This window comes from Rosa chinensis, chromosome 4 (genome assembly GCF_002994745.2).
Source record: "Rosa chinensis cultivar Old Blush chromosome 4, RchiOBHm-V2, whole genome shotgun sequence".
NCBI lineage: Eukaryota > Viridiplantae > Streptophyta > Magnoliopsida > Rosales > Rosaceae > Rosa > Rosa chinensis.
Genome location: NC_037091.1, coordinates 50,222,771 through 50,294,859, shown reverse-complemented (window position 1 = coordinate 50,294,859; position 72,089 = coordinate 50,222,771). Strand labels below are relative to the sequence as shown.

The window sequence follows — 72,089 nt, the reverse complement described above, 5'->3', positions numbered from 1 at the left end:
GTTTGCTTGTCAACCAATATCATGAGATATTTAAACGTCCGCAATTTGGTTGAACTAGTCCACAGAATCCCCACGGATTCAATGTAAGAACAAAATGAGTATGTTCATTTCCTTTGCATATGATGATCTCAGTCCTAATTTTCCTAAGGAGCGAGCTTTGTAAAACGAACGAGAGGCCTTAGAAGCAACCAATGAGAATTTAGGTTGGGCCTAACCGTCTGAAACGCCATTTGAAGCAAAGTCAGTGATTACAGCATCACCTAGGGCGCCATCACTATGATGGACGCCATCCATGGCATCATGGATAGGGACTCTGCCAGCCCTAGGCTGGTGGTAGATTGCGGCGGAGTCAGAGGCAGTGGCGGCGGTCACACTTATTTCAGGAATCAACTTTTGATTCATGCTTCGTTTCGCTCAAGAGAATGGATGTCCGTATGAAGTCTTTAGTAGAAGGATCATCATATCAGGACCAGGATGACCTATCCTGTCGTGACAAAGCCAATATGTGTCTAAATCCAAGAGATCTTCTCTCATGACTTTATTGGATTTAATAGCTCGAATAGTGACATAGAGTCCACTAGAGAGACACATAAACTTTTCTAAGATGCGCCTTTGTTCGCAATCGTTAGAGGTATTGCAAAGGAACTCATTTCCGTTCTCTAAATGTTTTTTTGCCCTATGAGCGTAGAGTTTCTGTGACAGTAATCAAGGTGGCATTTGGCAAGGTGAACTTGAGCTATTCCATGTCCTTGAATTAATACTAATGACCCAGCCATCGTAGTCACAAAGTAATATGCTCAGAATCATAATGGAGTTATAATGAAAAGAACTCGAAATTTTATTCATAAGCTAACGGAATACATCATTGTCTCTTAACCATTAGGAGAATCTAATCCAAATGCTTGCTAATGCAAAATAAAGGTAGTCGTTTGACTTCATTTGGTAACTCCAAAATAAATATAACCAGATGAGTAGAGAGATGTCGGTGGAGCAAAGCTCGCTTAAGTACCACTTATCTCAAAACCTTCCTAGACATCATACTCATTTTGGATGAGCCTATGTGAAGAAAAACTAAACCAATGACATTTACTACAAAGTATATGACAATTGCCTATTACATCTCTTGGAAAAATAAAGACTTAAACAGAATTGATGATCTATTGACCCCAGCCAGATTTGTAGTCTTCAACCCTTCACTCTAGATCATCTTCTTGATCTTCTTGTTCCACATAGTGAGCTTCTCTTGCTTCACAATATGCTTTGTAGGCGGTGACTAGTTCTTCACGAGCTCTACAAATGTGTGCCCAATGATCAGACACTCCACATCGAGAACATACATCTCTTTGCTCAAACTCCATTGATTGAGGTGCTTTGAAAGTGTCATTTAGATGGCTCTTAGTGTTGGTGGTGCCACTAACATGGCCAGAGGCGTTGCCTCCCTCTCTCTTTCCACGTTGACCTCTTCGGTTCCATGTTCGCCTAATTTGGCGATTACCTTCCCAAGTAGAGCGATTATATGGACCAGAACGTCCAAATGTATCCCTAAGATTAGGGTTTTGCTCTTGGCGCCCTCTCTTTGGAGCGCGACTATAATTGGATTTCGGAATATGCTCTGTTTCCACGGATCTCAAATTATAGTTCTTCACAAGGATATTGTCATGCTTTTCAGCTACATTCATAGCTCTAATGAGCTCATGAAACATTGTGATCCGTCCTGCAGTAACATCGATTCGATAGTTCTTAACAACCATCAATGCAGAGACGAGGAAGGTAGAGAGAGTCTTCTCAATCAATATGGCATCTGTAATCTCTTTACCACAAAATTCCATTAAGGATTTAATGCGAAATGCTTCCGAGTTGTAGTCAAGAACTGACTTGAAATAACAGAAGTGGAGATTATGCCATCTCACTTCTAGGTCAAGAAACAGGGAGTCACAGATGTTGCCAAATCTTTTTTTGAGTGAGACCCACAGCCTTCTTGGGTCTTTTTCATTCATACACTCATATTGGAGCGAATCATCCATATGACGTGTCATTAAGATGATGGCTTTTGCCTTATTTGCCTCTAAGGCTGCTCTATTTGCTTCTAAAGCTTGAGTTTGCTCAACAGTTAGCACGTCCTGGCTAGGCTCGAGAATCGTATCCAGGATTCCATTGGCCTTGAGATGTTGACGGACATCACGAACCCACCTGTGATATTCAGAGCTAGTTGTTCCCAATGGAACAAAGTCCAATTTGTTTAGGTTACTCATCCTGAAAGAGAACAAGAAAGAGGGTTAGTTTCGGAGCAAAAAAAGCTACCACGAAAACAGATAAAATTTCTGAGCGTAATCGCTTCCAAGAAATTCAATTCCAAGAGGTATTGGATTAGATCGAAACAATGACGTAAGTGGTCGATCATAAATTCTCTACAAACTCTAAGTTTGGAGATCTTAACAAGCTCCAAGCTTGGAGTGAGCACGAACCCCCACAGTTCAGCTTAATTAGGTCTCCCCTATGATGAAGAAATGGGGGTAGAAGAAGGGAGTTTGCAAATCCTCGAGAAAAAGAATTAAAACTTCAAAAACTGAACTTTTAGTAAAAATTACCTCAAAATAGGTTGCTGGGAAATTTGGCCTGAAAAACTGGCCTGAAAAGTCGTCAGCCAGAGCTGACGTGGCACTAGACTGCTAACGTGGCAAAATCTGGTGATGTGACAGAATCTGATTAAGTGGCTGTTGACGTGGCGTATCTGAAGTGGCTGTTGATGTGGCAGAATCTAGATATGGGCTTGCTTCTGGGCAGTGTCAGTGGGCTTGTTTCCTTCTTCTTTTGGGCTGGTCCACCTGCTTCTTTCTTCTCCCTTTTTTTTTTTTTCCTTTTTCTTTTTCTTCTCTCTGCCAGTTCAAGGTGCAGCCTGTACTTCTGGCCAGTTCCAGGAAAGAGGATTCCAGGATTGAGATGCTACTGCTGGAAAATTTTGGTAGCAATTAGAGGTCCGGAATGTGGTGAACCGGTGGAATATTTGCTGTGGGTGGTTTGGAGATTCTGGTGGATGGTTCGGTAGGTTTCCGAGCGGTTCTGGTGGTTCTACAGCAGGTTCTGGATTCCTGGGGTCCAGGGCTTCAAGTTATATGGCGGAGGCAGTAAAGGTTTCAAGGATTTGTATTTGAATTTAGGGTTTTAGCTTCTTGAATCAAGGTTTGGCTATTTGTTTCAGGGTTAGGACATCATGCTGATAACATGTTTAAGGAAAACTGAATTGGGAGAGAATTAAGTCACACTTTCATTGATAATAGGGGCCTCTTTATATAGAGGATTACAAGACATAGAATCAGAGTTGTACAAGGAAAGATAATCGTACAATTAATTAGATATCTATAAATATCTCCGAGAATATCTCTAATTCATAACTCTATTACAACTAGGTCAAGTAACCTAGAGTTTGGGCCAGACACATATTCTGGATTTACCTGAACATGAAGTGATTTTTGGGGAGAAAAGAATAGGGCTGAGGGAGATAATGCACCGAGGACTAAGGACTAGACCTAACAATTCAAGTGGAACCAATTGTTTTCTACTTTTAGATAAATCTAAATCTCTTTAACATTTTTGTTGTTGTTCTTTTTGGTTTGATCAGTTATATCGATTTAGATATAGGTGAGCCAGATTTTATATCTTGAAAAAAGTTGGTATGAACAGCTAAAAAATGTACGTACAGTGAGTCTTAAAGATATTAAATCCTGAATCGGATAATTAACACGATATATTTTGACCTAAATCAGATAGGGCTCATAAAAGTGAATCTTCAAGATCTCGTATTTCCCATTTTGGAAAGGTGTCATCCATCTCAAACAGACATTACGGCCAAAAGTTGCTCCGATCCCATTCACAATCTAAAACCTGACTTTTCGCACGAGTAACCTGAAAAGTCCAAAACCAAATATTTCTGAATATTCCAGTAGCTAGTAACCTCATTACGTGTGAGTTACCTATTTTCCAGTCATTTTTTTTCATTCTATGCCACTTTTTTTTTTTTTTAACCCTTTTTTGGCTAACCCGGACCTATTGTCATCCTACATCAATTTATAGTGGGAAAAAAGTTAAAAACTCTCATCCAAAAGAAGGCACACATTTAACAGAGGATCACCACTTGGTAATTAAGTCAGAACACTTACATCATAGTTATTTATTAACTCGAGTGCCTCATTGCCTGAGCGGCTGATGAGCAGCTAGACGCCTAGACTCCTTAGCAATCTAAATTATATCTAAACCTGATAAAGTAGTTTGGGGTTCACATCTAAAATCAATTGGCAATTGATGAAGTGACCTAAACCCTTATAAACCCACAAGCAAAGTCTCATTTTTCCCATGTCAGATGTAGATATTCTCAACAAAACCAAGATAGCTAGCCTCCTCATGTCAGCATGTTCTCACTTCTCACCATGTCAGACTGCGTTGCCGGCAAGCAAAATTATAACCCAAGGTTTAAACCATTTTTCAGTCGTGCAAATTAACCGTGCAAACTTGATATGTGATCACAGCAATCATGACGACTTGCTATTAATTCTAACCATGCTGAGCAAAAACCACATGGTCTGAGATGTGTATCAACAAGATGCGGTGATATTCAGTGGTCATCACTCATCACTCAGCACCAAACAACTGTCCATCGGACCGGACCAAGAAAAGAAAGAAAGCAAACACGCTAATATAGTCCTTGAATTGGTTGCATCACATAAAATGGTTACCAGCTCATGCTTCATCGCTTATGCTCTTTCACAACCTTTAGGGTAACTCAAAGATCTAAATCCCAAAAGAGTTGTGATAAGATTGGCTCAACAAAGTAGAAAAGATAAGATACCTTTTCAGCTTTTCTATAGTTCAATCTAGAGAATCATAGAGGATTTGGTTGTTTGATTCTTGTTCCTTGAATCCGTTCACTTCATATATAAGTGGAAAACAGAATCAGCTTCTTCCACCGGAATATTGGAAGGCTTTTACACTACGAAACGAATGGATTAAAAAAAATAAGAATCAAACGTCTAAATCAATTATTTAAGCAAATAAGACTAGCTAGCAGTTACAAAGGATTGACTTCAACTTTTGCTTAAGTTTCCATACGTATCCTTTTAACATGTAATACATTTGCCTACATGAGGGGCATTCACTACTAGAATAATGTCATTAGACATCACCACTATTAAATCGGTCAGGATTGCACCTGATGTTAAAAATCATGTTAACATCAGTTTGTGAAGAAACCGATTTCTATTATTATTATGGACATCAGTCACCAAAGAAACCGATGAGAAAAGTTTCGTACGAAAAATTTACAAAAACGCGGAGGGACTAAGTTGAAAAATTTGAGAAACGCGGGACTTAAAATTTCATTCCCCCACACTTAGTCACTTTATCTAAAAACTTTCGAACCTTAATCGATAGACTCTCACTCTGAGTTTCTGACTGCCTCCTTCGCGTCCCCGACCTCAGCTCCTTCTCCAACCTGAGCTCGTTCTCTGCGTTCAGCTCTTTCTCTCTCGCTCTTCTCTGAAACCCTAGCGCTCTCCTCCCTCTCCTGCTCTCTTTCCACGGCTACTGTCTCTCCCTCATTGAACTACTGCCTCCGTCCCCTCACCGGCGCCATCGCCTCTGCCGGTGCTTCTCTTCCAACGCCACCACGTCGTTGCTCAGAGATCCGAACCCCAACTGGTCCAACCTGCCTCCAAGGAGTTTATCCTTCTCGATTGGTGCGACTTCGAGCACCAAATGCCAGCGACGGAGGAACCGAACACAACCGCAATTACGACGGTGCAACCAGCATCAGGTACTCACTCATACACACTTTGTTCTTTGTTTCTGGGTTTCCAGATTCCCGGTTCTTCCTGCTCTCTCTCCGTCTCTTCTGATTTTTATTTCTTTTCAGAGTCTCTGAAAGATTTTGTTCAAGATCTAAGAATTCACTTGTTTGTGATGGTTAGTGATTTTAATATTGTTCTTTGTTTGATTTGAATTGACTGGGTTTACTTAGGTCTCTTTGCTTTGGAGAAATGGAGGCCACGATGCCCATTTGCAAGACTGTTACTCCAACTCCAGTGAATGCCTATATTTTCTAAAGCTTATTTTGATTTGGATCTGGGTTTTGAATGTACAGTTGTGTTCGGATTAGTTGGAATTTGATGTATATATAGAAGTTCACTGGGAAAGCTTTCATTTTGGTTGATTAGAGCTTCTTTTTGATTCGTGTATTTGAAATTTTTGAGCAGAAAGTTGGTTTCTAGGGTTCTTTAGTGAAGTGGATTAGAAGTACCAATTTTAATTTGGTATCTTTTCTTATTTCTGTATGTATGGTGTGTTTCAGTTTAAGATGTGGATGAGGTTTCGGTGATTGAATCGTATATAGTTAGCTTCATTCATTTTTAGTTTTTTTTTCAATATTTTGAACCACCCTTTTGATGTCTGTGAAACACTGTTCTCAGAGATATTGTTTTGAGTGGTGAGTTTACATTGAATTAGGCTTGTTTGATAACTGGAAAAAGAAGACAGATTGATTCTTATTTGGGGGTTGAAAAAAAAAATGCAGTGATTCAGTTGGTTGGAGTGATCGAATCCAATTCCACACTCCCCCTGTGGGAGGATCTGATGAACTCAAATTTCTTGCATTTGGCGACATGGGAAAGGCTCCTCGTGATTCTTCTGTCGAGCATTATATTTAGGTATATGAATTGTGATGCTTTTTTAGTACTGCAGAAATTTAGACTCAAACAATAGTAATTGAGCATCGTTCTAACTCACAGCACAACATGTCGTGTTTAATTTAGTAAATCAACATGGATAAAATTAGTAAAATGAGGGGGAAAAAAGAAACTAACTATACAGTACATTGTTTTTCTTCTACGTACCTCGAAGGAAAAGAAAAGGCTGATTTTAATCTTGCAGCATGAATAGCCAGGATCCCTCTCAGTGATTGAGGCCGTGACGGATGAAATAAATTCCAGGAATGTAGACTCTATCTTCCACATTGGAGATATAAGCTATGCCACTGGGTTTTTAGTTGAATGAGATTTTTTCCTTCACCAAATCAACCCTATTGCTTCTCGAATTTCATACATGACAGCTATCGGGAACCATGAGAGGTACGTGTGCTCAGAAGACATGCTCTAGGAACTTAATTTGAAGTTCTCTGAGAGGCTTCGATACCATTTTATAGTATATCTAGCTATCTTGGTGTACATTGTTGGTACATTATCTATTGTTTAACACGTACAAACAGACGACTTCAAGTATAATGTCATATTTTCTTGTTTACTTAATTCTATATATGCTTGCTTTTACACTTTTCAGGGACTATATAGACTCTGGATCAGTGTACATTCTTGCATATTCAGGTGGGGAAGTTGGAGTTCCCTATGAGACTTACTTTCCAATGCCAACCCCAGCAAAGGATAAACCATGGTATTCCATAGAACAAGGAAACGTCCACATCACGATGATTTCAACAGAGCATGACTGGACCAAAAATTCTGAGCAGGTAAAGATGATTAAGCACTGGTCTATAGTATTCTACAGCTGTGCACTGCACTTCTATTTGCATTTGATGTTTTTTTTATATGCTCTTACAGTATCAATGGATGAAAAAGGACATGGCTTCAGTTGATCGATCTAAAACTCCTTTGTTGATATTTATGGGGTAAGTACTTAAATGCTTCAAAACTATTCAAGTTTATGTAATTTTTCTATAGGAACACCATACAATATAAATCAGTTCTTTCAACCGTTGGTTTCTGATTCACATCGGATCTGTTCGTGTGCATGACATACAGTTTGAACCACAGAAATTGTCTACTGTGCATAATTTGATCAATATCAATAGTTTATAACTGCTTGAAAGTGTCTCCAGATCTTCACGCATATTTTAATGTTTTCAAATTGCAGGCATAGACCAATGTATACATCTGCCCCTGGATTCCTGAGTGTTGATGAGAAAGTCGTTGACAAAGTTGAACCATTACTTCTGGCAAGCAAAGTAACATCCCAGACCTTCCCCTAGCTAGTTAATGTTTTCTCTTTCATTTCTCAATGGATTCCATTTTCTTTTCTAATCTGGTTTTCTATTGGATTCTCTAGGTTTAAACATGGGATTTTAAATTTTTTTGCTGACATGTACATGCTATTTGAAATTTGAACTAGGTTGATCTGGCGCTGTTTGGTCATGTCCATAACTACGAGCGAACCTGCTCCATTTATAAGAGCCAATGCATGAAATTGCCTTGCAAAGATGAGGCTGGGATCGACACATATGATCACAGCAACTACAATGCCCCAATGCAAGCCATAATCCTTCTTGACTCTGTCATATCTCTCTTCAAATATGTGCACTTAATTGTACAAGCATGTTCTTCATTTTTGTTTACATGGAATTGGGACTTCATTCAAACAGATTAACAATAGTTGGAGTTTATCAAGGCATTCTGAATATGGTTCTCTCAGAGAGCATGCAACAAGGACAGATATCAAATTAGAGGTGAGTATGTATGAAAACTTGAGATTAGCGCTTCATACTGTAAGACACTTACGTATGGACTCAATGACATTTATCTAAGTGATTGTGATTAGTTCAGTGACTAGGTGATTAAGTTATAAGAGTTTGTGATGAGTTCCACTTTTGTGTCGATATTGAGATTAATATCTGATCTTATATTGATAAGTACTTGATTAATTATTTGCTTATCTACATAGGCAAGTAAGAGATAAATACTGATGATGATATAGAGGATCAGTCATAGTAAAGCAGAGTCTCTCTTATGGGTAGAACTCTGTTGATGACACCTCTATATAAATGAGGTCCCTGTGAACTCTAATACACAAGTCTTCATCGTCTTGCCCCATAGAGAGACTCTTGGACTTTAGAGCTTCGCAGAAGATCTCGTTTGCACTATCTCTATTCCTGATCCATGGCTGCTCCAAGTACGTGACCATTAACTCCAATATGTACATGTTTCATAACTACTACAAACATTTGAACATAACTGTATCTAAACTATTTGTTGGTGATCTTGGATGTTTGAATATAACTATACATGTATCTGCAGTAAAGCTTGATTGTGTTTATATTCTGTGTTTAATCTTTCACATACTTCATAGCATATATGTTAACTTCGAGTCTGCAAGAGTTTAAGATCGAATTTCAATGCGCTGATCCAAAAAATTCTCTCACGTTTGTTTTGTTTGTTTCAGTTTGTGAATGCAGACACAAGAAAAGTTGACGACAGCTTCCACATTACAAAAGCATAAGTTAGATAAATTGAATTTAACTGTGGCTTCCACAGTTTTTTCTTTAGTACAAGGCAAGATATATATTGCTCCCTTTAGTTAGATATGTATATATGTAATTAAATTTGTAAAAGTACGAGGATGAATTGATCATTGATCATTGATTTTTGAATTTTGCAGTTGTGTAGATACTTTTCACGAAGAGAAGAGCAAACGTGAAAGAAGAAAAGAAAACAAAGCTTTGACTATGGAATTGTTGGCTGTGGCATATTCGTCCCTTGTAGCCAAAATAGAGGAGATTATATATAGGTTGGTCATGCTGGAATTTTCAGCCACACAGAAGTATTCTCTTGCATCTAATTCAACTTACAATGTAGAAGAGCCTGGTGATCTGTAAGGCAGAAATGGAGGAATGTATAGATTTGATAATGGAAGAATTAGAGAGAGTTTGTAAGAGTTAGTGAAAAAGTTTGTGAACCAGCTTTTATGATATGTAAAACGATAGCATATTCGGCAAACATTATAAGATTGTGATTACTACTCTTATCGCCTAAACCCGCAGCATCGTGCGGACGTACTTTCTAGTATGATGTCTAGATATAAAGTTGAAATCAGTTTTAACCATAAAAACTGATGTCTAGTAATACAGATACATCAGTTCCAAAATGAAAATCGATGTTACTGAAATATACAGACACCGATTTTTTGTCGAAAACGATATGTTACTGAGTACCAGACATCAGTTCCAAAATAGAAATCGATATTACTAAAATATACAGACATCGATTTTTTGTCAAAAACGATATGTTACTGGGTACCACACATCAGTTCCAAAATGGAAATCGATGTTACTAAAATATACAGACATCGATTTTTTGTCGAAAACGATATGTTACTGAGTACCAGACATCAGTTCCAAAATGGAAACCGATGTCTGTAACAGTATCAGTCATCAGTTCTTAAATCAATAACGATATTAAAACGCAAACTTGTGTTGTGTAATCTATATTTCTTTAAGCATTAAATACAATAAAATGTGGGTTTAACAATAGTAAAACATGTAAGTTTGTTATCATTTAAACCTATTTACATCGATTTATAATTAGGAACCGATGTCTACACGAATACTAGACATCGGCTAAAAACCGATGTCTGCATTTTCCGGATCTTTCTCATCACCCACAAAGACATCGGTCGGGTTTTTGTTTCTCATCGGTTTTTGGCCGATGTCTGGGGCCATAATTCTAGTAGTGATCGTAGGTTTTGTAGCAATCAACAAATAACAAAGAATATTATTTATCTCTAGTTCTCTACAAATAACTTCCTTCCTTCTCTCTTTCTTCTTTTTCCCCTCTCCCACTGTCTTATTTTTTCTCTACTAATAATCTGATATAGGTGATAGTTTCTGCTTCTAATCATCCTAGAATTCCAGCCTCAGTCAACTATCAAATTACTATCATTAAGAATTAGCTATAGTAAATTAGGCAAACACAAAATCTTATAACTCGCAGAAATTTCAAGTTTGATCGATGGTTCATAGAAGCTAACAGAATATTTTCAGACCTGAGAAAACTAAAAAAAAACATGAAAGACCATTTTCATCGCTGTGCATGTCCTTTATGACATGCAATATCCTCCGCTTGATCCGGTTCCTTTTTCTCCTAGCTACTTCTTCTTCCTTTGGTTCCGCCATCTCATCCTTTCCTTCATCAGTCAATTTGGTGCATTTTTCTTTCTTTCCTTGGTCTTTCATTTAGAACGTATACCCAGTTTAATTACACGCATGCCTGTCTTGATCTAACACTGGGTTTTAGCTAGGATTTGTTTGATAGGATGCTATGACCAATTTTATGTACGTACAGCTCAGATACAAGAATAGCTTAACTTAATCCATGTTAAACTTGTAATGCATGCAAAACTTTGACATTAATTTTGGATATAGACCGGATATACTTAAACACTCCCCATTTAGAATGAGGATTCAATATCGGTCTGGGGTTATACCACTAGCTGAGCTCTCACACGTACAGGAGGTGCATCTGGACCCATATATTGTCGAAGGAATATTTGCTAATTAATTAGTACTTCAAGCATATTATTAGCTTGGTAATTAAGCTAGCTAGCTAAGGCCCCATATTATTCCTTCATATCTCCCTTATCCATATGCACTGAGCAGCTTAGCATATATAGCATCTATGAAAGCAGACAAGGCAAAGCAAAGCCAAAGCCTTCTATCACACAAAGGAACACGATGAATCTCACCCATCCAATATACGAGTCTGGTATGCCGATGCAGCATAGTCAAGATCCAATGACGCAGGCACCATTTCCTTATCCAGGCTATCCCCCTAATCCCTATTTGGTTTATCCTCATTCTCCAGCTCCTGCTCATCCTGCTACTCCATATGGATCATCATCATCATACTATCACGATCCATATTATGTAATTCCAGCTCCTGTACAGCTCGCTCCTGCTCCACCTAATAAAACCAAGCCCAAGAGAAGCAAAACTGTAGGAAAAAAAACATCTTATACCGTCAGCGGTAATCGAGTTAGTCAAAACTCAGGTGACAATCACCGAATTTTCAATATTGGTGACCATACTACTTAAGCAATGGGGAATATGAAGAAGGGAATCCGTTGGCATGAAGTCTCTATGAAGAAGAAGAATGAATTTTGGCAACAAGTCGCATATGTATGGGCAGTGCTTCCTGTAAAAGTTGATATATGTGCTAATTAAATAAAAGTTGAAGCCTAAATAATATTTGCATAAATCATTTTCTTTTTCTATCTAAAACCAATATTGAAATTTGTATGCATGCACGTGCATTAATATATATTAAGATTAAGTGACTATCATTAATTGGTCCAATGGTTCGCACCATAAGATTTCAAGTTCAAATCAACAAAAACTTTAATCCAATTTATTATATACTAAAGATGAGTTCCACTGTGCCACTGTTCCTAAGGCAACAGTAAGGAACAGTTCAGGGGCTTAGGAACAGTCAGGAACAGTTCGTAGGGCAGGAAAGGACGGTTCTGCCCTCCTTGGAGATGTTTTTTGTTCTGCTGTGCATTTTTGTTCTACTGTTCATAGATCTACAGTAGTGAACAGTGTGTGAGGTCTAAAAAGACTGTTTTGCTCTCATTTGAGATTTTTTTGCGCCTCTGCCACTGTCCCGAGTATACTGGATCCTTCCATCGGTTTCTTCTTTCCTCTACGGCCGTATAACCAAGATTGAGTACGCCGCAGTCCTCCGTTTCGACCCTAACTCCTCTTCTGCTTCTTCTGTTGATTGACAGAGACAGAGCAGAGAGCAAAGGAGACGGCTTTGATCTCGCAGTTGTTGTTGTTGTTGATCGACAGAGACATTCAGTATTCTAAAGTTGGGAGTTGTAACTCCCTTATGAACAGAGTCGAGAGGAAGGTCCGCTTCTTTGCTTCGCAGAGAGAGAGAGAGAGAGAGAGAGAGAGAGGAATCTGGTGCTTCCCCTTGCTAGATAAAGGTCTGTTTTTGATAGCTCTACTTCCCGGTTTCACTCTTTTATGGGTTTGAGTTCCAAATGATTTTGGGTTTAGGAGATTGAATTGAATTTTTTTTTCCTTCTGGGTTCGAATTTAATATGATTCTAATCCGCAAAATATTCGTATAACGGTCTAGGATTACATGCATGAGATGGGGTTTATTGGGTGTGATTGATTCAATCGTTATTGTACTAACGTATGTTGCTTTTCAATTTTTGGTGGGTTTTTGCGGTTTCAGGTTGAATATGGGTTTGATGGTGAAATGGGCATTGATTAATATAAAGAGCTGGTTATGAATATGATTTGTCAACAAATAAATGGGCGTATATTAGGCACAATAATTATACTTATGTCCACAACTTCCTTCCCTTACTCTGGGCTGCTTAAATAGCTCCTAACTCCTATTACATGATTCCAGAGACAATATTTGCTTCTATTGTCGTGCATTCAAATGAAATTACTTCTCATTTAAGCATAATGACTTTACTGAAGTCAATTTACATCAATAAAGACCTACAACTATTGTTTGTATTACTACTTAGTTTTGTGTCTTCTCTGTTTATGATTGCTGAGATGGAGCTATCCCCGCTCTCACTTTGATAATTGAAGGAAACCTCCTTAAAGGTATACAATGCGAATTATATATCGAAGTCTACAATTCCTAGAATTGGTTTTAACTTTTAACTTAGTTTACATTGTTCAGTCAATTAAGAAAATCGAGAATTTTCTCATTAGGCTCTCTCTATCCTTTACCAAATTGAGAAAGAATGGCATGGAAAAACCTATCCTAGCATTTAAACCTTTTAACATAGCTGAGAACAGATTAAGAGGGTTTGTTCCATCTAATGCAAGAAGTATAGTGTCATTGTCTCTATGCCTTGAAGCCCAAGGCAATGTCATTCGCTGCTGATATACCTCAACAAGGATACAGAATTTTGAGATAATTTCTAACTTTGAATCACCTTTGGTATCCCTTTGCCTGAATACAATTTAATGCTGATGTTTAGGGAAGATGTTAGTTGCTATTAATTTTTTGTTTTTTTGTTTTGTTTGTTTTTTTTTACTGCTTCACATGCATATATATCAGATATAGCAGCAAACACAACAATTTTTAGCATTCATATCTTTACAGATATGCATGGTTTAACTCTTTTTACACAATACTGTTCTTATTTAGTTTCTTTACTGTTTGAAATTTATACAGACATTTTGCACTAGCTCTGCTCAGTGGGACTCAAGTGTAAGTTTTTGATTCAACTTCATTCATTTAGTCTTTATATTTTTTTACTGGGTTTGTATGAGTTGTTTAAAATTGTGGTTTTGATTGAGTTCTGTGTATGTTTGAATGGAGCTGCAGAAGTGATGATGTTTTTGTTATGTGGTGAGAGTAAAATATTTGAAACTGTTCTGTTTAAGAGAATTGGTTGCTTTTGTATGTGGTTTTAACCTCAAAATGGAAGAGAGAATGAAGAAGGAAAGTAAAAACAAGGGGAAAATGATCTCCTTGGATGGATTTTCAAGCATTCAAATCTGTCAAAGGAGCAAATTCGTGACCGGATATTGAGGTTGCTATTCTCTGGTCATGAAACTTCATCAGTATCCATAGCTTTAGTCATATATAATGCAATTGAAGAACAACATATAACAATTTTTCCGCAGCAAAGCGCGGGCACGTTTTCTAGTGGCTTATTAATGAGCGACATTTGGGTCACTGTGCAAAATGTAACTTGCGCCAAAGTAAAAGGATTAGGTTAAAACCTTATGGCTTCCAAGATTTATCCAATTAGCTAGGGTAAAACCTTACGGGGTAATCAGGTAATGGCTTCCAAGATTGTCCTATTCTTTGATTATTAATTGGCATACATGCACTAATTAACTAAAAACATATCCAGAGGCCACCAGCAAGGCAAATAAACTTTGGCTTCATTGGTTCCGGCTAAATAATGGAAAAGATGTCAAATGTTAGCATTGAAGACACCCTCAAATGTAAGGGCCAAGTTATAGTGTAGTGGGTTTTAGAGTAAGGGATATCGTACTCAAGAGATTGATAAACTACTAGTACAAAAATTGAATCAGACGACGGCTAAAAACTGTCGTCTGATACGGAGCTGACTGTCGTATATCTCGCTGCCGTCTAATGAAACATGATTTAGAGAACCGTCGTCTGAAGAACTCGGCATCCATATCGACAGTATGTCGACATCATTAACTGCTGTGTGAACGTTACTCAGACAACGGGCGACTTAAGAACCCGTTGTGTGATTGTAATTCAGAAGTCGTTTTTTTTTTATAACCGTTGTGTGATTGTTATTCACACAACTAAAACACTGATAGCATCCGTGATCTGTATTACTCTCAGACAACAGTTTTTATTGTATGGCTGTTGTAAACATTGTGTGCGTACAACATAAAATTAAAGATATGTTTGCTTTCACACGACATGCCGAACTGCATGCATTGTGGTGTAACGCTTTGGACAATAATGAAATCAAAAATCACCAAATGAACAATAATTACCAATATATATCTAGTATTGTTATAATCCACATAATTGTACCGAAATGGATTAGACAATATTGCAAAAAAGGAGCACTATACTACTATGATCCAACACAAAAATATGGAGCACATCTATACTACTCCGCTAGCAAAATCAGTGAATAAATGTACTTTAAATTGTCACTTCGGAGCACAAAAACACATTTCTAGCCTATTTCACTTCACAGCTTCTAGGGCATGAGCAACTGCATACTTTACAGCTTGAGGATGTTCTTCACCACATAACTTGCGAGCTTGAGGACACCACATAATTTGGAATTGCTCACTAGTCTGTTCTGCATCAGGATACTCTGACAGAACCTTCATAAATCAGGCAATCAGGAAGAGAAATCAAAATCTGGGAGCTAGAGACAAGAAATAGAATCATCCATTATGCATGTGTGTTCATGAATATATGCGACAACCATAAATACTTGAAGACCCACATACCTGTTTCAGCTGAAAGCAACTGTCCATCAGTACTAAATGCTAAGCTTGAAACAGAATCCTTATGGCCTGCAAAGTAAGTTGCAACAAGTTAGAAGAAAGAAATGTGAACACAGAATTTAATAAATAAATAGTCCACAACTGCTGGAGCTAGAGTTCTAAGGTGAAATTGGGTCCAGAAAAAGGCACTAAATCAAACATATGTAGTAATGTATGGACACCAAAGCAGATAGCATATACAGCTTTTCTGACATGCGCCTACCTTGGAGCTCAGAAGCTCAATCTCCTTGTCCAATCTTCCAAAGAAACCCCGTGTCATCTCCACCCCCTGTTGCAACTAACACTGGATCTGTCGGACTGCAGACAACTGTATAAAGTTTACATGTCCAAAAAAAAAAGGAAGGAAGATACTGCACTTGATATTCTAAAACAAAAAGGTAATCCAAGACATGGCATAGCGCAAGTTAACCAGCAAAGCACCAACTTTAAGTCGAAGATACATCACTTTCCAATTCTATAATGCAACAAAAATTATGCTTCATGCCTGTAAGATGTACATAACAAGAAAGTTAACAGCCAAGCAAAAACAAAGTTAATAAGAAAGTTTATGATGCATGCTGGTTCTTATCTATATTTACTTCGATACCTGCATAAATTATTGAACTACCCTGAATAGAATATGACTGATTAGGTAATTTTCTTAACTGAGACTTTAGAGCATCACACTTTGTTGTAACTAGACAACTAAGCTTTATTAAGTATCTTTTTTTTTTTTTGAAAGGTTAAATATCTTTTTTTCATAACAATAGAATCATAATCACCGATAAATTGATTGAGTAGACTATCAAATATATAAACACCTAATATATATATATATACACACACCAAATATTAAATATCTCCTATTTGGACTGCATGAAGCTTTCAACAATGGATCCATCAGCTCCATACACTTCCCCATTCATTCCATAATTGATTATCCATATCCACATGCATTGACAGACAAACATGATGGTACATTCAAGAGAGAGAAAGATATAGGCATCCTAATTCAACAAAACCCATGCCATTCTGGTTTGCACTTGCCACGCCCCACTTGTAGCTAACTAATTAAGACAACATAATATTAATGCAAGCAGTGAGAAACAAAACAGAGATTAACACCAATATAGCAAATCAAAGAATCAAACGCACAGTATCAACTCTACTTCAACTACAAGTTCCTCTAGCTCATGGCTAGTTGGAATGGGCCTTTATCTCCTTCCCCAAGCCTCCACCACATCCGACTAATATATAAATCCAATTGGTAAAAGAATTGGAAGAAATTTCCATTATAGGCAATTACATGGATAATACAATTTTATATTCATCCATTCATTCCATCAAATTCAAGCCTAGAGCAGTTGAAACCAAGAACCCAATCAATTTAATAACACAAATTCACATCATGTGAGTCTGAAAATTTCACACTTCAAAATCAAGATGATGTTTAGGAAAATATAGGCTTCAAAACATCAAGGTATGTTTTAAGTAGAGTGCTTGCAGATGTTTCAGGTAAAAAGATTAAGCATGTTTGAGGTTATTGGGTCAGAGATAGTCACATGTTTTCCCCTCTTTTTGTGCAAGGAACAAGTTTGATATGAAGGATCTAAATAAACCACAAGTTAACAAGCACATTAATGGTCAATTTCCATATAATACCCACAATTTTTGGCTCATCCAACCACATAAGAGAGAGCATCTTTAGAATACAAAATTTTACATCCAATAGTCTAAGCGCTACAACAACTATATAGAATCTTTGATCTATCCACCGATTGTCAATTGATATGGATACAAATGCACCATCTAAACAACAACCATTCAAGAAACCCATAAAGAACAGAAAGTATGAAGTTTGCATAAAATACAAACAAAGATAAGTTTCTAGATGCAAGGATATGAGATTTAAAGCTACAGGCTTCATTTATATGAACCTAAAAAGATAACTCATATGTCTACAAGGTGCAGTTCAGATTCTTTGGAATTGATTTGATAGTTGAAAAAATTAGGCTTCTCTCTTTGTTTTATTATTTGGATCTGGAAGAATAACATGCAAAACTCAACTACAAGTAAAACTTCAAGAAACAAAAATACCAACATTCAGACCTCCACTAATTTCTAAAGTTGTAACAATGGCACAGAATAAAAGACACACAGCTGGAACTCCAATTTATAATCTACTAATTCACAAATTTTAAGCCAACTTTCCTCATCAAAGTTTGGAATGCGGGCTTGCTGAACCAGAATCACTCTCTTCAGAACCATCTTCTAAATTTGTAGTAGCTATTACATCATCAACAAGAGCATAGGGATATGACATTAATAACAGGAACACTACACCCCAATATAACATGCAATGTAAAGCTTCTTTGATTTTCTACAAGCTCATATTACAAACACTAACAAAATTATTAAGGGAGAAAAATGATGGGTCTCTTGTGAACCACTTCTTTTTTTGTTCTTTACTTAAGAAATAAAAAAGACAGAGAAAGACTGGTTGTGCAAGAGAATGTTCAGACATTTTTTTCCATCTACTTGTTTGTACGGAACAGAGATGCCAAACTCACTAAGTAAATGAGCGCGGTTGTGAAAAGATTGAAATTCTGAAATTTCCAAATCAATCAAGCTCACTATATTTTGTCAAATGGATCTCAATATTGGCAAAGAAATGCAGAATGTTTGGCCTAGCAAATTCCATAACAAACTTTTAAGTCCTACATTACTGGGCAGTATAAAGAATGACTAGATATGGCCACAGAGTTCTCTGAGGCTTGTACTATTTGTTCTAGTTAATAAGAGTATATCTTTAATTAACAGGCCACAATTTGGATTTTTGAAAAAGAAAACAAACATAATTCATCATTTCAAAACCTATTTGAATGATACAATCAGGAAGAATAACAAGATCAAGTCAATATAGGTAAAAAGATAAGTTACATAAACCTACTCCAGAACTGTGGGATATGTACTATGAGATACGGTTGTCAAAGCTTATTTCTAACAAAAGTTAGAACATGAAAGCACTTTCACCCCATCCCACCAACTTACCACACGAGGAAACATGTGCTATAGATATGTTAAACAGAACCTAGGCAATAAGCTTTACTGATACCTAAATCTTTTGAAGATTGTCTGTATCACCTTCAAAATCCCTTCAATTACTTTTCCTAACACTAAACATGTCATTTTAACTGAGCATCAAGAGACTAGTAAAACAAAACACACACATCCATGAGAAAACAATTATTAGAATAACCCAACAAACTCCAGATTTCTACTTTCAAGTACTGATAACCAACTTGCAAATTCCAAATTAGATTATCTACTGATGGAGGGCCGGAAGAATTTACATATGATTTCTAAAGATGGAGAGCTGCGTACATGTAACACTTTCTCTGACCGTCTCCATATCGAAAAACTTGAGTAAAGTTGCGGTCTTTGCACTGTCCAAGTTCTTACACCACATGACTGTGAAATCCCAACTCTTGTTCTACCCAAGTTCAAGTTTGTAATTTTAGTATATGATGTCCCTAGGCTACCTCACACTCACAATTCATATCCAATTAGCAAACAAAGTGCCTAAAATTCAGCTCAAATTCGAAAGAATTAGATTGGGAAAGAACTAGGGCACTGACCTTTGGCATCGGAAAGGTCGTGGATCTCCGGGTCGACCTGAGGAGAGAGAAAGCCGATGAGCAAGTTGAGGAGGTAGATCCCCAAGCCATACAACACGATGTAGAATCCCGGAGGATGTAGACCAAGGCCACGGCCGAGTAGTTTTGTCGAGCATGTTGATATCGGCGCGACACGCCCTTCTTAGCCCGAATTCTGACATTTTTGCCTTCAATCCCAAATCCAAAGCTCCACCGAAAGCAACAACCACCATTGCCAAAAGATCTGAAGAACCCTAGAGGTTACCCATTAGGTTTTCAACCACCTCTGAACCAAAAAATCCCAAACCAATCAATTCACACAAATGAAGGCCTTCGCTATTTCCCAGATTGAATAACCCATTGGGTTTTGATCGGGGTTTGTTAGAGAGAGAGGGCTTTGGTTGAGGTTTGTCGAAGAAGAGATGGTGTTGGGGGGAGAAACAAGTCGGGGTTTGTCAAGAAGAGAGAGATCTGTTGAACAAGAAAGTGAGGGTTTTGGTTTTGGTTTTGGTTTTGGGCTTGTGGAGAGAGAGAGAGAGAGAGAGAGAGAGAGAGAGAGAGAGAGTGAGGCTCTGTCGAGAGTGAGGAGTGAGGCTTTTGGTTTTGGGGTCGATCTGGTGTTATTTTTGTTATTTTTTCCGCTGAAGTGTAGGATTTCAAGCCCTGCCCTATCAATTTGGACAAGCCATGCAAAGACTCACACAATAGAATTTCATAACGATGTGGTATGAATGCATTAGTTTTAAATTTATGGTTTGTCTCCTATCAATATGACTTCTCCCTTTGGGGAGTTGGAGAAAAATGGTGGTGAGAAATCTCCCTCCTTTCTGTCAAGCTTTTGATCAGACCACAGTTATATTATTTCTCATCATATGATCAATACACGTTGGGCAAAATTTGGGGTTTCATATAAGGTTTAGCACCACTTACATGGTGGGAAACTTGGCGCTCAATTTTTTTTTAGCGTCACACAAAAGTTTTTATCTTAAACGTCTTCTGAACTAATTCCTAAGTCCCTATCACTGCTCTTACAGAAATAACGACTGGAAAAAAAAAATTCAATCACACAACAGATAATCGCATAGCGTCGTCTGATTCGATTTTTGTAGTAGTGAACTCACTGTAGTTAGGGAAGACCTAGAAGATGATAGAAAAATATGCAAATAGACAATCACAAACAAAGTCTCACAAGTGAACCAAAGTTCATGGTGAGTATATACAAGATAGTGTGTAGAGATTTGATTTTAATGTTGAGAATGATTTCGATTCAAATTGGAACAACTAAGCAAGTACTGTAAACTAGGCTATGCTAAACAAGTTGTTATCTAATGGATGAGAGTTAGGGCATCGGGTTTCACCTTTTGCCTCCCTTGCAAGCATTAAGGCGATTGTATATGAATGATGCAAAACTAATTGTCCAACTACCTCCTTAGCATCCGGATAGGACTACTAAGGCTTAAACCCCTTTGATTTTATTAATTGTAACCGGATAAGTCTATAGTTAACTACCTAGGGACAAATTCAATAACCGGATAGGTTCAATTCTTTACCCCTAAATGCATAAAGCATAGAGTTTTGGTAACCATGCAAGCAAACCAATCCCATCTTTAGGTGATTTTAGCTCACTACCCTCACATGTACACATGGTGTACTTTCGTGCTCCCTTTTGTCTAAAGGTAATCAATCTCTAAGTAAAACTTCATGTCATGCAAACACATTGACTCAAACTGATTAGGTCTAAGTAATGCATTCAACTATTGAATTAGCATGTGAGGATGATAACATGAATTTGCATCAATTTATAAACCAAAGCGTCAATACAAGCAAGTTTGGATAGGACTATCAACTCTAGTCCCAACTAGTACACTACTCACTCATGGCTAGATACATAACCTTCAACATTCTACTAAACATCAAATACATAAAGATATAGAGAGTAAACAGTGACTATTGATGATGTCGGAAGAGGTGGTAGAGATGGGTCTCCAAGATCATGATGTGGTGGTAGTCATCTCCTTTTTCTTGCTCCAAGCTCTTGATATTGGTGAGAATGGTGAAATATAGAGTCTGTAAGGTGAGTTATGGTGTTAAGTAGTGATGGCAATGGTGGTTGTAATGGTGGAAAATGATGATGTGTTCTCTAAAGAGAAAATGGGTCTTAGCTAGGATAAAGATGATGGAATATGGAGTCAAGAATGATGAAGATAAGGTATTTGGCCTCTTTTTGATAAAACATATATGTCCCTTTGGTCATAAGATGTGCAAGAGATGCTCTTACACCCTTGTTCTCCAAATGGTTCCAAACTTGCAAGGTGACAATGGTTTGAATTTCAAGTGGTGGGAGAATCTCACAACCATGGCCGTAGCTAGACGAAGGGTCCTCCATGAGTGGTAGCTCGCAGGAAAAGTTCACTAGAAAAATCAATTAGCAATTTTCTTCCAATTTTCATGTCTCCTTCTCGTAGCTTCAAATCTCCGCATTTCAAGGCGCATTTGATCATTTTATTCTCAATGCATGGTTTCCTACAAATAAGAGGAAATGGATTAAAGAGGGTAAAATAGCATGGAAGACAAATCAATTTATATAGTTTTGGGGCACAAATGCATAAGTACTTTGTGACTCAACATCAAACCAGCTCCTTTTGTGTTTACATTAGGGCTGTCACTCGGTCGGTTCGAATTGGTTATAGGTATTACCAACTTCAAAACCAAAGCTTTCGGTTTCAAAACTGAGCTACCAATTACCAACCAAAATTTTCGGTTTTTAATTATATCTACCAAATTCGGTATTTCGGTTTTCGGTATTACCAACTTTAAAACAACTAATTCTTTATAATATAAATTGGAATGAACAAAACTAGGTTTTTGAATTTTATAGTCATAAACTTTGTATTCATCTACTGATTACAGCTTTCTTTTGTATATATGACATCAAGTTTTAGCAATTTTCAATAAAACTAGGTTATTTAACCATCTTTGACTAGGTTACTTAAAATACATGTACTATTAATGTAGTATATGTAGAATGTTCATACTATTATAAAAGTTTTTATGTTTATTTCTTAATATACATGTATGTGTATTGAAAACTATAGTATATAAATCTAATATTTAGATAATCGGTAGATTCGGTATTTACCAAAACCAAACCAACTTTTTCGGTAATTTTCGATTTCGGTATTATCGGTCTCGGTTACCAAAAAGTTGGTTTACTGAACCTAAAACATCGGTTGATATTCGGTCAGTTTAGTAATTACCAAACCAAGTGGCAGCCCTAGTTTAAAGGATGAATTTATATGAGTAATGAAGGAGGCATGTACATTTTATAATCAATGGAATTTCATGACAAATTTTTGTACATATGTAACAAGCAACAACAGTTCTACCCAGGAGCGGATCTACAAACTAAAGTGGTTGGGTTCAAGCCCACTCGAGATTTTTAGGCTAAAAAAAAACTCATGTATATGCTATTTTTTTTTTTGTAAGTCTATTTTGGCTATGTCGAGTCCACCTAAACGAAGTTAAACTCTCACATTCTCTCAAACTTATGTGGTTCAGTGCATTGACCTCAGAGAGTCTCTTCCTCTTCTACTCTTCTAGTCTTCTTCTTCCAAAAAGTCTTCAATTCCAAGCTCAAATACAACTCTTCTAGTCTTTTTCTTCCTCTCCTGAAATTGTATGTATTTATTGCAATTTTTTTGAATTTCAATCGATTCAATTTAGGGGAAATTTTTATTAAGTTTTTATCAAATTTTTAATTTGTTATTGATTTCCAGACAATTCGTTGGGTTTGTATTTGGGGCAAGGCCAAAAGGGTGACTAATGCGATTTAATCTGTGGAGCAAATTGGGAGCAATCTGATTTTGCAAAAATCAAATTGGGAGCAAATTTGGATTGTGAATTTTGTGCCTTTCTGGGATTTCATTGTGGCAACAATCATGGGTTCATTGAGCTTATTGGTGTTTTTCTAGATTTTCCAGTAATTTAAGACTGTGAATGAGCACTTTTCTGGGTTGATGAAATTGGGAATGCTGGGTTGCTGCAATCCTTGGATTGATGGAGCACTCTTAAGGTTTGTCTTTGGTTTTGTCTTTGTAGAATTGTTAAATATTAATTATTTTCCGTCTTTGCTATCCTTGAGTTGCTATTTTGTTTTTGTTTTCAAAATTGGTTTTGAGTTGTAGTGAGTTCTTTTGCTATTGGTTTTAGTCTTTGTTTGAAGGATTCTCTCTCTTATCTAATATAAGTTAATTTCTTAATTTATAGGTGTTAGACTAAAATGTCAAATGATCAGCCGAAACTGAAGCGATCAAAAAATTATTACATGGTTTCAAAGAACTAATATTGAGTCTTCAAGGTCAAATGTGATTTCTAGTTCTTCATTTTTGTATATGCATTTGAGGGGTAAGACTCATTACATCCTCCCTGACTAGGTGTGCTTTTTTCTAATTAATAAAATTCTCTTGCACTGTCGAAATTCTCCACTATAATATATATATATATATATATATATATATATATATATATATATATATTAAGTTCAAGCCCACCCAAAATTATAATCTTGGATAGTTCTACACTTCTACCCAGACCAGAAGAGACTGTTTACTCAATGGAATCCATCGTGATTACTTCACTTTGTCTTAGAGTCCTCTGCGTGGTTTTCCTCTTAATTAATCTCACTCATCTTGCTTGTGACTGCATGACTGCCGGCAATATTCTGATCTTAGAATCACATTTTCCTACAAGCAATCCAATCTTATGTGTAAACACTCCGTCTCTTGATCTATAGTTCAATATCTAGCAATCTAATTACTCTCAGGATCAATAATTATATCATTGCAGGTACATGATATGTACAACTGCGATCGGACTGGCCTATGCGCGCATTGCTGCAAATTCCATTAGCAGTACTCTACTTCTTGAGAACCGGGAAATGGCTAGTAGACCACGATGGAGTTGTTCTGTTTGAGTTTTATGGTGATAAGGTTAGTACGCTTCATTTTACAAGCAAGTATTCTCTAGTAAGGTTAAAAAAAGTCCCGTCATCTTTACTTTCTGGTAACTGTTCAAACAACATATATAGTAGGAACATCTCATCCTTTAGGTTCCTGAATAATCAAAACATAAATTGTTCATCTGAATTGTGTACAAAGAACTAATCTGTCATATCATATATATTAAAAAGATGATTACGATCGTCAAATGACTAATGGATTTCCGAGAAAAGTACGTATATGTATATGGAAATGAGTCATTAAAGTGGTAAAATCAGTCCTCAAAGTTAGGCCTGGGATCGGTTCCAGTTTTGTTATTTTTTTTAAGAACTGAGACCGAAACCGAAGAACATATTCCGGTTCGGTTTGGAGAGTTTTCAGGTAAGAAACCGTTTATAACCCGAACCGTAAGTTTCGGATTGGTTCTTCAGTATTTTCGGTTCTTGAACACAGCAATGAAAATATTCATTTTTCCAGTTTTTCGGCTATTGCAAATGACATACTTCCTGTCCAGTAATCAAATATCACAAATGAACTGGGAGGGTATGGTTTGAATGATGATTTGAATGATTGAAAGTAGATTCACAGATGAACTGAGGAGGGTATCGTTTTCTGGATTTTGAGTTTTTGGATTGGGGAAGAACTGATTTGAGGGTTGGGGACAGTACTCCGGCTGCATCTGATGGCTTTGATTGAAAAGGAGGAACTGAGGGTTATATAAAAGGCTTCAATATAATTAATATATGGTGATTATGTACTTGATATCAGTTCCTACGGTTTCTGCAGGTAAGCTTTTTCCAGAACCGAAACCGAACTGTTCCATTTTAATCGGTTCGGATCTTGCAAAAATGGACGTTGTCTAAACAAGACACCAAATAGAACCGTCGGTTCCTGCGCCGTTCGGCGTGGTTCCACCGGTTCCCGGTTCTCAAATCCCACCCCTACTCAAAGTGGTAAAAATAGTTGATGTATGAGAAACATTAACATACCATAGCCTTACCCTATGTATATATATGGATTATGCGATCAGTAACCTGATCTCTAGTGAGGATGAACGCAGTTTTCCATAGTAACCCTAGAAAAGCTGGGCCTCTATATGTTCGCCTTGACATTTCTTCTTTACTTACCCATTTTTTCTTTATGGGTTAAGGAACAAATCTTTTTTTCAGAGATATCTTTTTCAATTACCTGAATTTTGTTCATGCATGCATGCCTGGTTAATTTAATTTATTTGCAGGCTGTGTCATTCCTTCTAGCTACGGGAGTGGGTGCAGGCCTAGGGTTTGCTGATGGTACTGCTGTTAGAAAGAAAATTATCGATGAGATCGAGTTTGGCCTTTCTCTCCAGCTTTCTATCATCCCTATATATTCTGTCGAAATTACATCCTTTTTTTTAACATCTAGACAATTTTAACCATTTACTCCAGATGGCAAATCTTTCCGCGGCATTCCTACTTATGGCTTGCATTTGCACCGGAGCATCGTCGATAATATCTTCTTTGGCACTATACAACAAACAAGAGAAAACCAATCAGACTACTCAAAGCGGAAGTACTTGATTAATAATTTGTATATTTACTATATATATATTGTGTACGTATATATGCGTATGTAATGACCCTTAAGCCATCCTTCATATAAACTATTATTGGATCCGGATCCTGAGAGCATCTCCAACAGACTAGCTAAATTTAATTTTTAGCTATATATAACTATTTTTAAAACAAAAATCAACTCTAACAGACCAGCTATACTCAAGTTAAATTTAGCTTTAGCTAAAATGGCTAGTTATATTTAGCTAGAGAATCTTGCATAACTAAAGCAAAAGTTATATTTCTCTATCCTCTTTTGTCCACATGTCAGTTTATGATTCGATAAAATTTAGTATATTATTTACAAATAGCTACTACTGCTGGAGTAACATTGTTAAATCAAGCTATATATATTTCACATCCAGGGCCGGTCCTAAGTCTTTCAAGGCCCCGGGCGAGAATTATCATTAGATCCCTTATCTCTAAATTGTTAAAGAGTATTCTTTTAAAAAAAAAATTCTCTAAATTATTAAAGAGTGTATAAATCCATGTTTCAAAATTTATTGAGGATTAACACATTTATACATAAAAAAAACGAAATTTCTCTCTTAATTGAAATATATATATATACATATATATATATATATATATATATTATGAACTGTCAAACTCTACTCCAAAATTCATGCAACCAATGAAAAACCTCTACTGCACAAGCAAAATTATAAACAAAACTTGCATCAATATTGAGGTTAACCAAACTCCTTAAAAGAAACAGCGTAATCTTTTTCTCATTCTCGATTGGAGTCTAGAAAAGCAGAAAACATACCTCTTATTATTATTTCAAAAACCCCAATTTTTAGAGATTGCAGCAAAAAAAAGAAGAAGGAAAAAAAGTCAGAAGAGAAAACAATAGGAAGAAATTATCAGTTAAGGCAATGACTCAAATGAGTTTGTGAGGGAAGAGGGATTGAGAGAGATATGGAGGGAAAAGTTGAGAAAAGAAAAAGTTTTTTCTTGATTTATAGAAGAAGAGAGAGTGAGACATTGCAAAGAAAGAGAAAAATGGTTGGAAGAGAGAGATCCTAATATTAATTCTAATTAAATACAACTATCTTGAATTTTCCAGTTTCTCTTAGTTAACATTTTCTGTCTTTATCATTATAAGAATGGACTCATATATAGCAAATACATACATATTACTAATATATAATGGGCTTTTATATTTGGTGCCCCTTATGCTTTGAGGCCTTGGGCTGTTGCCAAGACTGCCCAGCATCAAGGTGATGGCAGTGTGGTAGCAACGCCGAGATCTACTATGCTCCAGTCATACCAGATGGATCCGATATAGGTAGGGTGGTTTGGCTTCGATCTGGAGGGGGGCAATGCATCTAGCAGGTGTGAGGTGGGTGTCACGGCTACCGATGATGGGATGACCGGGAGGCGCAGTTGGGGTGGTGGTGTTGTGAATTCTGCAACTTGCATCTTGGGCTTGGGCTTGATGGTTTGTGGGTGTGGGCTTCGGCTCTGGACCCATGTTATTTTCTATTGTTAATTTATTGCTGTTTATTTTTATATTTAGTAATATGTGGCTTTATGTCGGAAATAAGTCCCTATCACTATTGGGTAGGGCGATGTGGGTGTTGTTTGGCCTAGCGAGGCGGTGAGCTATTTACATGGTCAAATGGACGCAAGCTCCTAGTGGCAGAATGAAACGAAGTGTAGACGGAGTTACTTCCGTGCGGCAACATAGTGGGAAAGCGATGCTATTTGTAAATATGCTTCTTCGTGATAGAATTATCTTTCCGGTATGTCACTGCTATGTAAAAGTAAATAGAGTAGTCATTCGTGCACTCTTTGCTAATTGGTGCTTGTTAGAATACATAGATTTTGTGGAGACTCTTGGTATTATTTCAGGATGTTCTCTCGATGCTTATTATAATTTGGGATTCAGGCTTCACGTCCCCCCTTGTATTCTATAGTTTCATTAATCAAGACTTGCGGGCAGCCGCACCAGCCCTATTTCAAAATAAATAAATCTATAATTAACACTATACGGGCTCCACACACTGTGTGTGAAAATTGATATTTTTTAAAAACAGCAAGTGGGTAGTTTTTTGTGCAAGTTTGTGTTTTTTTTTTCACGTACTTATCTGCTTCTCACTTTTACATTTTTTTCTTTCTATTTTCTGTTTATTTTACCCTTATCTATTTTATGAGTGTTAAAATTTTTTAACATTATGGTACATTTTTTCTGTTTTGCTAACAAAATCTCTTATCTTAATAATAGTATAGATACAAAAGGTCATACACAAAAAAATTTAACCTTCAAACTCAAAACGACGTTATTTAATCTAAACAAAAAAGCAATAGATCAACGGAATATTTTATACGAAATGTCACTCTAGCCAAAGTGTTGTGCCAATTAAACCATCAGCCTAGTGTGGTGCAACTCACACACTGGAGAATGATGTGGTTACAAATCATGCTGCGATTTGCAGTTATTAAGTGTTGGTCTTGATGGTAAGTTTTGGGACGGCAAAGATGGCTTAAATATAATGTAACGTGAACAAATGTACAAAGTGTGCTGGAATCTTTATCCAAATGCAGATGATATGAGGATAATCTTTACCAGCCGGCATGCCACTAGTTAGCATACGATGCTGTACACACGTTGATAGAAACGTTTAGGAATATTCCTACTCCTTTAATTATATAATACGGTTCTATATAAACTTGGTCTGTCAAAGTGGAGAAACACAAATTTGCATGCTTCCTACCAATACAGATCAGGTTTTCCGATTCCGGCCAACCGATCACACAATGTCACATTATCCTCAGATGATGAACCCAGGCGCCATGTTCGCCAATGGTTCTGATCAGAATAAGCCTTCAAATAATCCCAACTTTGGGGCTCCTGCACCATTTGCTCATAATGGATATCCAAGTTACAATAATTATGCACATCCTCCTCAACCTCATGGTTACTATAACAACCAATACCCATCACAGTCAGCTCCTGATCCAGCTGCTCATACTCCCTATGGTGGATATAGCAACTATTTCGCTCCTCCACCATCTTACTACGATCCAGTCTCACAGGCGCCTGTTGGGCCTCAGTATCCTAGTAAGCCCAGGAGTAGTAAAGGTAGCAAAAGAACATCTTACAATGTTTCTGGGAATCGAGTCAGCGGAAACAAAGGAGACCATAATGGAGTTTTCAACATTGGCAACAAGAATACTCGTTACAACGATGAAGAAGATTGATCAAGTGAATGCAAATCAGGCTACACTACTTGTAGTCTAGAAGGCCATCATGAATAACATCTGATATGTGTGTGAGAATTTTAAAAATAAGATATCATGTACACAACTATTTGAGGTTTATAGACTTCTTACTATGAATTATTTATTGTCTACTGATCCATAAGTCCTCCTAATTCTTCAATCATGATGAGCTCGTATCCTAGTAGTTAAAGGCTTATAGGGCTATCTAAAGGACGAGGCTAGGATGAAGATATGAAAACTGAAGGACATAAACACCCCCCCCCCTCCCCCAAAAAAAAAAAAGTAAGGTAAGTTTTGATTGAAAGGGAGGAAATGAAGGAGATGAAAAGCCTGTTTGAGATTACTTTTGCGGGGTCAAAAGTGTTTTTGAATTAATAAAGAAAAGTAATTATAGATATACAAAAATTGCAAAAGAAATTTAGAATAAGACTTGTATAGTTTTCAAAGTATTTGAAAGTGATTTTGTGAAGCCTGTCAAGTGCTTCATCGTTTGAAAATAGTTTTTAGACATTTCAGAATCAGTCTCAGACATACATGAATATTGTTACATTAGTACTGAATCACTTCCTTATATACAAAGGAGCTCAACTACTTAATTGATTAAAATGTTTGCTGGGATAAGGGCGATTAATGTCTCTAAAAAAAAAAAAAGCTTTTCTCTCAGACTCTCGCAAGAGAGGCTTCTCGATGGCAGCTAACCTTGGTTGGTGGCGGTCTTGTACCTGCGATGGTGAAGGGTGTTGTCTCTCTTTTCTCTCGTCTACTCCACGGTTGTGACGGGCTTGCTCGATGGCTATCCGTGTCTATAGGTTGCGACCTTTTTCTTCTTGCTATTATCACGGTTGATGATGGCAGTGGTTGAGGATTTTTGTCCAAAGACTCTCACAGGGTGGGGACCGAAGATGGTCTGGTGTTTACTGCGGTGTCGGCGCCTGGAGATCCCCCTCTGTTTGGTGGTGACAGGCTAGTTCTTGGCTGCGACGATGGAGGCGATTTAGAGCAGTCTCCTCTGGTTTGCGGAGCGGCGAATCTGGAGTAGGTAGGATTGTAGCGCTGTTGCCGGCGGTGAGGGCTGTGAAGGTTTGCTCAGGGGAAGAACCAACTACGGGTTTTCTATCTTCGCTGGTGGATTGCATCTCTGTTGCTTTCAATGGTGGCGGTGCCACCGTGGGTACAGATGCATACATGGTCAATTTCCGACGTCAAGGGAGGCGGTGGATTACTATGGCGGCGACAGCAATGTGGTGGAGGCTGAATTCTGCTCTAGGGTTTGCCCTAGTTTGGTTGTTTGGGCCTAGCATTGGGATGCTAGGGTTTCTCCACGTACATTGGGCCTTACTGAAATGGTCTTTTTGGGTTGGGCTATAGGGCAATTTAGGGTTTCTATTTTTATTTTTTAGTTTAGTGTTGGTCGTTTCTCTTATTGTTAAAAAAAGAGGATGGGTCTTTGTTTTTTTCTTGTTTTGAGTCGGAAAGACCGCAAAGGAAGATTGTGGCTCTGTTGATAAATTTTACTCTCCTTCGAAGTTCTAATCTTTCTCTGTTCTAGGATTAATTCTAATTAAAGGTAGGTGTGCTTGGTAGTTAGCTCTTTTGCTAGGGTGAGCTTTGTAGTGTACTCTAAGTAACGATTCTTATTGTCGACCCCTCAGGAGTGTGTCGTTATTGTATTGCTTGCTGAACATTTAATAAAGGTTGACCTCATTCATGTAAAAACAATAAATATATATATATATATATATATATATATAACTTATTAGAATAACAACAACTAACCACCAATGTCATTTCTCTATGTTCATTGAGCAAGGTTTTCAATATATTTGAAACAACCAAAATTTCCCTCCAAATATATGTTATTTCAACGAATCGATCAATGTCTTAGGAAAACATTATATCTGAAACTAACATTTATGTATCGAGAGTCATACTCTCGTAATCAATTAATTTGTACTCAAATATGCACAAGTGCCGTTGGATTTAAATTCAAGGATGGAGAATAATGAACATTCCAATTTTCTTATTATTTTTCACTCTTGGATCTAAAACCACCAACAGTTTTGTACGATTAAGTATAAAATCAACTAACCACCAACTAACCATCAGTATTCACCAATATTTACTGACATTTCAAAGAATATATATTGTACACTTTCTTAGATGTTTTTATAAGGATTAAATTATGTTTAGTCCCTGTATTTTGCCTCCAATATTGTTTCAATTCCTGACATTTTAATTTAATTTAAAAACTCTCTAACCTCTCAATTTCACTCCAATTTGTCCATTCGGTTAAATCTCAGTCCAAATATTCCGTTAAGTCACTGATATGGCAGTTTCTTTCATGCCAACTTAGCTTGATAGTTGTGAAATGTCCAATATAACCCTATCTTTCTCCTTTTTTCTTTTTAATTTCTTTTATTCTTTTTTTTCCTTTTTCTTCACACCAAAATCCACCGCCACTACCACCATAATGATGAGCTCAAAATGAGTTCTCAAAATTAACCCTGTTGACAATTGTAGTATTTAGCAAATAGGGATAGTTCTATCCGGGGATTGAGGGTGCTCCTGTCATTTAAACGTCAAAGAAAGAATATTAATCACAAGTATATAGTATTTACAAAAATTTATAAAGACTTAAAGGGGATTTTGAAATTATTTTATTAACTAAACTAATTATCTAACTAACTAATTACAATGACCAATCAACCAAAATCAAGATAGGATGGACGGATGAGATGCAATGATGTAATTAACAACCTTTAACACGAATTCAAGGATACAAATCATAATTTTGGAATCAAAACACATACTTGCACGAAATCAATCAAGAACAAACCATGAACGCATGCATAAGTCCTATTTACTTTCCTTAGTTAAATTAACTACATGAACGCACCATAGTTAACCCTATTAAACATGCATGCTAATGAGTGACCAATCCAAAAACACACATATCCAACGCATTAAACACTTAGAAAGTTTGATTAATTTAAGAAAAACACACAAGTTAGAACGCTAATCGAGCATGAAATTCTCTTTGTTGTTTTACCTAAGTAATTATAGGTTTTCCACTTTAATTAACAAGACCTAGAACGCTAGCATCTTATTATGGATTCAATCATGCAATTCGAAACCTAAGTTGGTCATCAAAGAAATCGAAACATGAAAGATGGGATTGAAGAACAAAACCAACAAACATTCAAGAACATATAAAGAAATCGCAAATTATAAATATGAAAATCCTAAAACGAAATCATGCTTCAAGGTTATTGAAAACTAAACATCAAAACATATACTTTAATCTAACATGAAATCGTAACATCCAAGAAAACCAAAAAGATAGAACGCTACACAATTCGATTTTAAAGCTACAAGAAAACAAAACAGAAAACAAAGTTCTAAGGTTCATGGTTACACTTTTAAAGATGTTTCAAGAATGCAAGAAGGTCTTCAAAGGTTGTGGACAACAAAGATAGCTACGGCAAGGATGGAGGATGGAGGATGGAGGAAGAACTTGCTTCACGGCTTCAAACTCTTGAACACTTGGAGAGGCCGAAACTTTGAGAGAGTAAAGGGGAGAGATTGCTATTTTTGATTCAGGGTTGAGAGATGATCTGCACGGCAACTGTCCCCTCCTTTATATAGTGCACGGCCTAGGGTTAGGGTTTCCTAGGAATTCTCTTTTGTGACATCATTCAACCAATAAGAAAATTCCATTTGAATTAGAGAACAAGGAAACTTCCCCTTGGCCGAATTCTCCATGTACTTAGACTCAATTTCGGCTTCCTTGAATGTAGAATCATAATTCAATAATTCTTCCTCTATTTTCTCTTCACAAATATCAAGGAAATCCGAAAATATCCCCAATTGGACTCTTGCCGAAATCTTCATGAATCTTCTATTATTTTTCTGCAAAAACCAATAAAAATCGATTTAGGGTTCTTCAAATACGTCAAGAAGGATCTAGAAACTCATGTGCAAGTCACATGCTTCAATCTCTAGGCCAGACTTCTCAATTAGACAATTTCAAAGCCCAATCCTTAGTTACCGAAATTCCTTGTGCATTCTAGAACATTCTTGAACCATCTTGAGTCATCTTGAAGCCACAACATCTCCTGGCATCACCAGGACTCCTAGTGTCATCAGGTTTCCTAGTCAAACTAGGACTCTGTCATTTCTCATTTCCGAACACCATTTTTCCGAGCTCACTCCTAGTTGCATTAGGATTCCTACTTCAACTGGGATTCCTTTTCCTAGTAGGGTTAGGAAAGCTTCATTTCTCCATTTCTTTTCCATTTCTGTGCTTCATTTCCTCCTTGCCTTCATTTCCATCATTTCTAGCTCTCTTTAGCTCATTTCTTGCATTTGTAGCTCATTTCTACCTAAAAACAACAAAGTAAGTTAGAAATGATAATGTTAAGAGAATAATTAAGTAAAATGTAGGGAAAATGATACTAAAAACATAGAAAATATTACTCCGATCACATAACCACCACCAAAGCTTACCATCCAATCCCACCACCTACCCTCCAACACAACCATCCCCAGACCCACTTTTCCTAGCCCTAATTTCTAATCTCCTAGATCCCTGCGTTCAGCCCCACCAAAACCCACAAAACATAAGGCCCATCACATATTCACACAGCGCTGAAAATCTCATTACCAACACCACTGTTTTCTCCTCTGCTCTCTCTCTCTCTCTCTCTTCGAGTCTCTCACTCTTCATCCCCAACTCCGGGCCTTCCATTTTTTGCAGAGTGGCAACTTCAATTTTAACACCCACCTCAAATCAAATCAAAGTCACACTACCATTCTTACCTCTTCTCCGATTAGCTTTTCGAGTCTTTCGCCGCCCAACCCGAAGACCCGGAGCACAAATCATGTCCCCCACCGTCATCCAAGACACCCCTTAATTCAAATCAGAAGATAGGCCCAATTTAGAAGAAGTTAAAATTGATCAGGATTCCGTTATTGAGAATAGGAGTCGCCGATTTCATATCCGTTTGGGGTTTTCACTGAAAATGAAATGACTGTTAGAGTAGAGGGTCTAGAGCGTGAGACTATTATGAAGAGCTTCGTTTCCGGTATGGGAGAGGTGATTACACGCATTTGTATACGTGTAATTATATCTAAAATACTAAAATTAAGCTAATCCTCAAGTTAATTAATATATAGTTAATCCATTTTTATTTATTTGTAGGTAATAAGTGGAGTTAAGAAAATTGCGAGAAAACAAAGCGAAAATGGAGCAATTTGGAGTTTGGATAAAAAGACGAAATAGTTAATGCAGGTCAACAGTGGGCAACTTCATCAAGGGAGCGGAATTTAATTGTCTCTGATAGTATATGCGGAAATGCATTGAGAAAGGAAAGAGAAGAGAAGAGAAAAGAAAAAAAATTAATTAAATATATAAAAATCTTACCTTGATGACGTCATCAGTGGCATCTTTTCCTCCCTCCCTCACGTGCATGTCCTTCACCCTTTCTTCCCTTTTCTTTCTATTTTTTTTTCCTTTCTTTCTATCATAGACTGCCACGTGTCCCATCTGAAAGCTGTGTGTATTTTCTTGAGCAAAAAGAAAGAAAATGATGAAGAAGAGGTCTGTATAATATTCAATTCAGAACGAGAACATATTACATAATGAGGGTACTAGTCAGCTATTTAGAGAAACTCCAACAGATTCCCTATATTTTGATTTTTCTCTACTTTAGGGAAAAATAAGCCTCTTTTGCTCCAACAGATTCCCTATAACTATCTCTATTTTAAGGAAAGTGAGGAGAGAGAAAACCATCCCTATATTTACAGCAAACTCCAAAATTTTAAAGAAGAATATGGAGATTTTATAGATTACTGTAAACTAGGGAATCTGTTGGAGTTAGAGAAGAAAAATAGGCTAAAGGTTTGAATTTTGCTTCTCTATAATACAAAAATTATAGGGAAGCTGTTGGAGTTGCTCTTATACAAGAGTGTCAAGTAGATGGAAAAATACACTTTTACCCTTAACACCCCCCCCAAAAAAAAAAGCTGATGGGAGGGAACCTAGCATCAGATTGCAGCATAAGAAAGAAGTAAAAAGAGAACAACCAAGAATGCTTGTTTCAAAAGGTCAACCATGAGGAATAAGTGGCAGAGATGGACATAGCTTCACTGGATGAGAGGCCTGCCTACAATACAGTGTAGTTTTATTTAAAGGAGTAGACATGAGCTGCTTGGTGGGTTGATGCCTTGTAGACAATCTTCGAAATTCTTGGTCTTTAGACACAATTGAAGGGGTGTCACTCCTAGACACAATTGAAGGCCCTGTTATGGCAAAGAGTGAAGAACTTCCATTATTAGATAAACCAAGACCAGAAGGCAGAGCATTTTTTTGACTCAAAAAGTGAACCTAAGCTAGTCCTCAATGCAGACCCATCCTTGGAAATAAGCCCAAAAGAAATGGTGGAAGTGGAAAACCCAATTCCAGAAAGATTTGTGAAGGCATTTTGGCTACTCAAAAGCTTCTTAAATGAGTTCAAAGTGACACCTTCAGTACTTGGGTCTGCAGTTTCATATTTCTTCTCTCTCTTCTCTTCATTTTCAGTCTTCTCAACATTTCCGATCTCACCATCAGTTACAGTCTCGTTAGTATCTTTTTCCATAATACTTGCAGATGCTTGGACTGTGGCTGAGGTAGATGGAACCTGCACAGTTAAACCATTGTTGACTGCTTCTTCAAAGGAGTTGATAGATTTGGGATGATTAGATGCAAGGTTTCCAGAGCTAAGAAAAGCCCCACTATGAATTAGTGTGAAATTTTCATTTCCAACACTGTTGCTCAACAAATATCTAGAATTAGGTGCAGACTGTGGAATACCAATATCTGGGGTGAATGGAACCATTGCTTGATAGTTTGGGGCAGCAGAGCTCTATTTACAATACTAAGACATGAGTCACTATGTGGAGGATGCGTGGATAACCGCTGTAGGCCACTAACTGACTAACCATGCATAAACGTAATTAGCAGACCTAACTAATTAGTAACTAAGCAAACAGGAAATTAAACCTATATTGTTAACACCTCCCCTCAGCCTGATGTAAGGGTTTGGGCCACTCCATTCATTGCCAATTGGTTTTGGATGTGAACCCCAAATTACTTTATCATGGTATTAGAGCGGGTTACCCACGTGTGCATGCCTAATGGCCACATGAGCTCCACGTCACCCAAAGTTGTCCACGTGTATGGCTTGAAAATTCGCCATACGTGCTGGGGCGTGTTGAGAATATATACATCCCACATGGGAAAAATGGGACTTTGCCTATAGGTTTATAAGAGTTTGGGCCACTCCATCCATTGCCAATTGGTTTTGGATGTGAACCCCAGATTACTTTATCATGGAGCTTTGTATATTTTCTTGTGCAAAAAGAAAGAAAATGATAAAGAAAAGTTCTGTATAATATTCAATTCAGAATGAGAACATATTACAGAATGAGGGTACTAGTCAGCTATTTATACAAGAGTGTCAAGTAGATGGCAAAATACACTTTTACCCTTAACACCGTCCTCTCTCTTCTTCTTCCAACCATACACCACCGAGAACCTCATATATTAATTGCAATTATACCTCATCTTCTCTCATCCCCTCTCTCACCTACAGTAGCCGCACACTCCACTAAACCACCATTTTCTCATCTTTTCTTCTCCTCACCGAGAACACCACCACCAACCCATTTTTCTTCCATATTTTCTCACTTCTCCACCACTACTCATCATCAATTTCACAAGATTCAATGAAGAAGCCCAAGCATTAAGAGCTTCATCACTATCAAATTTGGGTAAAAGTGCGGAGCCATAAATCAAGGTTAGCCATAATTGCTCTACAGCAATTTGTGGCTTGTTCTTGTTACTCCCTACTTCTCTTTATTTTTCTCTCTTTAAATTATGTATATTGATGATAGTTTAATGATGGGTAGTGAGTAGTTTTATTGTTGGGGGCTAAGGTTGTGTGCCCTAGCCCAACTCTTGTGTAAAAGATGCTTATTTTAATGTAATGATGCAATTTTCATATGATGGATGCTTATATCTATTTTTGTTGGGTTAAAATGCATATCTAGAAGCCTAGTCAACTCTAGGGTGTGTATTTTGAACATGTCTAAGACAGAGTTAGAGGCTTGACCCCCTCTAATTCCTAAGCTAGAAACCTTTAATTTTGTATTCGAGGGGTTATAAGCATGGTGATTTACACCCGTTGAGTGAATGCGTGGGCGGATCGCTTAGTAGTCTAATTCCTCGATCTTTAGGCCTCTTGTTGTGAATTAGAGGCCCTTGAACCGGCTCTAATTCATATCAAGTGATTTCCTACGACCCTTGAACCGGAGTAGGAATACCATGAAAGAAAATTAGCCTTGAACTGCCTTGGATACGACTACCGCCAAAGTAGGAAATTTGCATATACATTAGATTAGCTTCCGACACATAAGAGTTGAGTGAAGGAAGCTCCCTAGCACCCGGCATTCTCATTCATATTGTTTACACTTTTATTAATTCCTTTGCATTTTTAGTAATCGCTTTACATTTTATTACTTTTTGTTAAGTTCAAATCAACTCTCAATCATTGAATCTATCGACTCATTTGTGTATATTCCCCTTGAGGCTATAAGTTAGTGGCTTTGAATAGGCTTAGTATGAGCTAAGCCGAGCATTGCCAAGGCTTGGTGCGTTGATTTTTTATAGTTTTTATTTTATTTTATATTTTTAATTCACTACAAAAAAGAATTCAATCGGCTTCACTAATTTGCATCGACGTTTAATTGTCGTCGCTAAAGCTTCCTCTTTCGTGACAGAAAAATTTGACCGTCACAATTGTATAGAGATTTTGCGACTGTATTAACTGCCGTCGCCCCTAGTGGTCGCCAACCACTATAAATTTACTTCGGCAAGCATTAGCCGTCGCAAGTTTTTAACAATTTGATACTACAAAACACTTGCCGTCACTTTAGGGTGGTGTTAACAATATCTGAACGATTCTATCTTTTTGATTAAAAGAAAACTTCTTTTCTTTCTCTGCTCTGCTCTCTTTCTTCTTTGACCCCATGACTCCATCTCGATCCCACATTGATGATTACTTTCAGATTTCCTCCTCTCTCCATGACTGCCTTAAGCTATTTTCCTCTCTAGATCTGCTAAATTCGTAGTAGAATGTAACCGAATAATTGCTTCAATTTCGGTCCTGTCGAGTTTACCAGGCTATCTACAAACCAATCGTTCCTCAAGATCCTACCTCAGGGTGAGAAACAAAAGGAAAAGGTCAGTACTATGTACATATCTATGTCAGAGTTCCTTTTAAAATCTGTTAATTAGATTGGGTTTTCATATTATGTGAACTTTCACCGAATCTAATATCAAATTTTGATAGGATACGTTAGGGTTTTAGTCTATTTTGAAGATCGAAAGAGCTGCGAGCTCCCTTTGTAGCTCCGTTTAAGAGATTTAGGTTTTTCTTTTGGGTTTTACTTCTGCCATTATATGTTAGAGTTCATAATGGTTTACATAGAGTTGATTTTGTAGTTGCTGTGAAGTATGCGATTATAGATCCAAGTGCTAAATCAATTATGTGATTTATTTGTTACAGAAACCCAGAGGAGATCCCATGGGGTCAAGTTGGTGCCGATATTGTTATGAAATCTACTAGAGTGTTCACTGACAAGGACAAAGCTGCTGCTCACTTGAAGGTCAGCTCTCTTTATAATTTTCTTTAAGTTGAGTGCAGTATGGATTTTGTGGTCCTGTGTTTTGGTATATGCATGAATATGACTAAGTTTCTAGGATTGGATCCTTCAGAATTGATATATTTGTGGTCATGGTTGTTTGAGTGATTATTAAGTACCGCAAGTAGGATTAGTAGTATCAAAGGGGAAGATTACTGCATTAGTAGTCTGTTGGCATGACTATAGTAATATGATTCTCTAATGGCTAGTTTATATTTTTTGAAGCTTTGCTTAGAAAAGTTAACCATTGCAATTCCCTTTGTGGTAAATAAATGGATTTGTTTGCAATGTGATATACGTGAAACATAGTATATATAAGTGGTGGAAATTGCCTTTGTATTGTGTTCTGTGAAAGATATTGACAAGACTTTCTTGAACCCACAATTAAAATGTTGACAAGTATCCATATATTGCATATTTCAAGCTCAATCTTTTGTAAAAGATGCAGGCATACGTACCAAATCTCAGTTTTGTTCCTAAACATTGAACTATATAGAAAATTTCAGAAATGGAAACACTTCATAACTCAAAGTAGTTCAGCTCTTCTTTTATTTAAAACTCATTTCATATTATGTATCTCTATATCAGTTCAGCCTTATTCCAAATTGTGTATGTTATGTACTCTTATTCTCATTTTGCACCTATGTTCAATGATTTGCTTCTTTGAATTGAGAAGAGGTTGGTGTGGAATGAACGAGTTTGTTTATAAACTAGATTAAACTAGGAAGAAGTTTGTTTATAAACTTAACAGTTCAGCTTTCATCCATTTAATGAATGAGTTGTTGCACAACTGGAGGAGTGTGTAGGGTCTTAGTGTCTGGTAAAGAAATATGCCATCTGCACCTTTAAACTTGAATGACTGCAATGTTCTGACTATGGATTGAATATGATAGGTGTTGAGTTGTTTGCCATTTGGGACTTACGCATGTAACTTGGAATTCAATTCACCTGTAAGTAAAAGGAAAAATATTTGTGGTCTCTTGGTGATAACAAACTTACATGCATTCACTTTGGATATTTTATTTTTAGGATTACAATGATGAAATTGGAGGTTGGAAAGCAATGCATTCACTTTGGATATTTTATTTTCAGGATTACAATGCTACTGCAAACGTTGAGTTGTTTCTGCTATATGTTTTTCTAAATGGCCTACATGGTAATAAATCCAGTATCTTGAAGAGTTAATTTGATAACAAGTGATTGTTGGTAGTTATGAACACTAATTTAAATATAGTTTTAGAGAGACCTCAGTATCTCACTGAAGTTGTTGTTTCCTTTTCTTTTTATCTTGTAGATCAAAATGGAAGCTATGTGCCTTGGTATCTTCTACTAACTCTTCAGTAGTCATGTTCTCTGAACCAAGCTTACATCTTCTTTCCCACTTCAGCCTTTTAAAACTGCCATTAATTTTTCTTTTGTCCCTTTTTGCAGTTCAGCTGCTATGACCTGCTCTAAAAGCTGGTCTGATGTCCACTGCCAATATGTAAGGGTTGACTCAGCAATCAACAGTAATCTGAGCTCAATTTTTGTATATGTATAAGCAGGACTGGCAGGTGGAGCCATTGCTGGCGTAATTGTTGGAGTTATTGCTGGAGTGTTGTTAGTGGCTGGTTTTGTATATTTTGGATTTTACCCAAAGAAGGTGGACACAACAGTACTGTTACCAAGATCTGAAGATCAATCTTCTCAAAATGGGCGTTGTACGTTACTTACTCCTTCTCCTTGTTTATTTTTCTAGATGGGCGTTGTACGTTACTTACTCCTTCTTCATAAATTCCTTGGATTCATCAAGTAGCTTTTAACATTGGTTCAGTGCAGAAGCACCAGTCAGACTAGCTGAGTATGGCCCTTGCTTTACAATGTTATCCTGCTCAGTTTCATTCAATTTGTATTTTGTTTTCCCTTTTCCTGCAAACAAAAGTGGGTCTTATATCTACGTCATTCCCCATATTTCCCTTTCCAGAAGTGTACTTGAAATAGGCAGTTGCTTTTCAAATGTTAGGGGGCTCATTTTTATAGAACAAATTACTGACTTTTCTTTGTGTTGTTTCAGTGCCACTGATATGTGCTTTTCATACTACCTTGGGTTCTGTAAATGTTCTCTTGAAAATCCCATTAAATTAGTCCTGTAGAACTTGTGTGTTTTATTTATAACAACTGTCATTCAAAAGTTTTCATCTAATCTTTGAAATTTTGCTTGATTTCTCTTACAGAGCTTCATATATACATATATATATATATATATATTGTATGCATTTATATTCATCATTTTACATACTCATCATCTCTCTTTTCTTTTCATAGGATTTTGATATGAAAGAACTTGATGAATGGTATGTGAATTACCATAATCACTACTTTCAAAGAGAAATTGTTAAATTGTTTATAGTTGTTGCTAAGATGTCAGTCACTAGGGACACGTTAAAGCTATGTGCATAATTTACATATTGGTGCTAAAATATTTAGTTATCTTTAAAGTGAATTTTTTGGGCCTATTAATGCTTAAATGTACATGAAAGCAAACTTTTCTACATTAACTCAAGAACCTTAAAATTTCAATAAAGCTCCAAGGAACTTATCAGTTGTGATCATATTTTGTACCGGATTGCAGTTTTAAATGTCATTTGCTAAGATATATACTAATTTTATCTTCCCTTTGCCAGTGAAAATTTGCATTTATTTCCCTAGGTGGTCTAAAATATCTTCATGGCTCAGATGTTTTGTCTAGTTGGTTTCAGGTGCGAATATCAGCGATATGTAATTAATGTCCTATTTCTCTTCTAATATAAATGTTCATTGCTTTGTTCCTCACCTACCTGTAGAGAACAGAAGTTTTTGGTGATTGTGAGTAATATCTTAGACTGGAGCATGACCAAGACGGTGCTCGTTACAGAATTGACTATAATGATGTAAGATGCACTTTTTATTTACCAAGTTCCAGACAATTTCTTGCTGATTTTAGGTTTCAATAGTGCAATAGTGCTAGCTCTCAGATTATATAGTATGTGCAAGGCATTTTTGCTTGATATTGAAATTCTTAAATAGCTCATTAAATATTTCATTGTCCTTGGCAGGAACTTGACCATGTTGTGGAAGAACTGGAGAAAATTGCTGTTGTCAATCTTCTTCAGCACCGATCAATAATATCTTTCATTGGAAATGTGCAGAAATCATCACTAATACTAGAGAACCTGTCAGTAATATTAGAGAAGGTGTTGTACTGTGTTTTGCCAAGTACTTAGAAAGCATTCCCTATTTTCTTTTGTTCTTTGGTTGATGATAAGTGTTGTTCAATTGATCAAATAGGTTTATCAGCTATATATGTATTTGAATCTGGTATTCATGTTTTGGTGCATTTTATATAAAATTTATTATTTGGCTTCTTCTGCTCCAAAGATAAAAATCTGGTATGCAAATTGCATGCCAGGTTTTTTTTTTATCAATGATATGCACTTTCCGACGGTACTGGCAAAATTGTAGATGTCGTTGATGGCGTAGCCATTGCTCTTTGCGACGGCGTAAATACCGTCGCCAAAATTCATGCTACAGCGTAATTGCCGTCGCAAATAGCAATGGCGACGCCACCAACGACATCGGCGACATTACCGTCACTGTTGGTCTTTTGCAACTGCAATTTGGATTTCGGGGACGGCCTTGCGCAGTGGCAAATTGAATTTTTTTTTTTTGTAGTGATTGTATGCATTCAAGTTGTCCTAGAGCCAATTATCTCGGTTAGGTCTAACATCTAATCCCCAAGGTACGATAAACTAAGGTCCAAATACTTCCCTTACTTGACACGATTTGTACCCTTACGAGAGTATATGATTCAAGTCAAGCAGATTCAAGTCAAGGGGCCCACGGAGGAACCAGAGTGGTGGTTGTGCATAAGAATTAGAGTTCTGGATTGACACGGCCGGTGAGGTTCGATTCGTTTCGGGTTTTCGTAGAGGCAGTGGCTCATAAATGCGGCAGAAATCCGAATATTAAGTGTGGTTGGTACGGCACATCCAGGGATGAGATTGCTGAGATTTTGGTTTATGGATTTAGTGCTAAGAATGAAGTGGTTGGTGGGAGAATTCAATTGGTTCCGTGAAGTTTTCTTTGGATGTTGTTGTAGGTTCCAGGGTTAATGAAGATGGAATGAGGCATGTGCTGATGTGTCGGGTTATGCTGGGGAAAAGTGAGTTGATGCCTAATGGTTTGAATCAAATTCGGCCTGGGCAGTTAGATTTTGAAGTTTTTGGGATTGAATTGAAGGTAAGGATGAAGAAGAAGATGAATAGGCAGCTCGGTGGTGGTTCATGTGTGTTTGAGTGTGAAGAAGAAGAAGGTAAGAAAAAAAAATTAAAAGAAGAGGCTAGGGTTATTCTCGACATTTTAACATCACCACGCTTACGTGGTCCTGAGTTGACATCTACTTATCTGCCACGTCAGCCAATTAATGGAGCATTTGGATGGAATGGACCAATTTGAAGGAAATTGAGAGGTTAGAGAGTTTTTGTATTAAATTGAAATTTCAGGGACTGAAACGATGTTGAAGGAAAAATACAGGGACTAAACATAATTTAATTCTTTTTATAAATATGAATTCCTGGTAGAGTGCTTCTATTCATACCTCCTTTATTGGCATCTGGACCTCATCTTATTTTTGAATATTTTGAAATCCTATTTTGCCCTTCTTGAGATTAAAAAAAAAAATTCTAGTTTTGCGTCTACCTCATCCAGTTTCTTTCATCCATGCGTTTGGTCTAGTTAATTTCTTTACCATCTCTACCCTCCTCTCTCCATCTAACCTCTCTTTCTTTTGATTCACTAAAAATCAGAAGCATAACGGAAGGGGAAAAAAAAAACACATATACACAAATAATATATTGAATCAAATACTAGACATTACATTGCATCAAGCCTTAGACGCATAACAACCAGTTTCTAAAGGGCCACTCAAACAACTTTATGCAATCATATGAAAAAAATCAATTAAGTATTTGAGTTTTAAATTGTGGATCGTCACACCATTTAAAATAACTCAAACCCATTTTAATCAACTCAATCTTCAATATTATCCCATTCGTCTCAACTGGTGCTACCCTTGGTTGCAAAATCCTTAACAATCCAATATTTATCATAATATGTGATAGCATGGGCTTCGTAAACATTAAAAAATTCAAAGAATGTCATCTACAAAGAGCCGTCACTATACATGACTGAAGTATGACATAAAACCAACCATTGGCCAAGCTATCCTCTCGCGAGAAGTAACCTGACCCATGGGACAAATCTTTCACATGCATGTATAATTAGCTGCAGTCTAGGTTAGTATAAGGAGATATATCCATCCAAACATTAGCAGAGGACAAAATTTTAGGCCGCAATAAAGCCCCTTAACATGAACACTCTCTTAATACCTTTTTTTATTTATGAGTAACGTATTTATACATTTGATTTTCATATTTATGAATATAAAAATTATATTTGTAAAAATCAATAAATTTAAAGATAGTTTAACTATCCAATTAATTGGAGGTATAATTAACTTGGGCATCATTTGGTTCATGGAAATGAAATTAATTCCTCTGTCTTTTCTACGGGAAGGGAAATGAAATTTCTCAACAACTTTCCATTCCGATATTTGGTGATGCAAGGAAAGTTATCAGGAAAGTTGTTTAAAAGTTTGTAAATAATGTAATAAAATAGAGAGAATTTTTCAAACAACACCTGAATTAAAGGTCATTGATAATTAAGGTTCCTCACTTTACACTAATTACACTTCAGTATCTGGACTAACAAAACCCGACACACTTTTGGTACACGCCGTCAATAACACCGTTAACCTTATGTTATTATTCATTTTTTAAAAGGTAATTTGGTATTTTCACACTCTCCCCCTCAACTCCATCTCCACATCCAAGAAGAGAAAAGCTGAGGCCAGACCTGCTGTTGCCGATTCGACTTAGTCCTCCGCTAACAATAATTTCGCGGCATGTATTTGGTCTGTACCTCCCTCCTCAGTCGCCATCACCATCCACGCCAAGCCTGGCTCCAAACTCGCATCCATCACAAATTACTTTTCCATCTCAAACTGTCACAAAACCTGGAGAACAAAGCTGCGTCCTCTGAATCCACCTTCCAAGGCGGCCACAGTGACGTGGCAGAGATCGGCGAGCTCTACTCGAATCGCCTTGTTGAAGCAAACCTGCAACAGAATCGGCGTTTGAGTGAGTCGTACTCGCAACTCGGAACAAGACGACGAAGAAAAAGAAGGCGAAGGACACTCCGGCAGGGTGTCGTGACTGTCGTCGTCCATCCAAAGCGAGACAACGATGTCGTTTAAGCACCACGAAGGTGAAGATCGACGCCCCTAAACCTCTTTCTTCTTCACGCATTCTTCTTCCACGACTTTGCTCTATTATTTCTGTCCTTTAATTTCTCCCAAACCTAAGAATTCCAACCAACGACAACGGCTACATCAAACCCAGAACGAACCTTTGGATTCAGATGAAGAAACCCAGTTTGATACATAATGTTGGCACGATGTTGAGGCCGTTAGAGCGGTGTTTTGGGGTGAGAATTGGGTCCAGCAGCGGTGATGGGTTGCTTTGGCATACCGACTTGAAGCCTCACGTGTCCAGTGACTACTCGACCGCTGTTGTTCAAGCAAATTCGAGCCTTGACTTGGGTAGAAACTAGTGCTGCAGATTGTTTCAATTTGGAGATTGCGAATTTACCATTTTGTGATTTTCGATGTGGGTTAGTGATTACTGTCTGTGTTTTATCTAGTGGATGTTGTATGTTGAATCTCACCTTTGAAAATCTGAAGACACAGAGAACAGTCGGGGAGAGTGAGAGCTGGAAAAAAATATATATATATATATAAAACAGATGAAGAAGACAACAAACAGTCGGGGAGAGAGAGAACTGGGTGTCCAGAGTAGGAGAGAGAGATGGGTGCCTTGAGTAAAAATCTGAAGAGACAATTTTACCTTTGAAAATATGTCAGGTGTCATGCCAATTAATAGACCTGTAAATGGACCGGATTTTGATCCGGACCCGCTCCAGATCCGTGACTATTGGACGGGTTTGGATCGAACATTTTGATCCGTTGATCTGTTAATGATCCGAATCCGTTAACCCGTTTAATAAACGGGTCGGATTTGGATTTAGGTCGATCCGATCCGTTAATGATCCGATCCGTTTTCGTAATAATAAAATATTATTTTTCATTAATATATTATTATTTTTTAAAAATATAAAATATAATGTAATTTTACTTTTGGTGATACTCTTCATGTAGATCATATTATTTTAATATTTTATTAATATCTTATGAGGTATCATGATATAAATTTAATATTATTATTTAAAATTTAAAAATATTTGAAATTATAAACGGATCGGATTAATCCGTTAATCCGACGGATACGGATTTGGATCGAGGTATCAATGATCCGCCGGGTTAATGGAGCGGGTTTGGATCGAATTTTTTTTTAGTAAACGGATTTGGATTTAGGTCGATCCGATCCAAACCCGGTCCATTTACAGGCCTACCAACTAACGGAGTTATTAACGGCAGGTATAATAATTGGGTCGGGTTTTATAATCCAGGCACCAAAATGTAATTAGTGTAAAGTGAGGAACGTTAATTCACAATAACCTTTAGTTCAGGTACTGTTTGAAAAATTCTCCCTGATATATATGTGTTTCAACAGTGATTATCACACGATCATAAAGGGATCAAAAATTTTGTGGTCACCTGTATTTGAATTTAATTTTAAATGTTGAGATTAGAACACTTAAAAATTCATTCTTTTAATCTCATGCCTTGATAATAAATCTGAAAGTGAGTAACCATAAAATCTTAGTCACTGGTGATCATGTGAACATTATTGTGTGTTACAAATTGTAAATTGTTTAATTAACGGGCAATTTCATTTGGTTTATAAAGTGAAGGGTTCCATTGCGTTCCTGCATAAATTATATTGACTTTGACGAGAAGCCTTTCTCCATTTGACAAAAATTCCCTCTCATTTGAAGATCGAATTGAAGTTGTGGAACGAAGAAATCATTCTTGACATATTTGAGCAAGCTTATCAATTATTTTCATCCTTTCTGGATTTATTCAAACTGAAGATGCGTATGCGGACCAAACCCCACTAGTTTAGCACATGATGCTTTTTATTTTTCGGCCAAGATGCTATAAGCACCTTTTTTTTATTATTATTAGAAGATGCTATACACACCTTGATAGAAATGTTTTGGGAGTGTTCAAATTATTAGTCTACCAGATAAGCTTGGCAACTAAGCAACGCGCATATATCCTACATGCTCGTTTTATCTTTACGGCCATGCGCTCGTCCTATATATAAATATATTCAGCTAGCTAGAAGGCCTCGGCGTAGAAATTGGACCCATATTAGCTAATTAAGCTAGCAATATATCAATTAAGATTTCAGCTAGCCTCCAGTTAACACAATGTCTCATCATGCTCATCTGATGAACCCAGGCGCCATGTTCGCCAATGGTTCAGATCCAAATCAGCCTTCGTACAATACCAACTATGGTGCTCAAGCTCCAGCTCCAGCTCCAGCTCATAATGGATATCCAGGTTATGCTCCGCCTCCTCCATCTTATGGATACTATAACCCTAACCATGCATTACAGGGCGGTTCTGCTCCGCCTGCTCAAGCCCCATATGGCTATTACCCTCCTCCTCCGGCTTATAACAATGGATACTATGACCCTCGATTCTATCAGGCGCCTGTTCGACGTCCCGCTAAGCCGAAGACTCCTGGTAAGCCCAAGGCTGAAAGGAGCGGTCCTAAGAACGTATCATACAAGGTTGCAAGGAATCGGATTAGTGGCAACACGGGGGACCATAATGGAGTTTTCAACGTTGGCAACAAGAATTCTGGTCGCCACATGGATGACGACGAGGAGGAAGATGAATACTAAATGGACGAGTTATTGGTATTACGAATGTTACAGGGTGTGTATTAGCACTCTTTAGCAGTTCCAGAAGGCCATGAATTAATATTAATTATCATCTGCTGTTCCGTGTCGTAGACTCATAGTATGTATGGAATAAAGATAACATGTCAGGCTGGGGGGGGGCATTTTCACGAATGCTAGAGGGTGTGTATTACCAGTTCCAGAAGACCATATCATAAGGATAAGATATCAATCCAAAAAAAACAACAAGAAAAGCTGGAATAAAGATTAGATGAATATGATATTATGATGTAGTGATGATGTACAACAATAGGAGCTGGTTTATAGACCACTCTAATTAATTTCTTGAATACTAATCATGTACTTATTAATTCTTAATTATTACGTACTGTATGGCTAGGCTCAGTTGGTCCAACAATTTTTTTCTCCACAATAGTGGATGATTTTTTTTTTTTTGATCAAATACATAACTCATATACAACAACTAGTCTATTATGAGTCGAACTCATAATCTTTCAGTTGTTCAAATGTCATCTCCAAGATCAAAGCTACATACTTTTTTTGGGTATAATTCTACTCCGTCAATCGTATATCATAAAATATATTTATTTTAGAAGATGATATTAATTAGAGAAAATGCAACTACACTCTAATGCAACCGGTTCAGAAATTGCAGGCCCTAGAACTGACAATTGAAACTATGAACTACGAGTCTTCCAGAGCTTTCTATATCCTTTCACCTAAAAAAAAAAAAACGGCCAATAGCCAAATTCAAGTCCTCAAAAGCCCTTGATAACACCGGCCCATTTTTTTCTAATTGTTTTAGGAAAACTGAATTGGGAGAGAATTGAATCGTACTTTCATTGATAATAGGGGCCTCTTTATATAGAGGATTACAAGCATAGAGATAGAGTTGTACATGGAAACATAATCGTACATTGATTGGATATCTCCTAAGATTCTCCGATAATATCTCTAATATAAACCCTATTTCAATTAGAGCAAGTAACCTCGAGTTTGGGCCAGACACATATTCTGGATTTACTTGAACACTCCCCCTTGTGTCGCCCAAACATGGTGCTCCTCTCGTTGCCTCATTAAAAACTTTGCCAAGTAACAAAAACCCAGTGAGACAAAAATAACCTCGGTCGAAAGGGAAAAAGAGCACAACACACCCTTCACGTTTCGAGACCATACATGTAGACACCTCCCCCTGATGTCTGCATCTCCCCCTAACGACTACGGTCATTGGAGTTTCGGATAACTTCCTCAAACGATGCTACCAACATGTTTCTCGAAAGTGGAATTTAGGCAATGACTTAGTCAGTAAGTCTGCCGCACTGTCCTCAGATTGAACCTAGTTCACTTTGATCTTGCAGAGAGTTTGTTGTTGCTGATTATGTTTGGTGTTGTCGTTTTTGATGTAGCATTTGCTTCTTTATTCAAAACAAGCAGCATTATCTTAAATGCTCGTAGGCTTATCTGTGGTAGACTTCAAACCACAATTGTTCGAACATGCGTAATTATGGATCCAATCCATATACATTCACAAACCACTTCGTGAAAAGCAAGAATCTCTGCATTATTCGAAGATATAGCGACTAAGGCTGTTCTGTAGACCTCCAAGTTATCACGGTTTTTTCCCATGGTGAACACTTAACCAGTTTGGGAATGACCTTTGTATGGGTCAGAGAGATACCCAACATCAGCAAAACCTTCCAAAACACATGTCGTTTTGGAATTAGGATAATAGACGCAGGCCAGTGTTGGCGGCGTTCCTAGTGTGTGATGGGTCTGAATCTGTCATCTCTCTATAGGGATAGAATGAGCCCATATCAATCGTACATCTCAAGTACTGTAAGATATCTTTTACACCAATCAAATGGCGTCGCGTTGGCGCAGAGCTATACCTTAGCTAACCAGTTCACTGCAAATGAGATGTCCGGTCTTGTGCATTGAGCTAAGTACAATAATGCGCCTATTGTACTTAAGTAAGACACTTCTGCCTCTAGCACATCTTCGTCATCATCCTTTGGACGAAGAGAATCCTTTTCAGGATCAAGACTACGGATGATCATGGGGGTGCTTGAAGGTTTGACCTTGTCAAAATGCCTAAGCATCTATCAACACGATGATCAAGTTCCAAACCGAGACATGGCTAACATGAACCGCAATAGAATCCAAAACTTGTTATGAAAACGCGCGGGCATATCCCTTCCCAATCAAGTAGTCACTTTAGTGAGCGTTTCAACCACATTGTAAACGCGCTCCGTGGTCTAAAGCCACTTGGCTTGGGTAAATGAAGTTCACCATGAACCTTCATGTATAATCCGTATCTAGATCCCCAAAGAGATACGTAGTGACCACATTTGTAAGCTGCATGTTTAGTTATTTGGAAACTACCAAACTGATAGGGTAGTGGACTGCAATGACATCCATTACGAGAGAATATGTCTCTTTGTAGTCGTTTTCATGGCGTTTTGTGAGAAGCCTTGAGCCATAAGGTGAGATTACTATATCTTTTTTCTCATCACGCTTTCTAACGAAGACCCATTAGTCAATAAGTTTTATGTTAGGAGGTGTTGGCATCACTTGCTCGAAAAACCTTCCTCTTCGTTAGAGAATCCAACTTAACCTGGATCGCATCTTTCCATTTAGGCTAATTTTCTCTACGTTGGCATTCATTCATCAATGGAGCGTAGTTCGATATCATCGGACTCAACAAACTCATGCGCAATGAAATGCGCGAATACATCACCAATCATGATGGAGTTTCTATCCCACGTCTCATGTACACTAGTATAATTTTCATAGAGCTCTATATTCTCAGGAATAGGTTCTGACGTTGAGGTATCCCCCAAAGATACCATAATCTGGAAGATTCTCATAAGACGGATTTTGAGTGTCGATGATCAAATGATTGGGTTGTACCAAAGTATCCTTCAATTCCACCGGCCTCCCATGCATCCTAGCTTGGGCCATGGACTGTAACGCCAGAGTGCCACTCTCTATGGCGTTGGCGCCATGCCTACCTTCGTGTAGGGTGGCGCTACGTCCTCTAGTAAGGACGTCCATCCTTGCAGACATGTTTGCAGCAGATATGTATGATCTCATCACTTTAACAGGGATCGAGATGAGACATAGTAGGGACAGACAACGACAATTTCTATAGTTCCTGTGTTCTTATCTCCCCCTAACAACGGGAAGACTATCTCATCAAAGTGATAATTCGCAAATCTAGCGGTAAGGAGATCGCCTAGCAAGGGTATTAAGTGGCAAACGATTGTTGGAGTCTCAAATCCAACTTAGTTTCCCATTCGTCTGTAAGGACCCATAATAGTGCTTTATGGAGGCGCAATTGGCACATAAATGGTGCACTCAAATATGTGTAAGTACGAGATACTTGTACCCAGTTACTAGCTGTAATGCAGAGATAGATTTAGTGACGATGAGTCGTAGACAAATTAGCATAGCTGTGTGAAATATTGCATCACCCCAAGAGAATATAAGAAGATTGGTGCGCATTACCAATGTCCGGACTACCATCGTAGTCATTTTCGCTAGACCATTTGGATGTGTACATGGAAATATGATGTCCAACATCTGTCCCATTGCAATAACCATCGAAAGTCTTCGATATAAACTCTCTAACATTGTCAAGTCCAATTGACTGAATAAGATAATCCGAAGAGTGAGCCCGTTGTCATATGATATGTGCTAGAAGTGTAGCATAAGCAGCATTATAAGTGGACAATGGCACAACACGTGACCACCGTGTTTGCGTGTCAACCAACATCATGAGATATTTAAACGTCCGCAAGTTGGTTGAATCAGTCCACAGAATCCCCATGGATTCTATGTAAGAACAGAAGGAGTATTTTCATATCATTTGCATAGGAAGGTCTCAGTCCTAATTTCCCTAAGGAACGGGCTTTGTAAAATGAGCAAGAGGCCTTAGAATCAACCAATGAGGATTTTGGTTGGGTCTAAGCGTCTGAAACTCTATTTGAAGCAAAGTTGGTGATTGCATTATCACCTGGGGCGTCATCTCCATGATGGACGCCATCCATGGCGTCATGGATAGGGACTGTGTCAGCCATAGGCTGGTGGTGGACGGAGGCTGCGCTAATGGCAGCGGCAGCAGTCACACTTTGTCCAGGAATCAACTTTTGATTCATGCTTCGTTTTGCTCAAAATAATGGATGTGAAGTCTTTAGTAGATGGATCATCATATCATGACCAGGGTGACCTATTCTGTCATGACAAAACCAATATGTGTCTAAATATAAGAGATCTTATCTCACGACTTTATTAGATTTAATAGCTCGAATTCTGACATAGAGTCCACTAGAGAGACACATAAACTTCTCAAATATGCGCCTTTGTTCGCAATCATTAAAGATATTGCAAATGAACTCATTTCCATTCTCTACATGAATTCCCGCATGGTATCCATTGGCTCGAATGGCTCAATAGAGTTTGATTCGCCCTAGGAGCTTAGAGAGTTTTTGTGACGATAATCAAGGTGCCATTTGACAAATGGAATTTGGGCTATTCCATGTCCTTGAACTAATCCTGATGGCCCAGCCTTCGTAGTCACAAAGTAATATGCTCAGAATTAAAATGGAGTCATAATGAAAAGAACTCGAAATTTTATTCATAAGTCAACGGTGTACATCATTGTCTCTTAACCATTCAGAGAATCTAATCCAAATGCTAGCTAATGCAAAACAAAGGTAGTCGTTTGACTTTTTTCGGTAACTCCAAAATAAATATGACTAGATGAGTAGAGAGATGTCGGTGGGGCAAATCTCGCTTAAGTACCACTTATCTCAAAACCTTCCTAGACATCATACTCACTTTAGATGATCCTACTTTGAAGAGAAACTAAACCAATGGAATTTAGTACAATATATGGCAATTGCCTATTACATCTCTTACAAAAATAAAGACTTAAACAGAATTGGCGATCTATTGATCCTAGCCAGATTTGAAGTCTGCAACCCTTCACTCTAGATCATCTTCTTGATCTTCTTGTTCCATATAGTGAGCTTCTCCTGCTTTAGAATATGCTTTGTAGGTAGTGACAATATTTCCACGAGCTCTATGAATGTGTGTCCAATAACCGGACACTCCATATCGAGAACATAAATCTCTGTGCTCAAACTCCATTGATTGAGGCGCTTTGAAAGTGTCATAAGGATGGCTCTTAGTGTGGCCAGAGGCGTTACCTCTCTCTCTCTTTCCACATTGACCTCTTCGGTTCCGTATTCGTCTATTTTGGCATTTACCTTCCTTAGTAGAATGAAAATATGGACCAGAACGTCCAGAAGTATCCCTAAGATTATGATTTCGCTCTTGGCGCCCCTCTCTTAAGGGCGCGACTACAATTGGACTCCGGAATATGCTTTGTTTCCACGGATCTCGAATTATAGTTCTTCACAATGATGTTGTCATGCTTCCAAGTTGTAGTCAAGAACTGACTTGAAATCATAGTAGCGAAGGATATGCCATCTCACTTCTAGGTCAGGAAGCAGGGAGTCACGGAAGTTGCCAAATCTTTCTTTGAGTGAGACCCACAGCCTTCTGGGCTCTTCTTCGTTCATATACTTGTACTGGAGTGAATCATCCATATGACGAGTCATTAGGATGATGGCTTTCGCCTTATTTGCCTCCAATACTGCTCTATTTGCTTCCAAAGCTTGAGCTTGCTTAACAGTTAGCATGTCCTGGCTAGGCTGAAGAATCATATCCAGGAATCCATCAGCCATGAGATGCTGGCGGACATTACGAACGCACTTGTGATATCTATAGCCAGTTGTTCCCAATTGAGCGAAATCCGGTTTGTTCAGGTTACTCATACTAAAAGAGAACAAGAAAAAAAAAGGGTTAGTTCGGAGCCAAAAAGGCTACCACGAAAACATATAAAATTTCTGAGCGTAGTCGCTCCAAAAAAATTATGAATTTCTGAGTGTAATAGCTTCCAAGAAATTAGGGATTTCCGACCGTAGTTGCTTCCAAGAAATCCGATTCCAAGAGGTATTGGATTTGATCGAAACAATGATGTAAGTGGTCGATCATAAATTCTCTACAAACTCTAAGTTTGAAGATCTCAACAAGTTCCAAGCTTGGAATGAGCACGAACCCCTACAGTTCGGCTTTTGGTCTCCCCTATGAAGAAGAAAAGGGGGTAGAAAAAGGAGGCTACAAGTCCCCGAGAAAAAGAAGAGAAATTGAAAAAACTCAAAAATGGGAACTTTTAGTAAAAAATACCTCCAAAAAAGTGATTGAAAAGTCGCCAGAAATCTCACCGGAAAGTCGCCGGCCGGAGGTTAGCTAGTAGGCTGCTTCTTCTTCTTCTCTCAGTGGGCCCCAGGGCTCTTTTTTTTTTTTTTTCCTTTTCTTTCTTGTTTTCTGTCAGTGGGCCGCATGCCTTTTTTTCTTTCTTTCTTCTTTTCTTCTTTGCTGGGCCGCGTGGGCCTTCTCCCTTCTAGGCTGCTCCTCCTTCTCCTTTTTTATTTTTTTCTGGGAATGGATCTGACGGTTCAAGAAGTGAAACAGTTCCAAAGGCCGGTCCGGTCGCTTTATAGCCAGTTTTGGAGGATCTGGTTCCAGTCCCAGGAGCCTGGTGTCAGGGCGGTGACGACAGCCAAGTTTGATGGTGAAAGGTGGTCTAGAAGCTTGTGAACAGTGCATGGACCTTTTTCTCTTCTTGGGGAGGCCGGTTTGATGCTTTTCCAGCCTGTTCCGATAGTTCCATCGCCCGTTCTAGGCTCCTGGGATCGAGAGCTTCAAGGTGGGTGTCGGTGGTTGCTAGGGTTTGAAGGCTACGATTTTAGGGTTTCAGGGTTAGGGCTTCATCTTGATAACGTGTTTAAGGAAAACTGAAATTGGGAGAGAATTGAGTCGTATTTTCATTGATAATAGGGGTATCTTTATATAGAGGATTACAAGGCATAGACTCAGAGTTGTACAAGAAAATGTAATATTACATTGATTGGATATCTCCATAATTCTCCGATATTATCCCTAATTCTAACCATATTACCACTACATCAAGTAACCTAGAGTTTGGGCCAGACACATATTCTGGATTTACTTGAACATGTTTATAAATTGAATTTAGAAAATACGTCTGTCCAAATTAAGAGGTAAGAAAATATTCCATGTTAATAGCAGCCATTAATTATCATCTACAATCTAAACATAAGGGAAAAAGCCAAACAAACAAAAATAATAAACTCAAATTTAACGTTTAAACCCTTAGCCACAGAAAGAGAAAAAAATGAACAAAAGAATATATGTGATTTTGACTTCTTATACATGTGTTATGCAAATTTATTGATCGCATGTATATGCAAACCTTTTTACAGAATTACATGAATTTTTTTTTATTCTGGATTGAAGAAAAAAAATTGTTGTTTAAATCTAAGCATAAGTGTAATGAAAAGAAAAAATGAAAAATAATTTAGAGCCAATAGATTTTAGAATGATAAGATGATCTCAAGAATTACATGCCATGATTTGACAAATAGATAATGTGTGTAGATGATATGACATGATACCTAAAATTAAGGCCACAAATTTTAGGCTTCATTGACGCCAACAATCATTTTCCAATATAGAATATGTGAGTATTCACCTATTATCTCGTTGAATGGTCACGGTTTTACGAACATTCTAATTACAAGTGTGCGAGATAGAGCTTTGCAATTAAGCAATGCTACATCCTTATTCCTTTGTAGTTTTTTTTTTTTTTTTTTTTTCGATTTTTGTCCATTTACCCTAATTCTAGGGATTTTTTTTCCCACGTACCCCATTAAGTTTTTTTTAATTCTCCCTTACTCATGAAGACTCTAATAAGGTATTCCCTAATACCCCATTAAATTTTTTTTTATTTTTTAGACTATTTTACCCTCAACCCTTTGTTACATAGAGAGAGAGAGAGAGAGAGAGAAACTATAGGAGACTTTGCCGGAGTCCGGTCACTGGTCGCCGGATTCAGGCCAATGTCGTCGGAATCCCCTCACCGGCCCCCGGATTTCGGTCATCGACCGCCACCCACTAGACTTTTCTGAAAACCTTGTCGGAGGCCCCCCAATAGACGTCTATTGCCCCCCCCCCCCCCCCCCCCCCAATTAGAACTTTCGGTAGCCGGAATGGGAACTAATCTCCCTAAATTTAGACAAATAAAACTTTGATTAAAGAAAAAAAAACGAGGAGATTACATCAATTCAAAACGTCTATTCCCCCCCCCCCCCCCCTCCAATAGAACTTTCGGTCACCGAAATGAGAAATAATCTCTCTAAAATTAGAGAAATAAAACTTTGATTAAGGAAAAAAATTTGCATCAATTCAAAATATTTATTGCCCCCCAAAAGACAATTTTTTTTCTTTCTTTCTAGGCCTTCTGCCCCCGATAAAAACTTTATTACCCATAGTTGTATTGCAAACTAACATAGTTGTATAGAATGTTAACAGTTTAGGTTTAATACTCATTTTAATCTATTGAGGACCAGTAATTGATCCAAAAAAGAAATGTAAACAAAGTCCCAAACTCCCACACCATTCCCAAGCCTGCAACCCGGGCAAAAAGAAGAAGAAGCAAAACTAGATCGGAGGAGCCTTCTCTCTCGCAACCATGTCGAGCTCAAGTCCCTCACCGACGCCATCCACCATCCAGAAATGTTGAGACTGCATGCTCCCGGTTCCACATGCCCAACCGCAACAACTTTGGATCGGTCGAGGTCAGCCCCTCCAGCCTCCTTGCATTCCTCACTGACAGCTCCATCTCCATCCTCGACACCCGCTTAATGCAGCTCGTCATCTCCCACTACCCCTCAGCCTCAACCTCCTCTCCACCAAGCCTTCCAGCTCCCAATTCCTCCTCCCCGCCAGCGACCACCAGAGCCACATCGCCCTCCTCGACCTCCGCCTCAAGTCCCTGGTCCTCTGGTTCGTCTCCGACACCAACAACAACCTCCGCTCGCCGTCCAGGCCCGACCGGACTCCTACCTCCTCACCGCCATCACCGAATTCTCCTCCCTCTCCCTCTACGACCCCAACGTGTAGTCCAAATCCAATTACGAGAGCGACGACGGCGACGAAGCCACAGATGATGGCGGCCTAGGGCTCGACGATGGAGTAGCCGGCGGTAATGGCCGAGAAGCCGCCAAGGAAGCTATTGCCAGATCGACGACGGTGGTTTGGGTGAGGAGGCAGATTTGTGAGAGAGAGATGCTATGTAATTCCTTGATTATTTGAAGGTTAAAATTGTCTTTTTCTCTTTAAATGGGTTAATGGGAACAATAATCTCTTGATGGAGTAAATGGGTTCATGTTGGCCCAAATTTGGGTTTTTTTTTTTTTAGTGGGGGAGGTTAGCGTTAGAAAGTTAGCAACACACACACCCTCTCGGGGGGTATCCCAGCAAAGCCGGACTAATCCCTTTCAAACGTCACGGGGCATTAAGCACCCATTACCTGGCCACCAAGGTCTTTTTTCCTCTTTTGTTTTGTCCTTTCCTGCCATGATTGTTCTATATAATACACATGTAATATGGGTAAGCTAGCAATACATCAATTAAGACTTCAGCTAGCCTCCAGCTAACACAATGGCGTATTATGCCGATCTGATGAATCCAGCCGTCATGTTCGCCGCCAATGGATTAGTTCCAAATCACCCTTCGTATTATACCAACTATGGCGCTCAAGCTCCACCTCATAATGGAGATCCAGGTTATGCTACTCCTCCTCCTTCATCTTGTGGATACTATAACCCTAATTATCCATCACCGGGCGGTCCTGGTTCACCTGCTCATGCGCCATATGGCTATTCCGCTCCTCCTCCATCTTATAATAATGGATACTATGACCATCCATTCTATCAGGCGCCTGTTCGACGTCCTAGTAAACCCAGGGCTCCTAGTAAGCCCAAGGCTTGCACTCGAAACAACATAATTTACAGGGTTCAAGGAAATCGAGTCAGTGGAAACACTGGGCACCATAATGGAGTCTTCAACGTTGGCAACAAAAATTCCAGTCGCGAGGTGGACGATCACAATGAGGAAGATGAAGAAGAGTGAATGAAGGAGTTACTGACATCCTACGCTGCAGTGTGTATTAGCAGTTCCTGAAGGCCTGAATCAATATTATTAATTATCATCTGCTTTTCCTTATTATAATATGTATTGAAATTAATAGAAGGAAAAACTTAAGATGATGATTATTTACAATAATATCTATGTTCGCTACTATAAATATATGGAGGCCTTACGTTTGGTGCTAAAATTTAAACTCTCAAGAATCTCCATGACAGATTTAGAAGCTAATTAATATGAATTTAATCTAAACTGATTACTAGTGTAAAAGGATGGTAATGCTCCAACTTGGAACATCTTCACAAACCAACTCCACATATATCAATTCAACAAAGCCGCTCAAGGCAAATAACAAAGGGAAGGACCAAATTAAGGAGCATGTTCATTGTTGTCAATAAATTTGATAGAGGCCACCCAAATTTTGGATTTAGAGTTGTTCATTCATTCTCATCAAAAAAAGCACAGAGAGGGAAGATTTCGAACTTTTGATTTCTTTTTGTTTTTGTTTAAACCACGTCCGTTTACTTCATTCTCCATATATCTTATATAATTAAGCTAATTCTTGAGGGAATAGTTAAATTTCTTTTTGTTTGAACCACGTCCGTTTACTTCATTCTCCATATATCTTATATAATTAAGCTAATTCTTGAGGGAATGGTTAAATTTTTTGAACTACCATATATGCCCTCACATAATATAGGTATTAATAAATAAATTATTTCTAGATGAATATAGGATAGTTAATTGACTATATCATATTTCAAAAAATTGCAATACCTCCGACAAAACAAAGAGAAACTTCCCTAAAATCAGGATAGATAACTTTTTTAATTTAAAAAAATTAAAATTAAAATCAATTGACATGTGCGCAGCACATGTTAAGGGGCTAGTATATATATAATGGAAATAGAACCACCACCATTCAAACTTTTGATCTCTTTTTGTTTGAACTACATCCGTTCACTTCATATATTCTCCATATATATAGTGGAAACAGAATATTTAGTTTCTTCCACACTCACAGTTTACGTCACAATAATGTTACCAATTTATTCTTGTCTTAATTCAGATGTATTTTATACATATGCTCGTATATAAATCCCCTAAAACAAAAAAAATCTAGCCGTTTGCTACAGTTTGAGTATCAATGACAGGTCGATTTGATTTTTAGAGAGAGAGAGAGAGACTAACTATAATATTATATGAATTTTTCTGCATTTTTTCTCCATGTATGAAAATTAATTTCAAATTTTTTCTTCATTCTTTTATTATGGTTGATATTTATGAAATTTAATTTCTATCAATAATTGCCCCCACATAAATTTTGTTCTGCCTCTGCCATTGACTAGGATGACAGAGTTCACTTAGCGATTAGGATATTGGCGATATATTACAATATGCTAGGCATGTTGAGAATGTGTATAAATATAACTCCCACATTGGAAAATATAACCTTGCTTATGGGTTTATAAGGGTTTGGGCCACTCCATCTATTGTCAATTGGTTTTGGATGTAAGTCTCATATTACTTTATCATGGTATCAGAGCCAGGTTACCCACATGTGCATGTCTAACGGCCACACAGACTCCATGTCACCCAAAGTTGTCCACGTGTATGGCTTGAAAATTTGCCACACGTGTGGAGGCGTGTTGAGAATATATATATCCCATATGGGAAAAATGGGACCTTGCCTATCGGTTTATAAAGATTTGGGCCATTCTATCCATTGCCAATTGGTTTTGGATTTGAATTCCAAATTACTTTATTATCATGGTATCAAAGCGCGCTTACCTATCTATATGGTTTCAGGGATGGCCACACATGCTCACCGTCACCCAATATAACTTGTCCACGTGTATGGTTTGAGAAATCGCCACACGTGCTGGAGTGTATTGAGAATGTGTATAAATATAACTCCCACATTGAAAAAAATATAACCTTGCTTATAGGTTTATAAGGGTTTGGGCCACTCCATCCATTGTTAATTGGTTTTGGATGTGAACCCCAAATTACTTTATCAAGGCATTCGCGCTCTCCATCCAGATTGAATATGATGACAAAGGAAGCTCATTTTTGTCCGATGTGCATGGTAGAGAACTACCCCTCAACCTTCGGCTTGCCTTTAGTGTCCTTCAGAGAAAATAACTTGGGTCGGAAACCCTTTTAGAGCAATTTCTCGACCTCTTCAAATTGCATTCCTTTGGTTTCAGGAACCAGTAAGTAAATGAATACAAGTCCAATGGTAAAAAACCCAACAATATGAGGAAGGTTCCAACGTAACCCGGTTCCGTAGTGAGGGTTAAGTATGTCTCACTCATAATGAGATTTGCAGTCCAGTTGAAAACTGCAGCAATCCCTCCACCAGTGCCTCTGTATCTCAATGGGTATATCTCTGAGTTCACAATCCAAGGAATAATTCCCATTCTAGGTGCATACATAATGATGTACAATCCCAACAAAATGACTGCAAATATACCAATTTTGCTAGGACACCCTTTAGAGTACCATACCCTATGTTCTTTATGGCATTGACTCCTGGGACCAGCTGCCAACAATTAAAAGCAAAATCAGATGAGCAATAATGCAATTTAGTTACAAATTTAAGTAATGATTTAGGACCGGCCCGGTATTGCTTCTTAGGAAGTACTTTCTGTTAATAATCCAAAAAGCATTCTTGACTGTTTCTGTCAACATTACCGAAAACGCCTTTGGTCATCCGAAAGGGTTTACCAAACTAGTCTTTGAAAATGTAGAGGTGAAATAGTTACTTACATTATCAACATTACTAGCACAGAAGGCGCAATATGTTGATTTCAAGCATGTCATGCAGTTCCATGCTGCAGGATTAGTAGCAGAAACATAAGTTGGACATGTAGTGTTGGTACCAAAGTGATTGGATTCCAAGTGGCTAATCATTGGAGAATGAGCTGTGGCATAGAAGGATACTCCAGCTAACACGATGAGTCAACTGATGATTCCGAACATGGAAATGATCATGAGCCTTCTCCTTCTGCATTTATCCACAAAGCACATGCTGATGAGTGTGCCGACCACATTGAAACTAAGAATTCAATATGTTTGGAATGCTTCAATATTATTCATCTCCAAATAGGTGGGTTATAAAGAGATACAAGAGTAATCCTAATAGGAAAAAATCTCCTCCAATTATATAGAATACATAATCTACATGTACAAGGAAAGTAAATATTTACATAATATTCTACACTCCCCCTCAAGTTGGTGCATAGATGTCGATCATGCCCAACTTGTCAATTGAGTTATCAAACACTTTCCTTGACACTCCTTTCGTAAGAACATTTGCTAACTGATCTTCTGTATACACGAAAGGGAAATGGACAATCTTCCTGTCCAGGTTTTCCTTAATGAAATGTCGATCTACTTCCACATGCTTAGTCTGGTCATGCTGTACAGGATTACGAGCAATTTCAATGGCAGATGTGCTATCACAATGCAAGTCCATAGGCTTCTTGAGTTTAAAACTCAAATCTTTCAACACATTACAAATCCACAACATCTCACAAACTCCATGTGTCATACCTCAAAACTCAGCTTCCGCACTTGACCTAGCAACAACCTTCTATTTCTTGCTGCGCCAAGTCACAAGGTTTCCTCCAACAAATGTAAAATACCCAGATGTTGACCATCTGTCCGTCTTATTACCAGCCCAATCTGCATCCGTGTACCCCACAACTTCCAACTCACCCTTTTTTTCAAACAACAAACCTCTATCGGGTGCCATCTTAAGATATCTCAGAATGCGATACACTGCACCTATATGCTCTTCACTAGGACAATGCATAAATTGACTAACCACACTCACCGCATAAGCAATATCAGGTCTAGTATGAGAAAGATAAATGAGCCTCCCTACTAGGCATTAGTACCTTCCTTTATCCATTGGAACTTGATCCGGATAGATGGTGAGGTTGTGGTTCATCTCGATCGGTGTCTCAATAGGGTTGCAGTCAAGCATCCTGGTTTCAGCTAACAAGTCAAGTACATACTTACGTTGAGACAAAGAAATTCCCTTTTTAGACCTTGCAACTTCAACTCCAAGAAAGTGCTTCAACTGTCCAAGGTCCTTATCTCAAACTCCTTAGAAATATACTTTTGTAGAGCCTTCATCTCTTTTAGATCTTCCCCTGTGACAATCATATCATCAACATATACTATCAGTGCAATAATCTTACCCCTACTACGCTTGATGAACAAAGTATGATCCGAGTTGCTAAACATCTTCATAGACTTAGAGAATTTTCCAAACCAAGCTCTAGGGGACTGCTTCAAACCATACAGAGACTTCTTCAACTTACAAACCTTGCCAGTATCACAAGGCATATTTTGACCCCTGGCAGCATGTCCATATACACTTCTTCCTCCAAGTTTCCATTGAGGAAAGCATTCTTCACATCAAACTGATGTAGAGACCAATCTTTAGTTGTTGCAAGTGAAATTAAGATTCGAACAGTATTGATCTTTGCTACAGGGGAAAATGTCTCTTCATAATCAATTCCATAGCACTGGGTATATCCTTTGGCAACTCATCGTGCTTTGTACCTGTCAATGTTTCCATCAGCTTTAATTTTTACAGTAAACACCCATTGACATCTAACAGTCTTCTTTCCGGTTGGTATAGTCACAATATCCCAAGTCAAGTTTTTCTGTAAAGCCTCTAGTTCTTCATTCATCGCTTGAGTCCACTTAGGGTCCTCAAAAGTATCTTGTACACTACTAGAAATAGATACAGTGGATAATTGATCAACAACAAGTGTATGTGACCCAGACAACCTATGGTTAGACATGTAATTAGCTATAGGATATTTAGCTTTGGTTTTGATGTCTGGCTCATATTATTTCTTAGGAATACCCTTGGTAACCCTTTGTGATTTCCTAGACTCAATATTATCTACCCCAGATGATTCATTCGAAATTAACGGTACCTGAGGAGGAACATTCGTAGCGGATTCTTCAGTTGACGGTGTAGAGAGGGGGAAAAACTCTGATAGATGAGGACGCATTGAGGCGTCGTTGTCAATTTCCTGGAGCGTATTGTCTTCACTTTGGGAATACTCACTGATGGAGCTAGACACTGGTCCTACGGCTTCCCTACTATTTTCGCAGGTGGAGGACCCCACGGCTGCACCATCTCTTTCTTTTCCACTTTCTTCATCATCTTTTTCTTTTCCACTTTGTTTTCCCACGGCAACTTTATGGTCTCTTTGGCATGTGGAGGGCCCCATGACAGCAATCTCCTTTTCTTTTTCGTTTCCTTCTGATGTATCCTTTTCTTTTTTCATTTCCTTCTGTTGTATCCTTTTCTTTTTCGTTTCCTATAGCCCCAGTTTCTGTTATATTTTCAATTGGAGAATTCCCAACTCCAAATCTTGATTCCAAAGCTTCTAATTCTTCAAATGCAAATAAATCTCAAGGATTTCCTTCACAACCTCTCTCCCCCTGAAGGGAAGACTCTGAACCTCCCCCTAAATAATAGGACATGAAACGCAACATCAAGAGAGACATGTATAGTGTCAGTAAGTGGATCATAACAGCGATAACCCTTTTGGAATTCAGTATAACCAACAAATATATACTTACGGGCACGGGGATCAAGCTTGCTGCATTGAGGATTGGGAATATGAACATAGATTACGCAGCCAAACACGCGAGGCTCAAGGTTTGGTAACAACGGAAGTGAAAGAAGTTTCTGAAGTTGCTGCTGAGGATTTTGAAATTCAATCACCCGAGAAAGAGTACGATTAATAAGGTAGGCAGCGGACTTCACAGCTTCTCCCCAATACTCACGAGGTACATGCATGCCAAACAAAGAGGCACGCACAACTTCAAGTAACTGTCGATTCTTCCTATCTGCCAATCCATTCTGTTGAGGGGTATACGAATTCGAGGTCTGATGTCGAATTCCATGAGATTTCATAAACTCCTGCATAGGGCCATTAACATATTCTCCTCCATTGTCAGATTAGAAAACTTGAATAGCTTGTTGGTACTGTGTAGACACCATCTTATGAAAGTCTTTGAACATGGAACACACATCACTCTTGTTCTTCAATAGCGACACCCAAGTCATACGAGTACAATCATCAATAAAAGTTACATAATATCGAGCTCCAGAAAGAGAAGGGATCTTGGCAGGACCCCAAACATCAGAATGAATTTTCATAAACGGAATGGGACTTTTATTAAAACTAGGTGAATATGGAATTCGATGACTCTTAGCCGGTTCACATACATCACAACGAAAATCTGAATCACTAACAACCGAAAACAAATGAGGTTGCAATTTCTTAAGATAACTAAAAGATAGATGACCCAAACGACGATGCCACAACCATACTGTTTCCTTAACATTCTCTACTCCATTGACCTGATTCACTTGTCCCAACAACTGTTGCTCTCCACTTTCTGTTAGATTCAAGTAGTAGAGTTTCCCCCTTCTAACACCATAACCAAGAATCCGCCCAGTCAGAATGTCCTGAAACACACAAAAAGAGGGATAAAAGGTCACAATACATGCTAGTGCTAAAATAATTTGGCCGACAGATAGGAGATTATATGCCAATGAAGGAACAACCAATACAAAATCAAGGGTTAATGTGTTAGATAGGACAACAGCGCCTTCTCCTGTAACCGGAGTGGGAGTACCATCAGCAGTGGAAACAATATTTTAAGAGGAGGGTTTCAACGTTTTTAAAAGGATAGGATCATTAGTCATATGGTCAGATGCACCTGTATCAATTATCCAAGAACTATTCATAGATACCTTACCCTTCATACCTGACTGTGCTACATTAGATGGTTGCTCTTCCTATGTAGTAGCTATGGCAGTTTTTCCGAGGTTCTTTCGCGGTTTCTTGGTGAAATCCCACCAATCAGGGTAGCCAATTACTTCATAGCACCGTTGCTTGCTATGATCCACATCTCCACAGATCGGACACTTTGTATTTGCATGTGGATTTGTTTTACCCAGAGGGCGGCATTGTGGAAGAGTTAAGAAGCCTGGAGGAGCATTAGATAGTCCCTATTTGCATTGGACAGCCATGACAGAGGACTCAGAGGCGTGTCCCATTGTCTGCCTATCAGAATGCCCCTTTTGAACATAGGCATAGCTTTGTTCCAAGTTGAATTTTGGGTCTTTGAGATCTCACCACAGACTTAATCATACTCTGAATCGAGTCCACTAAGAAACATGTGAACTCGCATTCGTGCCATGGTAGTAGTCTCTTGAACAACAGCAGCCATTGTGTTATTTTGGGAGGTTGAAACATTGGGTTTATCAATCTCTTGAAACATTCCCACCAATTCGTTGTAGTAGGTAGGAAGAGTTCGGCCATTCTGTTTCGCCCCAAAGCACTTCTTGTTTAATTCAAAAATCCTGGTTTCATCATAATCATCATAAAAAGTCTTCTCAAATGCTTCCTAAACATCTTTGGTTGTTGGGAGTCGGATATACCGATTCATAAGTAATGGCTCCATGGAATCAATAAGCCAACTCTTCACTTTTTCATTGTCTGTGGCCCAAACTTCAAATTCAAGGGAGTTCTCATTTGGTGCAGCTTTGGCTCCAGTGAAGTAGCCAACCTTTCCTCGTGTTCCAACCCTCATCTTCATAAGAGGTGCCCATATGGTGTAGTTGGATTCATTCAAGGCAACGCCTGTTGGAAACGCTGAATTATCTTGAGCAGTGGTATGATAATGATTGATGATAGGAGGCATGTTGTGGAGTGCAAAGGTGACAGCATCATCTTCCATTGGGCAGAATTGGGGCCTACACGTGACCAAAAAGGAGGGTTGGCTGCAGTAAGGCTTGTCGGCTAGGCCTAAATAAAGATATGCAGTGATGTGGTGATGTAGACTTGTCCCCACGTGATGCTTCTATGCTGCAACTTTCAATGTAAAAGCAATTTCAACTTCAAGATGGTTTTGCGGTGATGGGTAGTAGGAGAAAAAAAAAATCTAAATTGATCAGGTGATTTGTGAAGTTCTTCGAGATTCGGGTTTCAAAGGAATACAGTGCAGGGATTGAGCCTGCTCTGATACCAAGTAAAAACTAGGAATTCAATATATTTGTAATGCTTCAATATTATTCATCTCCAAATAGGAGGGTTATAAAGAGATACAAGAGTAATCTTAATAGGAAAAAATCTCCTACAATTATACTGAATACATAATCTACATGTACAAGGAAAATAAATATTTACAGAATATTCTACAAAGAGGAGGTGCCATAGCCGTTTGGTTCAATGTTTTCAAAGGCGATTTTGAGGCGAGCCCGGGGCGCGCTCCGGTGTGAGGCGACCAGAAAACGCCTCGCCGATCTAAATTGAGGCTTGCTGCTGGAAAAGCGTCCGCCCAGGCGTCGGGGCGGCCATTTTTGCCTAAGGCGAGGTCTGATGCGGCGGGAGGCGGAAGAAGATGGAAATCATGGAATAACGTGTATTTTTGTTTCTCCTTTCCTTTAGCCAAAACGACGTCGTTTTATACAGGTTCCTTTTCTGAAAATTTCTTTGGGCCAATCCAATATAGGTAGGTAACATGCAAAAGATAATGGCCCATTTACATATTCAAAGCCAAAAGCCCAAAGAATTCAATAATCTGATAATATATTTATTTGTTTATATTTTTATGTATTTGAATATAATTTATAAATGTAATATATTAGAATAATATTTGTGGGAAAAGCGGTCGCCTCATCGCCTTGAGGCACTCACCTCGCGAGGCACTAATAAGACGCCTTCGCCTTCGCTTTCGCATTTGAAAACATTGGTTTGGTTAGATGCGAATCCAGCAAATTGAACAATGGTTGGGCTGTAATGAACCACAAATTGCTGCGCGACTTGGATTGTGATCCCTGCATAGAGTCCTCTTCGGACCACGGTGTTGCCGAAAGCACCCTTTAGTTTTTCCATCATACTTTTCCCAATAGCTCCTTCCTCAGACTTTTCAAATTCGACAGATTCATGCAAGGCCTTCAGTTCATCATCGACTTCTTCCACAGGGTAAATTTTCGCTAAGATAGCCCTAGCTTCATCTACCTTGTTCTTTTTTATTAACAAAGAAATAACGGATGTAAGTAAATGGCTATGATACATGTTAGACAAAAACTTAAGTTCTCCAGTATGATTCAATAATGTATATCAACTTAACATTGACTAAAGTTTAAGACATAGCTAGTTTCTCCGTGATACCTCTCTGTAGAGCAATCTAGGAGACTCAGGGAGTGACAACATCAAAATAAACCGAACGAGAGCTGGAACACCAGCGACTCCAAGCATCCAACGCCATGTTCCAGGAGCCTTGTTGGCTAATACCAGATTGATGAGGTATGACAAAAACTGACCTCCTGTGATGAGAAGACCGTCTGTACTAACAAGAGCTCCTCTGATTCTATGAGGAGAAGCCTCTGAAATGTAGAGGGGCACGGTCATGGAAGCTATTCCAACTCCCAAACCAACTATGATTCTTCCAATGATGATCACCCAAGGAACGGGAACCACTCCCATAACTACTGCTCCAACGAAGAACACCACATATATCTGCTATTAATATTGATTTTTTGCGGCCAAGGGCATCGTTCATCCATCCTCCAATGGCAGTGCCAATGATAGCGCCTGCAACTGCCATACTCACAATGGTTTCTTGCAACAAAGTTTTCTTGTCAACTTCGTCAAAGTCCTCACGAATGTATAGCAGCGCCCCAGAAATGACACCTTCGTTATGCAAGTTTCCATTAGTTTATGAAGTTACCTTTGAATATATTGATTGTTGGTTTTGATTACAGTATCTACTATCTAGGTACCTGTGTCATATCCAAAAAAAGAGGCCTCCAATGCCAGCAGAGAGCGCAAGACGCATAATGTAAGGCGTTCGCCATGTGGTCTTCCAGCATTCTGTGAATTCTGTCTTACTAGATGGGTGTGCTCCCCCTTCCACCACCATTTTTCTCTACTTCTTGAAAGAAACTCCGATGCGCGCTGAAAATGTACTAATTTAACTTCTATGCCTGTAGAACTACACACTATCAATCCCTATGTAGAGCATGTATTCAACGTGTGGAAGATGAACCTTTAGATTGAAGTGGATATGAATTACCAAGTACGTCATACCAGTCCTATCTATATTAATATAGTTGCATTGTTCTAATTGAAAGGTTCTAGACATGTCTTATCTGTCTATAATTTTTACTGGACAAACATAGATATTTCGTTTTGTTTGTTTTGTTAAATTTTGTTATATTGGTAATTTGATCAAACCTAAACCTAACTCCCACAGTCCCACTTAACTAAGAAACTACCTATACTATCTCCCGGGGATTCAAGACGTTGGCCCATCTTGATTACCTACTCGAAAAAGTGTCTTACTACAGGTGGAGCTGGACTATCAAGGCCATCGAGTTTTTTACTTCAATTGATGGAAGCTATAGAACTAAATTATGGATGACTTATTTGCTCACTTAGTACGTACGTTTCAAAAGCAACGTACGTAAAAACTTATGGACCCTTTGAACTTGAGGAAACCCTGGGAAAGAATTTTTCAATCCATGCCATGTGACTAGGTGTAAGATTGTTGGGTTTCATGGTAGGGCTGAATGGTGGACATTGAAAGCTGAGCTATTGAACCAAAGATGAAGGAAGAAGAAGATGAGAGAAAGGGTGAGAAATGACGTAAAAAACTGAATGGGCTACATTGTATATTCTCTGTTAATTGTGAACAGTATATCAATAGCTTATTTATAGGCATAACAAAATTGAGGACCCTTCTAGTAAGAGATCCATTTTGGCTTTTTCATCACATATTGGGATCTCGACCGTTTAGTTTTTAAATCTATATGTGTAGATTACTTCTGCAAATTTTCAACCAAATTGACGATCGTTAAGACATTCATAACTGCGATTTACAATTATAAACACTGAATATTTAAGCTTGGACAGATTCAGTGCGTCCATTGATTTAATCTAGTTCAATACCTTAACGATCATCAATTTGGCTGAAAATTTGCAGAAGTGATCTATACATTAGAACCTAAAAACTGAACGGTCAAGATGCCAAAACGTGAGTCTCACAAGAGATCCCTTAAAATGACCAAAAGAGAAAATCCTTTAGTGAAAGAGCCCTCTAACAAAATTACGCTAACACCCTTTCATATTCCTAACAGATGTTTCTTCTTGCCAACTTACCTGAAGCCGCTTCATCCTCATGAGAGCGAAAACCTTACCCGCCCATCAAAAAGCTCTGTTGATCACATTGAAGATCATAAGGTTGCAGGCTCTTCCGTATGTAATCCAAACCAGCTGTGACATTTGTTTTACACTTATCCACGTCCACCTCCATCTTGTACTTAATTACTAATACTTCAACTAGTATACTTGCAGATGTTCCATTCATAAAAGCCTCCATTTCCATGTGGCTATTCCAGTTATCAAACCAAGCCCAAGAAAGACGACAAACCTGAAAAAGAGATATCATAGATTGTTTCCTGTACTCAAGTTAGCGGAAATGAGGGGGATGACAACGGGGATTTCATTGTTGGCAATAACTCTTATAAATATAAATACTATTATGCAGATAAGAACCAGTGTAAAACAAATAAAACAGTTAAAATCAGATAAGTAATATTCTGTTTCCACTATATATATATATATATATATATATATATGGAGTAAATGGAACCAGTTCAAAAGAAGACGAATCAAATTACTCCCTACATCTAACATGCAATATTCTCTATTGAAAATAATGTCTTACTTTTTTCTTCTTGTGAAATAGCTAGCTTGAAAGTATCTTTCTATCTTTAGTATCTTGAACTTGAGAACTAGCTATGGTCTCGTGATGGATCATGCAATTGTCTCATGACGTGGTAGCTAGAGAGACTAAAACAGTAAACCTTGTTTTATGTTCTGCTGAATTAACTTAATTAAACAAGGGTCGTTTCATATACATTAAGAAATTATTAACCGTAAAATTAATTTTTTGAGGACTGAATAAATAAATTAATTGATATCATATAACCGTATTAAATCAATATTAAAGTAATATAGACGAGTCTAAACTCACTCACGCTCACTCACGACCTTTAAGCCACATACAATATATAAGTAGAGATTGACTTTTACTACTACTCATGCACTTGATAAATAGAACTTATTCTCTTATTAATTTCAAGAAACACACTTACACCTTGGATATTGGGGTACTACAAATGCTATTACATATCACTCTTGAGGGAACTAGTAACATTATACTCAGCAGAAGTACTAGTTTCTAGTCTTCCTCCCCCGAAACTGAGGTGATACTTTGACTGTTTATTAGGGTAGAAAACCCCAAAGTGTTTCTCCAGCTCTGGGTTTTTCTGGTTCTCATCAAACATGGCAAACAAGTAAGTCTCTATGGCTCTACCGGGCCTCTTTGGGGTGCCCCCTTTCACATGCTGAATCAATTTGGAGTAATAAGTCCGAGCATTCTCAGGAGACGTTCCAAAGCCACCTGCCGAAGGCCACCCGCTTTCGGACACAACAACCTCCAAAGAACCACCCCATGCTCTCTCAAGAGCCGAGTACAAAGCATCCAGCATCGCATCAAACAGGTTTTGGTATCCTTTATTACCATCCCAAGCAACAACCGAAGGCGAAGTGAACAAGGCGTAAGGAAGAGAGATGTCTCTAGGGTTCCCAACATAACTAAAATATGTGTATATGTTAGCAAGCAGTGGTGCTTTAGCATAAACCAAGTAGCCGATAATTGGGTCCAGATATCCTCTCACGTCACCACGAAATGCTCCTTGGGATGGAGGGTAAGAGACTCCTATTAAGGTCGTGTCGATGGCGGTTGAGACCTTGATTCGGTCATGTAGGTTGGCTGCTCTGACTGCCTGGTACACGTGCTGCATGGCGGGGAGGAGGAACTGAGCCAGAGATGTGTCTCCGTTAACGGGGCTTACTTCATTTCCAACGGCAATGTACTTGATTCTGACGCTAGGGTAGAAGTTGAGGACATTTGTTTTTACCCAATTTTGGGCATTGGAGGGGTTTTTAGCGAAGTCCTGAAGGAGCGAGTTTGGGACACCGAGGATGAGTTCGATGTTGGAGCCCCGGAGAGCTTCAAGAGCACCATGGTTTGGGTCATAGAGTCTCATCCGGTTGATCTTATTTGATTTGTAGAGAGATATGACTTCCGAGTGGGAAGGGAGGTTGTTGCCCATCATTCCATAACAAACACCTACTGATGATTGTGCGCCTGCATACATATATAGAGTTAAATTAGCTAGGTCCGAATCTCACATAACTTCAGTTTCTACAAATTTAAACCCTATAACTATAATATACAGGAGCCTTGAATTTCAATCCAGAGCAACAAGTGAGTGGAATGATGTAATCGAATATACAGAATAATTTCTAATTAGTACCATACCTTTTAGTTTATACTCATAATCTCAACTTGGGAAGTCCAAATATATATGTTTTTATGATTTCAGAACAGTTTACTACTCTACTATCATCGTTATAATTGATTGTTGGACATACTAGAACTGACTTAAACTGCTAAAAATATAACTGCGACACGAGAGAGAGAGAGAGAGAGAGAGTTTTCACCTGGTATAGAAATGATTGCCACCAGAAATCCCAAAAGAAACGTGATGCTAGTCGTGAATGGAAGAAATATAGCAGCCATAGCTATAGGAAAGAATAGCTAGCCGGTTTGGTTTTTCTCATGTCATCCAATTGGGTTCTATTTATAGACATCGAGATTAATTAAGTTTCCTCTAGGCTTATAGCGATGAATATAAAATGCATTCCCTTTTAATTATAGTAGCTTATATTAATGCATGGCGGCCTATATATGAATATAAACTTATATTAATGCATGGCTGCCTATATGTGAATATAAAAGAAATAAATAAAAGATGCATCCTATTAATCCACATAATTGTATCCGTCGATAGGGTAAACCAATTGCCATTACAAAAATGACAGGAAAAAATAAAAAAAAGAAA

At 38.0% G+C, this 72,089-nt stretch overlaps 1 protein-coding gene and 2 pseudogenes across 1 annotated transcript; 1 reads left to right on the top strand and 2 right to left on the bottom strand.

Moving 5' to 3' along the window:
- Positions 1-2,764: 2,764 nt before the first annotated feature.
- Positions 2,765-9,807, top strand: LOC112199480 (annotated as a pseudogene).
- A 50,353-nt stretch (positions 9,808-60,160) lies between these two features.
- Positions 60,161-68,845, bottom strand: LOC112199479 (annotated as a pseudogene).
- Positions 68,846-70,226: 1,381 nt separating this feature from the next.
- On the bottom strand, positions 70,227-71,835 carry LOC112200625 (glucan endo-1,3-beta-glucosidase, basic vacuolar isoform). Its single transcript, XM_024341646.2, has 2 exons — positions 71,689-71,835; positions 70,227-71,332 (listed from the first exon to the last, which is right to left on the bottom strand). The coding sequence occupies exons 1-2, from the start codon at positions 71,765-71,767 to the stop codon at positions 70,305-70,307; spliced, it is 1,107 nt and encodes a 368-aa protein (XP_024197414.1). The 5' UTR covers positions 71,768-71,835; the 3' UTR covers positions 70,227-70,304.
- Positions 71,836-72,089: the final 254 nt, after the last annotated feature.

Excerpts from the sequence above, each read along its gene's own strand:
- LOC112200625 (XM_024341646.2), bottom strand. The coding sequence starts at position 71,767 with ATGGCTGCTATATTTCTTCCATTCACGACTAGCATCACGTTTCTTTTG. Across the intron at positions 71,333-71,688 it reads GGCAATCATTTCTATACCAG|GCGCACAATCATCAGTAGGT; the intron begins GTGAAAACTCTC and ends ATATGTATGCAG.